The 72,089-nt window shown below is 44.9% G+C and overlaps 1 protein-coding gene across 2 annotated transcripts; it reads right to left on the bottom strand.

Moving 5' to 3' along the window:
- Positions 1 to 27,178: 27,178 nt before the first annotated feature.
- Positions 27,179 to 49,667, bottom strand: LOC119816754 (myosin regulatory light chain interacting protein). Of its 2 annotated transcripts, none has more exons than XM_038333693.1 (7): positions 49,373 to 49,667; positions 48,088 to 48,278; positions 35,484 to 35,669; positions 33,904 to 34,101; positions 33,260 to 33,424; positions 31,037 to 31,457; positions 27,179 to 28,819 (listed from the first exon to the last, which is right to left on the bottom strand). In XM_038333693.1, the coding sequence occupies exons 1-7, from the start codon at positions 49,457 to 49,459 to the stop codon at positions 28,730 to 28,732; spliced, it is 1,338 nt and encodes a 445-aa protein (XP_038189621.1). In that variant the 5' UTR covers positions 49,460 to 49,667; the 3' UTR covers positions 27,179 to 28,729. The 2 variants fall into 2 exon arrangements, with proteins under 2 accessions (XP_038189621.1, XP_038189622.1); XM_038333694.1 differs by lacking the exon at positions 27,179 to 28,819 and adding an exon at positions 30,464 to 30,771 and having other exon boundaries at positions 30,963 to 31,457.
- Positions 49,668 to 72,089: the final 22,422 nt, after the last annotated feature.

Below are 72,089 nucleotides of genomic sequence, written 5' to 3'. Positions count from 1 at the left end.
CATAAAATGCCTTTTGCTAATCATTGTGGCTCTGTTATTCTAGCATTTGGGATCTGAGACAGGAAGATTTGTTATGAGTTTGAGATCAGCCTCAAACTTGAGGCTGCATAGTGAACTCACTATGTCCAGCTACAACGACAACAAAAGCAACAGCAACAATAATAGCATCTTTAAGTTTTAGCATAGTTTTGTATTTACGAAAGAACTGTTAGGCCCACTCAGAGTCCTTGCCTCCAGCACACCCACATCTCCGTCATGGTTTGTGTGGTCCCACCTGTCACATTCACCATTGTTAAATCAGCCCATAACAGATCCATTGATCCTCTCTTCATTGATATCCAGTGTCTTTCCGCGGCTGCAGCAAACTACTACTCTTGGGTCCCACACTGCACTACCTGGCCTTTCTCTCTCATCTTTTCTTGGCTGTGACTGATTCCTCAGACTGTCTTAGCTTTTGTGGACCTTGGGAGTTTGGAGGCATCATTGCCAGGGACTTGTTAGACTGGTCTTGCAGGAGGCCTCAAGGGCTGTTTTCCTCACAATTGTATGGAGTTTGGGATCGTGAGAAAGAAACTTTCTCTTTCATCCAAGCTTAAGCTGGTTGTTTCTCTGCCTTCTTCAAAGCTCTCAGCTTCAGGCAGCAAGAGTCACACTGCGCAGGTGCAGCCCCTCCCCATTGCTCAATTATCATTCGAGGTAAGCACCTTTGCTATTTATTTCGCTAAGAACAGAAACAGTTTTAGAAGCTGAGGATGTGTTTGGCAATAGCCGATGAAAGGGAAGGTGTGTGTGTGTGTGTGTGTGTGTGTGTGTGTGTGTGTGTGTGTGTGTGGTGCGTGGCTCATTTCCAATTATAGCTATTATCCAGGGAGATATAGGATGTTCCTCATCAGCAATGGATTATTTTAATCATAAATGTGAACAGTATATACATTCTCTTTCCTTTTTGCTTTTTAATTTTTCTTTCTTTTTACTGGCATAATTTGTATCCTTTTCTATTTTTTTTTGGTTTCTGAAAGAGTCAGGTTCACATTTAGTTAGTTAGTTAGTTAGTTTGGGTTCATCTTTAGTATGGTCTGCAGTGCTGCTTTTGGATCCTACAGCAGAATTGAGGTAGGGACCACACTGAAGAGACCACTCTCAGTTGCTGTAGCACTTGCCATGTGAGCACGAGACCCCAGAACTCATAGGAGGAGCCACACAGCAGCATGCACTGTAACCCACCCAGCACCAGGGAGGCAGAGACAAGAGGATCCTGGGGTTCTCGGGCTAGTCACTCCAACTGAATTATCAAGCTCTAGGCAGAACAGAAAACCCTGTCTCAAACAGTAAGGTGGAGAGTAATTGAGAAAGATATCTGATGTCAACTTCTGGTCCCCCACAATACACGTGTACTTACCCACCCCCGCCAACAGAGGGATAATATGTCTCAACTGGAATTTATTTTAAGAAAGCAAGAGTGAGTCATCATTAGAAAACTAATATCATCTTTCATATTACTGAGAGCCAAAGAAAGAGCCTGTGTAGTCATCACTACATATGCTCATGTTGAAACAGTCAATAAAATGTCAATTGATGACCTCTCCTTTTCATTGACATGTGATTTTTAAATTTCATTTAATACCATGCAAATGTATTAAACTTCTTCATCAATGTAGCAGATACCTGAGAGGGAAATATAAAGGAATAAAGGTGTCTGGCTCTGACTCTCAGAGGTTTCACTCCTTTCTCATTTGATTCCATTGCTTCGGAGGAGGCGGGGAGGGGAGAGAGCTGAGAATACCACGGCAGAAAGATAGGGAGTTACAAGGCTGCTTCCCTGACAGTAGCTAGAAAGGACAGTCCCAGGGCAAAGCACATCTGGCAAGGACGAGCCTAAGTGACCTACATCTTCCAGCTGGGCTCTAGTCACAGAATTTCATCACCCCCAGCCTCCCAGCAAATGTAGCTGTTGATGAAGCCATTGATGAAGTCGAAGACTTTACTATCTGATTATCTCTCAACAGGTCGGTCGGTCGCTCTAGCATCTGGGGACCAGGTCTTTAACCCACAAGCCTTTTGGGGAAAGGCTCACACTATAGCAATATGTGAATGATGCATATTTGTATTGTCAGTTCTTGGGACTTATTTTAGGGCCTTATGCTCCCTCAAAACCCTTCTATAATACAGCAGGGTATTTTTATATCACCTGTGCACACCCTCCTGTATACATTAAGATATCTCACTCATAATTCTTGATATATAGTAGATGTTCCACAAACTGCTGTTCTGTTGTATTAGTTAGAGAATAGTTACAAGCCTGTAGATGTTCAGTACAGAAAAAGTTCTAGGAAACCTTTTTTAAAAATTTTTAATAAAACAGAAAACTTAATTCCAGACAATGCCTTGCTCTTGCATTCAGACTATAAACTGTAGTAATAGGTCTCTCTTTTTTTAATAAAAAGACTTGTGTGAGAATTGTCGGTACACCAATTCCACCAAAACTTACAAGTTAGCATACCTAAAGTCAGAGAATGAGATGTCAAGACAATTAGACACTAGAGATGATGAAGCCTCTCACACATGGAGTCTTTTCTGATAGTCTTCAATGGAGCTCATTTATAATCTTAAAACATTCAAGATCAATTATGTTAAGTAACCCCTAAAGGAAAGAGACAGACGACCTAATTGATAATATTCACAGCTCTGTTGTCAAGTTCAAGGACTGTGATCTTGTCTAACCTGGATACAATATGCACATACAATGGCTGTTCCTGGCTGTTCCTCTTCCAACTACTTCTATGGCTCCAGAGATTTCTTCACCAAGAAATTCTATTAGCACTGTGGTTCCATTTTCTACTGCCAAATGGAAGATAAAAACCTTTCCTGGCCTCCTAATGGAGCAGATACACTGAGCTGGTATGTAGGCATTGATGGCTGACCTGGACCTCTGAATGTCTTCTATCTCTCGTTCATTGAACTCATAGATGGAGAACTACTGACCACTGTACATGCCTTTTATTGTGTGTGTGTGTGTGTGTGTGTGTGTGTGATTATGTAGACAGTCTTGTGTTACTTCATGACAAAGATGGGCTCTGAGAAATGAGTTAGCCAATGTTATTGCATGAACATAGTAGAGTATGCTTATATGATGGTGTAGCCTGCTGCACACCTGGGAGATGTGGCACTGCCATCATCTTTTATATGGTCCATTATTGACTGAAAGACTGCTACACAACCCGTGTGTGTGTGTGTGTGTGTGTGTGTGTGTCTACACTGTAGCTCAAAACTTAGCTTCTTGGTTAAGGTGATAGCATTAGAGACTTTGTACTAAAAATAGAGAACAATACAAGAATGCCTACTATTTACCACTGGACTGGCAAGAAAAGTAAATAGAGGTCTTCAGGATAGCTCAATGGGTGAAGGTGCTGGTCTCCTGAGTTCTGGGATTAAAGGTGGATGTTGCCACATCTGGTGAGTTTAAACATACTGAAAAGTTCTTTCATTTCTAAAGGCTTTCTTTACAGGAATATGTCATGTGTTGCGCATGCTCCCTCCCCTTCTGTTCTCCCACTCCCACCCCCTTCCAGTTAATTCCTTTGGTTCACTGGGCAATTTCACTTCTGCTTTTATTTAAATATAGAGGTGGGATTTTATGTGACTATGAAATCTAGAGACCATAAATGGGAGGAAAGACATCTTTGTCTTTCTGGCACTGGCTAAATTCACCTCGCATGGTTGTCTCCAGGTGCGTCTAATCCGCTTAAAAAACATTTTTGACTTTGAGGCAAACCTTTGGGAGGTCTGGTGTCAGTGGGTGTCAGTAGTTGACCCTGACAACTGGAGAGGGCGAGCTGCTGCCCTTGGCTTTGTCCAAACAAGCCTACAGTCCCCAGGGAAAGAGCCTGTGTGATAGACAGCAGGTTGGGCCCCAAAGCCTCTATAATTTCTGCCTTACTCCGAATTCAATTCATTTCAGGAAACCCTAACTTTTATCCCAGCCAGCTTTGTTCTCCGCACCTCTGGGGAGCCTCAGGCCATGAATTTTTCTGGGAGGGCGGCACAGAAGGTAGAGGAGGAACCATGCTGATCACTGCCAGTGTTAATTACTCTTCCATATTAATACACTTTTGGAACACACTCCAGAATAATGACAGACAAACTTAGGGAAAAAGTTATATCAGGGTCAAACAAAACCCAGTTTTTAGGCATCCCTTATGGACTCATCCACATGGATGCCGGGTTCTGAGGTTACTCGGAAGGTAGTCACATAGACAGAGGGCTTAGGCAAGGATGCGTGAAGTTTTGCTCTTGTTCAATTCAATTAAAGCCCAGTGGTAATCTAGCCATTTATATAATTACAGGCAGTTATTATCTAGATTGTTTTCCAAAGACCAACTTTGACTCAGTGCGCCTTTCAAAGCTTTACACAGAACAAAATAATTATTACGCACGAGGTTTAGCTCAGGCTAAGAGCTTAAAGTGCAAAGCCTTTTGTCTAAGTTTCCGAAGTGCGTGGGTTAGCATTCAGAGGGCCGCTCTGGAGAAGACCTTCCCCGAAACTGTTTTTGCTCCTCTCCAAACAGGCAGTATGAAAGAGGCCTGGGCCTTCCCCATTCTCTGGAGAGGAATTTTCCCCCTTTACTCAGGTGTTAGATTGAAAATAGGATTTCACGTTGTTACAGGTTTCCAGACAGGGTTAAAGGTGAGGCTAGGCCTTCTCGCTTAGACTGTGAACTGTTAACCAGGAGATGGGCAGTGTGACTCTGAAGAGGTCGCTGGGGTGCGGAGGGATTGTGAAGGTCAGCATCTTCATGCCCAAGTTAAAATGAGCCCCAAGGTCTTCGACCAGTGTTCCCCTTTCCCCCTACATAGATGAACATTTAGTGGCTGTTTCTCCTGATCAGATCCGCTGCCCCAGAGGACTCAGTACATACCTCTGTAGTTCCATTTCTTTTGGGTTTTGCACCTTTCCTAAGAGGGCATGTCACAACTGCCCTTTATTGGTTCTGTTTGTTAACTATCGAAAACAGGTAGAAAATACATCTCCAGCTATTTTGCGCTTTCTCAAGAAGTTTGAGTCCTGTTTCCTAATTTAAGGGTATAATAGAATTCTAGCCATTTCTCTTCCAGGAATCTACATAGCAAATTCCAACAGATACACTTGTTAAAGCAGGACTGACCTGCTAGGTTTCTGATACTGAAAGAATAAAAGGTGATTGTTAGGGAGTGGAATTGCAGCTAGAGACAAGGCAGAGTCTGCCTTCTTAAACTATGGGTCGTGACCCAACACCGGGTTACATAACTGTGGGGTGGGGGAGGGAAAGTGGCAACAGTAAAAGGTCTCCAAATGTGCAACAACCAAAAATGAATTGGAAACCAATACTTCTGGCATCTGAGATGCTTGCGGCCATAGGAGCCCACAGTCCATTGCACCCTGTCACTTCAGCCTCGGATCTGAACGCACAGCACGCATGCTTTGCCTGATGCACACCGTCACCATAGTGCCATGAGGCGGCAAGTGTTGCTGTGTCTTTACTGTGCTTATGAAGTTTTCCACTCTTGCTGAAATGTAACGTTTTCATTGTGAAGCACAGACTTACTACTTTCTTACCGCCATTCCTCACCGTGCAAGTGCCTAATTGTTTTTGGACTGGATTGTGCTAGAAAGCCCGGTTTTGGAAAAGCATTCGTTATTTTTTTTGTGTGGAGGCAGAGGGTTCTTGGGGAAGAAGTCACTTCGTTGCTGCCTTCCGACCGTGTGGGTCCCAGGGATTGAACTCAGGTCTTCACTCTTGTTGGCAGGTGCCGTTACCCACCTTGGAGGTCCAGATCTTTAGAATTACTGCTTTAGTTGCTGACTTGAATTTCATTAATAAAAATCATTCCATGAATTTTGGCTTGGATTAGGAGAGAATTTCCAACAAATCCTGAAATGACCCTGCACCTGTTTCTGCCATTTTGTATTTATTTATGTGCGTATCCGTGTAAAGAAGTATTCCCAGCACTGATGATTATGAAATCAAAATATTGATCAGCTTGGAAATATTGGAGATAACCTGACTCCCCGCAGAATCAAATATTCAGCCAAGATTTAGTTCTTTATGTAATATAAACAAACATATGCATGTCAGTATGCTGACTTGCTTTCATCTTTAATAAACAGTGTGGAATTATAAACATATACCAAAAATTACTCTAAAATAAATTTCCTTATTATCAGTAACTGGTCTGTATGCTTATTTCATAGTCCTATGTACCTGTGGCCACATACACTTTTCTTGTGTGAATAGTGGAAAATGTTTAAGAAGTCCTTTATTAGAGAACAAAGAAGCAAATAGCTGAAGAATGTATAGAAGTAAAAGGACTTCAGTCATTTCTGAGGCAGAGTCTTGCTATCTAACGTGGTCTGACTTTGAACTCCATAGTGCTAGAATCACAGCCGTGTACCATTGCACCCAGCTCAAAAGCATCTTTTAAAACAGGGAGTGGGTTCAGTGGCATAGACATATAACCCCAGAACTTGGGAGGTAGAATCAGGAGGATCGTGTATTCAAGGTCACCCTCGGCAACATAACCTTTTTGAGGTCAGCTGGTGCTACAGGAGTTCCTGCCTCACACACAAAGTAGGAAAGCAAAACAAAATCAAAACAAAACCACAATAACTAAAATAAGGACATGGCTCAGATGGCGCCACACTATCCAAGCCAACCTTATTAATTTAAAAAGAACTATGTCCTCGAGCTTACTGACTTAGGGCACCCCGGCGTCTTCTGCGGCAGAGTGGCAGAGTCATAGGAAGGTGTGGGTCCTGGAGGTTTTGCTCCTGAGGCGTTCCCTACCGGTGCTTCACCTCCTGGTGACAACAAGGGACGGAATGACATATAGTCTGGAGTAACCATACGTGGCAACCTAGGATCAACCATAGGAGGAACGAAAATAGCATCTGGGCCCGCTGTCTGTCATCTTCCTATACAGCAAACATTGTGCCAAGCAGGTATTTTGAGAATCCTTACACAAATTCTACTTTGTTGTTGTTGTTGCCCAGGTGAGGAGGACTAAGCAGAACCCAGGTACTGCAGTCTCTCTGACATCCCCAAGCCTTTAATCACCAAGCACCGAACTGTTGTGGGATAGTAATTTAAGATGTGTTACATTCATTTATGCTGTGGAATATTTATTTAATGATGCAAAGATGTGCTACATTTATCTGGTTAAATAAAATTAACCTGGGGTTAGGAGGCCGAGTCAGCAACTAGCTGACAGAAGTGGCATGGGGGAGCTATATGTAGTCAGGGTTCTTAAGTGGGGGTGAAGCAGAAGAACGTCCTGTTTTTTGGGAGACTGAGCTAGGGAGAGAAGGTTAGCTACTTGCTATTCAGCCTCTCTGAGCCAGCAGGGTTTCGCCTCAACTTTTGAATCCTGAGTTCTTTAGAAGGATAGAGATCTAGATAAAGTTTCCTTTAGGAGCTGCGAGAGAGCCAGCACCTGAGGGAACAGAATTCCCTCCTGGTCACTGGCCAGTGTGACCAGACTGCTGCTGGTAGCTGTGGAGTTACAACCCCCAATTAGGACAGCAGTTGCTTAAGGGGCAGAAACTGAATTAAATGAAAAGCGACATTGAACTAAGTAATTAATTGATATGTAGCAAATATATTTTTTTAAAAGGGGATCTCATGTAGCCCAGGCTAGCCTAGAGCTGGGCTGGGTAGCCTCTCCTACTTTGCTTTCTGTTACTGTTATTAATACATGACCAAAAGCAACTTGGGGAAGGAGGGGCTTATTTTAACTTACGGGTTATAGTTCATCATTAAGGGAAGCCAGGGCAGGAGCTGGATAGAAATATGGAGGAATGCTGCTGGCTCGCTTCCTCTAGCTTGCCCAGCTTGTGATTTTATACAGTCCCGGGTCATGTGTCAAGAGATGTGCCTCCCATAGTGGCCTGGGTCCTCCTATATCAGTTACCATTTAGGAAGATGTCCCACAGCATCCTCACGGGCCAATGGGATGGAAGCAGTTCTTTAACTGAGGGTCCTTCTTTCCAGGTATGTCAAGCTGACAACCAAGATTAGCCACTGGATAGCTGAAGATGACCTTCAGTTTTTAGCCTCTCGACTTCCACCTCCAGCATGCTGGGATTCTGGGCACATGACACCATTCCAGTAACAACGTTGGAGATAGAGCCCATGCCTTTACACAAGCAGGGCAAGCACTCTACCAGCTAAGCTACATCCTGTTCCCTGATTTGCTACTTGAGACACTCTTGTCTGAAGTCCTGGCTGGCCTGGAAGTTACTCTTCTTCTTCCAACTTGCCAGCTTCTGGCCTCAACTTCCAAGTACTGGGGCTCTTGGGCATGTATCATTATGCCCTGTTTAAAATGATATTTTCCATATTAGAATGAAATGTGCGGGAGGTATGGGTGAGCAGAAGATGAAGCAATGGACTAGAACTAATTAGTCCACATTAGAAATATTCAGCTGGCACCAAAGGCATCTCAAGATACTAACAGACTGTATGCCCTCTCCCATGTAGTCTACAACAGCCCAAACCACACATGGTCCCCATGTCCTTCTGAATGGGACTAGGAAAGTTCAGTTTGATGGAATTCAAAACAATTTAACCCTGTCTTGAAAATCAAAACAAAAAACAAAAAACAAAAAAAATCAAAACAATTTAAGCAACTGAATAACTCAACAAATTATTCTGTGGGTCATTTCAAGAGAGAGAGATGAATAAAAGGATAAGCTCCGATCCGCACTGGCCGCTTGATTTGTGTGTATGGGCTCTGCGGCACGCTGTCCATGAGGCGCCAAGGGCCGAGGATGTCCTGAGCTCACAGGCTGTAGAATGGAGGGCGAGGACTATAAGGAGTCATACATCTGAGTTCTCAGAGCTGTCAAGTCTAAGGGTTCAGAAGGAATGAAGAGACTCCAGTGACGGGGGCATTCCAATTGCCATGTGCAACCAGGAGGAAAGCGAAAGCCTAGTGTGAGGACACATGACCCCTAGCACTGGGTAGGCTGAGGCAGGAGGATCACAAGTTTGAGGCCAGCGTGGCTACACTGACAGATCCCATCTCAAAAGAAGAAAAAGAGAAGACAGATGAGAATACAAAAAAAATCAAACCAATACAACAAAGCAATGAGAAGCAATTTAAAATAGTTTTCCCTAACATAATATTTTTATTAATTATTTGGGAACTTTGTACAATGCACCCTGATCGTATGGTTCCCATTCTTCCCTGGTTCACGCTCCCACCCTTGCACCCCTCACCCTCCAAAAACCCACCAAGTCCAATTTGTGTTGCCCATACACTCATTGGAGCAGGGTCAAACTCCCAGTGGCCAGCCTCTTAGAGAGAACTGAGTTGTTCCTCCCTACACACCAGAAACCACTGACTGGGAAGAGCTGCACTTCAGCATCTTTATCATAGTTTCTAAGGTCTCTCTCTCTCTCTCTCTCTCTCTCTCTCTCTCTCTCTCTCTCTCTCTCTCTCTCTCTCTCTCTCTCTCTCTGGAGAGGCTGTCACAGAAGCCCTCAATGTCTCTCATTCTCAGTTATGAGTCTGCAGTCATCAACACCACTACAAAAGAAGCTTCCTTGCCCATAGCAGCTGGCAGCAGCATGGATCAGGGACATCAACATGGCCTCTGGATGCAGCGAGGACCACAGAAATCTTTGGAGGAGACTTAATCCAGGAAACAAACCATTCTTCATCTCGGATATCTTGTTGTTGCTCAGAGTCAGGGTGATTGTTCAGCTGGGCAGCATGTCGGGGCAGGACCTGCCCAAGCTCAAGGCTGCTGTACACTACCCTACCCTCAGTTCCTGTCGCCCCGCCAGAACCCCAGGTACAACCATTGTGCTGTGCCTGTGTAGCCCGCAGGCATCGATGCAGCCCTGTGCTACTGAAACTATTGTTGTTGTTGTTGTTATTCATGTGTGCATACGTTACTCTATACTTGTGCATGTCAGAGGACGACTTTGTATTAGTTCCATCTCTCCATGGGTTTCAGGGGTCAAACTCAGTTTCTTAGGCTTGTGCCTTATCTGCTGAGCCATCCCACGACCCTCAAAGTGATTTTTTAAAAACCACAAAGGACCTAAAGACTGTTCTATTATTATCTGTGATTCTAACTTCCTGTAGACAACCTCAGTTATTCTAAGATCAAGGAACAAGGACTAGGAAGATGAGAAAGTGTGCCCCGTGAAGATAAATACCAAAGGAAAATGAGTCTTTAGACCAGCGGTTCTCAACCTGTGGGTCGAGACCCCCTTTGGGGGTCACATAGCAGATATCCTGCATATCAGATATTGACATTATGACTCATAACAGTAGCAAAATTACAGCTCTGAAGTAGCAATGAGATAACTTTATGGTTGGGGATCACCACAACATGAGGAACTGTATTAAAGGGTTGCAGCATTAGGAAGGTTGAGAACCACTAAACTAGACAGAGAATGGGAACACGTCAGAGTCCTTGAGGGACCAGATTCGTCTGGAAGCTCTAGAAGGAGGAACTGAAAACTGATACTCAACATCCAGCAAGAAGGAAGTCAGGTAGAGAAAGGAAGTGCATCACAGCATCTGAGCACATTGCTAAGTAGAAACAAGTCCTAGGCCTGACACCATTGCAACTATTATTGGCTAATATTCCTACCATTTTCCCCATTGGTTGAATTAAGTACAAGAGACTGTCTAGACAGCAAGAGCAATTTTTATAAGCAAACAAATACTAAGGGTCTAACAGCCCCTGCCCTGTGTTTGCTGTTGGATAGATGTGTCCCTGCAGGAGGCCTGGCATTTATGGGCCGAAGGTAAGAGGAAAATCAAATAAAGCAGTGTCAACAACAGGAAAGAATGCTGTGTGTCTCTGGAAGCAAAGGGGGGAGGTGGGCTTAAGGGATCAGTGGATTTCTGCTTGGGATGACCTAGATCTTCCTGGGCCCCTAATTTGTTGTCTTCTCATGGGCTCTAGCTTCCCTCCTCTCCACAAGACTGCTCCTCTGCACCATACATCTCAGCTGAGGCTGCAGCTCAGTGTCGAGTGCTGTGCTCGCCTACCATGTACGAGGCCCACGGTTCAATTCCCAGAGCTACAAAAAGATGTTGTTTAAGGAATGAACCTGAGAGTATCCATGCTTTCCTAAGTTTAAAAAAGTAAAAATGAAAAGCTGGTAAGATTGGGGTTCTGTTAGAAAGACAGAGATGGAGACTCTCTCTCTCTCTCTCTCTCTCTCTCTCTCTCTCTCTCTCTCTCTCTCTCTCTCTCTCTCTCCCGGAGATAGGACCTAGGGCCTTCTACATGCTAGTCTACTGTTCTGCCACTAAGCCACACATCAGCCCTGCTATTACCTCTCTCTTACTTTATATACAATGACATTAACTCTCTGTGGTGCTCAGTTCCGTGAACTTTGTCAAGTGCATGGAATTGTGTAGCCAATGCCACTACAATCGCAATGGAGAGAACTGTACCAGGAAAGCGAAAGGACATTGAGTGTGCTATACAAAGATCACTAGTCTGCCGCTAGCCTGGGCTACACAGGGAGACTCAGTCACCGCATCTATAACCAGCTAGCACGAATTTAATGTGGTCCAAATGGCAGAGGTGTGTAGAGGAATGTTCTTGGGTTCTTGCCTCTTTATGAGTTCACAAGGAAGGGGAAGGTAACTAGACAATTTAAAATTTCCTGTAGGGAAGCACAGACAACACACTATAGGACTTTAAAGAAGAGAGTGACACGCAGCTTTCAGGACACCTTATTCAAGAGGCTGAATGCTTTGTCTTTGGTCCTTAAACTTTGGCTGACTTCATAGATTGCCTTGACTTCCAAGGACTCAAATTGTTCCTTGATTCTTTCCACCCTGTCTAGGCCTTCAGCTCACAAGGCTGGGTGTTTCTGTCCTCTGGGTTCAGGGTGTGCTTGAATTGCAGAAAGGGAGGCAGGATCTGCAAATCTCACTCCAACCAGTACCAGTTAACACAGGATAGCCTTCAGGACCTGCCTTTAGCAAGTAGATGTTGCTGATGAACTATTTAGAAAACATGCATGCATGATTTCTGTGGACTTGACAGACACTTTGAACACAATAATGGATATAATAAAGTAAAAACTTGGCTATTAGGCCTGGCCATGTAGTTCAGTAGGTAGAGTGTTTCCCTAGCATGCACAAAGGTCCTGGTTCGATTCCTCAGCGCTACATAAACGGCCCCCTGATAGTACATGCCTGTAATGCAATCATTCAGGAGGTCGAGTCAGGAGGATCAGAACTTTGAAGTCATCCTCCGCTACATAGCAAGTCTGAGGCTATTTTGGGATACAGGAGAGAGACCCTGCCTCAAAAAATATATTGATTATTAGGACAGCTAGCCCAGCAACTAACACTTACAAACGAAAGTACAGTCCAGAAAAAGCTGCATTTGAGCACAGTACCACAGTGTCTCCAGTCCCATGAATGAGCCTCCCGGCAGCTGAACAGTAGTATCTGAGCCATGCTGTTTTCTTTCAGGGAACTGGCGCCAATGCTTGTCTCGAGTGCCCAGGGCCAGCACTTTGCTTTTGTGCAAAGTAGGGAAAGCTGTCCCTGCATTGTAAGGCTGTGTTTCTATCTATTAGGATATTGCTGTGATATGCAATGAGCTGTGATAGGCAATCGATTACAAACCCTTGAGGCATGAACTCTGTGTGGTGCCCCTTAGGGGTTGTACAGTACGTAGCCAATACAACTGTTGCAGCAGTCTCTTACGTCAGTCTTGAGACCTAGTTGTTCAGGGTCTAAGAAAAACTCCCATTGTTTCTGGAGGTCTGAGGCAGAGGTCTGGAGGGCGCCTGCCAATTTATTAATAAATTAATGCAGCACTTACAGTGTAGTTATAAAATTAGAGGTTCAGTGCTATATGCTTGATGCCACTATCTCCTTTAATCTTCCCCAAAACAATTGTGAATAGTTTTATACTTATTTTATTACTAGCATTATTATTATTAGTGTGTGTGTGTGTGTGTGTGTGTGTGTGGTGTCATTGTGCTTGTGTGGAGGTCAGAGGACAACTTTCAGGAGTCAATTCTCTCCATAGTATAGTTTCTGGGGCTCAGACTCAGGTACTAACATGAACTGCAAGCGTTTCTTACCCACTGAGTCATCTTGCTGGCAAAGAAGTCCAATATTAGACAATCCAAGTGAAGACCTAATTCACACATATAGTACGTTGGCCACCCAGAGTCCTGACAAGAGTCAATGCCAAGGTCACTCTTCCTTTCAGCACGCACCCCTAAATATATCTATGTTCCTGATACACTGTGTTCCACACTGTTGGAATGTGACTGATTCGCATAAGTCTATATTGATTCTTATTGTTGGGTTTCTCAAGGAAGGGGGGGGGGAACTCTCAGAGATCTTTACGGTGACACAGATGATGTGGGCATATTAGAAACTGCAGGTGTGGATGAGAAACCCATCTTTTCAGACCAAGCGACAGAAAACTCTGCAGATGACTGGTTTGGCTAAAGAGGAGATGTGCATGGTGCCATTGAGTCGCTTGCTTCTTGGCAATTAGGAGGCCCAGCCCTCTAAACTGGAAGCCGGTTGGCAGAGCTTCAAATCAGAACCCTAAGCTCTCAGATCACCCTTAAGATCTTTGGCGAATCAACCTGTCAGCTTCCTCTGAGTACAAGCCAAAGAGAGGCCAGTTGGCCAGACCACGGTTTTCTTTCTTCTGGGCCTTTGACATCTTGGGACCAGAGCTTTGGGACCAGTAAAACATTCTCCTTGAAGTCCTGCTTGCTTGCCTTCCTCGTCAGTGGAAGCTGATTAAAACAAACGAAGAATGAAACTTTTTTTTTTTTTTGCCCATCAGTTCCTTGTTTGCTTCTCTTCCATGAACGATTCTTAATTTAACCGATTTCCTTCTTAATTAGATTTAGCAATTAGGGTTGCCCATTAACCTAAAGTTTTCCTGCAAGAGACTCATCTTCTACTGAATCTGCCGGCTTTACAGCCCCACAGCTGCATAATTGGCAGTTAAATTCCCATCCATTCAAAGCCCAATAGATAAGCACAGCCTTACCCAGGTGGCTGGCATCAGTCGGCCGCAAGGCTGAGAGCCAATGCCAAGCACCTCCTCGCCAGCTCCTCTGGGATGAAGGGGCCACCGAGCAAGAGCGTCTGGGCCAGTGATCTCCACGCATCAGCCATTGAGCCATCCAACCGAAGCTTATTGAACATTTGTGACCTCTAAACAGTGTCCTATTGAAGGGTACTGTCCGCCAGGCTGCAGAGGGGAGCGTCACACACAGGGGAAGTTGCAGGTTTGTGCAGGGAGTGAGAGGCAGTTACCCCACTGTGCTGTTGGGGACTTGATGGGAATTAAAAAGGAAGTCTTTGTTTTTTATCTTCAGAGAGTAATTTTTGTTGCTGTTTTTAGTTTTTTGAGATTGGGTCTCCTGCATTCCCAGGCTGATCTTCAACTCACTATGTAGCTGAAGCTAGTCTTGAACTCTAATCTTCCTGTTGAGTACTGGGATGACAGGTGTGTATGCCATGCCCTGTCAAAGAGTCATTTCTATTTCTTGTTACTTTGCCTTTATCTTTGAAGGAAAAAAAAAAGGAGGTCTCTCTGGTGTGCATACTAAATCTTTTTTATTTCAGAGTTTTCTTTATAGAGAATTTTGGGTTATCTTCCCAGGCTGCAAATGTATCTAGCAAGTACTACCTTAATTCTGTTTTCTGTTTATTTGTTTTGCGAAAGGGTGTCACGTAGCGCAGGATGGTTTCTAATTCACTGTGTAGCTGAGGACTGCCTTGAACTTCTGACCCTCCAGTCTCCACTTCCTGAGTGCTGGGATTACAGGTGCATGCTAAGGTTGCATGCTAAGGTTGCATCTTAAGCACACAGACTACTACCCTCTGAGCCACACCCTTGCCCTCACCTCCCCTTAAACATGTAAGTGCTCATTGCATGTGGTATACTGGTCTTTTCTCAATTTCTGTTGATTTTAGCTCTGTTTTATAAGTTAGCGTGTTGAGTAATGGGTTTATTATGACATTGTCATACATATATGTCATTATACCTCCTCCCCCTCCTTTCTCCATGTCCCTGTCCTCCCTTGCTTGTCCCCCTTAAACCACCCCCCATGGTCCCTGCTTCTGTTTTCAGGGTAACAGATGATCTCCAGGCTAATGAGCAACCTAATTACTAGATCTAATCAGGAAGGAAATAAACTAAGACTCAGACTCCTTGTAAGAACCAAACAAGAAGGCAAAAAGGCTTAACGGGCCTGAAGCAGAGCAGATGTTTTTACAGATGGCAGAGTTAGCAATGGGAGGCCTGCAGGTATGGAGAGACACCTGCAGCAGGGGCTGGCCCTGGGGCTGACACCTCATGGCCCCAAGGCAAGAAGAGGCTTTGGTTTTCTTTAGGAAAGAGGTGTCTTTGTCTCTCTGCTCAAATTACTCAAGCTAAAGAGATGCTTCTGACGCCCTAGGGGCTTGCACTCCAGCAGGATTTTATTTTTCCTTCTTGCTTGAACAGCTGATGGTCAAGCACAAGGGCCGTAAACTGAGGCTGAGGAGAGAGTCAAGCTCCTCCCTTTTATTACTGCAGTTGAGTGACTTCAGAGCCCTCAGACTTGACCTCTGTAGATAACTATTATGGGATGGACATGTTGCTGAGAACTTCCTGTGTTGAGAGTGTTGCCTGGATTCATCTGGGAGTGGTGTTTGGAGACGCAGACTTCGGAAGGTCACTGGCAGCAAATGAAGTTATAAGGGTGCGTCCCCCCCCATGACGACAAAAGGGGCATTTTAAGAAGAGAGATATGAGCTAGGGGTATCTCTGGCTTTCTGTGAGATCCCTCACCACAGTTGTGTTGAGTAGATTAAGCTGATACTAGTACTGCGTGCTGGGACTTTGGGCTCCAAACGTTGGAACCAGATAAATTTCAGTTCTTTATAAATTTCCTCATCTCAGATGTTTTGTTACATCTGAGAAATCAGAAATTAAGTACCAGAAGCAGCAGGGTTAGGCTAGCACAGCTATTTCTCAGTAGGAAAATGAACTTCCAGACAGAAAAGTGATATGAAGGAAGAAAAAATTGTTTTAGAATATAGTGCAGTAGTTAGGGTTCCCTATGCATGGATCCCCTGGTTCACAGGTAGAAATTTATCTCTTTTAATTTTTAATTGCATTTATTTATTGTGTGTGTGTGTGTTTGTGTGCATGCATGCGTGCATATGTACGTGCTGCATGTATGTGGATATTTATGGAGAAGAGGAAGTTGATCCCTTGAAGCTGCAGTTACAGGCAGTTAAAAACTGCCCCATATGGATTTTGGGAACCAAATCCTGGTCCTTGCAAAAGCAACAACCATTTATCCATGAAGTCATCTCTCCAGTTCCCTCAGCGTTTCCAGCCATAAAACTAATAGATTAGGAGCCAAGGGTCTAGTGGGCTGTGATGGCACTGAGGCTCATCATCCCCACAGGCAGCCGAGTAGGTGTATGCCTCCAGTTCCCTTGCAGAGAGAGGGCAAACGGAGGAGAGGCTGGCTGGGAAGATCTGCAATGCTGCTTTAATGCCCTCTCTTCCTGGGATAATCAGATCATTTGCATAAGCTATTTTGTTTGGCTAGAACTTAACTAAAGACTGAGGGAGATTGGTAGTACATTGTGAAGGCTGAATGGGCTCCCTGATGCTGTTCCTGAAGCATTGCTGGAGGGTTTTGGAAAGAAGGCTCAGGTGGTAAAGAGCTTTCTATGCAAGTACAAGGTCTTTAATATAGTCCCACAGAAATGTCAGATGTGTTAGTGCACATCTGTAATCTCAGCGATAGGGAGGCAGAGATTGGGGGGGGGGGGATCACTGACTCGATGTCTACCCAGTATAGCCCAGTTGGCAAGCTCCAGGTTCAGGGGTGGATTCTACCTTAAGAACAAAGTGGAGAGCAGCTGAAATCGGCTTCGGGCCTCTACTGCACGAGATCATCTGTGCTAAGGTATCCAAACACATGCATGTGTTCTCACACCACAGAGAGAGAGAGAGAGAGAGAGAGAGAGAGAGAGAGAGAGAGAGAGAGAGAGAGAGAGAGAGAGAGAGAGATACAGACATAGCAAGCTACACAGAGACACAGAAATACACAGAGAGACACAGACACAGAAATACACACACAGAGACACATATAGACATACACACAGAGAAACACACACAAATTTCCTAACTATAGGGCTGTCCTCTCTGCTGCTTACCTCCGCTGAGCATTGTCTGTAAGTTACTTTGGTTGGTTGGTTTTATTTTGGGAGACAGGGTCTTACTGTGTGTCTCTGGCTGCCTTAGAATGCACTAAGTAATCCAAACTTCCATTGAACTTGAAGATCACTTTCTATTCTTCCCCTAGAGCGCTGGGTATAGACACATACTACCTTGCTCAGCTTGCAATGCCATTTTTTAATGTTTTATTTTAAAGTGTGTGTGCGTGTGCGTGTGCGCGCACGCACGCTATGAATACAGGCTCCAGGCGAGATCAGGAGGGTGCCAAATTGCTTAAAGCTGGAGTTACAGGTGGCCCTCTACAAAAGCCGTACACACTCTTAACTGTCCAGCTATTTCTCTACCACTACCATCCTCTAAAAACAATATTTATTACATGTGTGTACGTCTGCGTGAAAGTAAGCATGCATGTGAAAGTGTGCAAAAAGCAGAGGCCAGGGCGGGCATCCGGTGTCCTCTTCCATCCCTGCCTGTCTATTCTTTTGACATAAAGGCCCTTCCTGAACATGAGACTTTTGTCTCTGCTAGGCTGGAAGCTGGCAAGCCCCAGCAATCCTCCTCCTTTCTCCACCCTGACTCTGGGAGTTGGGGTGACAGACATTTCCAGGGATGCCTTACTTGTTACATGAGTGCTGGGATCCAAACTCCAGTCCTTATATCTTCTGGACCTCTCCTCATGCACCCACAATGCCTTCTTAGAAGCCGGCTCTCCCCCCCCAACTCTCTCCCAGGCACTTTCTTCCGGCCTGCAGCCGCAAGCCCTTCCAGTGTGGAACACAAAGGACATTTGTTGCATGTAATTGTGCTCTAAAGCTGTCCCATTCCCGTGATGTGTAATCACGACACGGGGGGTGAAGGGGGACTGCGACACCACATTTGAAACCACTCGAACGCTATGATTCATTTTGGTCTCTTTATTGAGAATCCTATCTCAGATCTTTTGCAGCCAGGTTCCACCCCCCAGGCAAGTTTCTTCAGTCGTGTTAAATTTGTGGGGGAGAATCCCCTGAGGACTTAGCACCGAAAACAGACAGCTTTAATAATGGAATGCTGATGTAAAGAGCAGGGAAAGGCAGCGTGCTCTAGCCATTTAGGGACAAGATGGGTAAATTGTTACTAATACGCCATGCAGCATTTTTTTTCCTGCCATTTTCTTCATATGAAGGAATATGGAGATGAACTTTTAAATGCCAGATGATTGCCTGACAGCTCCCAATCTCTAGGGCAAACGCTCAGTTCCAGATCATTTTGCTATTGCCTTTCCTAAACCCTTGGAGGACACACACACTTAGTCTCTGTCTAGGATAAAAAGTCAGATGTCTGCACAAGAGTGCCGAGGATAGAATCCCATGGGACCCAGCTACTTCATGATCCCATTTCACGACTATTTTGGACTCGGCTGGTCAGTTTCCATCGCTGTAACAAATGCCAGAGGTGAATCAACTTGAAAAGAAAAGCTTATTCGGGCTCATGGTTTCAGTTTTCAATCCCCGGTTGCTGGCCCTGTTGCGCTGACCCTTTGGTTAAGCCGAATATCATGGCAGAAACAAGTGGAAGAGCAAACTGCTGTCAGGGCGGTCAGGAAAGAGAAATTTTGGGCATGCCCCAGTGACCTAACATCTTCCAACTAGGTTTCATCTCTTAAAGGTCCCAGCCTTTCTGACTGCAGGAGATTGAAGCATCAACACACGGACCTTTGGAGACGCTTATTCAAGCCCCCCCTACCTTTTTAAAGACAGGGTTTCACACAGCCCAGACTGGCCCCCCCGTGTGGCTAACCTTGACCTTCTGATCCTTCTGCTTTTACCTCCTGGATGTTGAGGATCACATGCATGGGCCACCGTGGCCAGTTGGTACAGCGCCGGCAATCGAACCCTGGACTCTGTCCACCGAGTTACGTTCCCTGGCCCCAGACAGGAGCTTTCTTCTGAGTGAGACTGCTAATAGGGGTTGGCAGGGCCTGTGCCACCTTCCTGGGTAGAGTCCCAGAGTGACTTCTCAGCCCTCTCTCCCACCATTTTCACTTCTGCGTCCTGTCATGTAGCCAATATTTCCCTCCAGCTGTGTCAAACTGTCTGCTGACTCCCAGATCTGCCATGGTTTCGAGCATGGTCCTTCCACCCACCTTTCCTGCCAGCGAAGTTGACTCCTCTTTGAAGAACTCCTCCCAACGTGACCCCTAGAAAACTGTCTCACCCTAAACAAAGCCATTCTCTGTCCTACACAGCAGCCACAGCCTGTTTCAGTGGAGGAACCACATGGGCTGGCAGGGTTGGTTTGCAATCTCAGCTCCACATGGTGTCCCACAGAGGACGAGGACTTCATTTCAGACATTTCTCCTCTCTATGCCAAGGCTTTTCAACAGTTGGACAGAAGATTTCTTTTAGAGATACCATCACATGGGTCAGTTCTCTCATTCTGCGATGTGAGTCCCAGGGCTTGAACAGGTTATCAAGCTTGACAGCAAGAACTTTTATGAGTTGAACCAATTTGCTACTCCACAAATAAAATAAAATAAAATAAAATAATAATAAAATAATAAAAAGTATAGGCCTCCAGTGTTAAAATTTAGAAAAATGTCCTCAGACATGTATTGGGGGTGGATCGTTCTACTGCTGCTGCTGCTGCTGCTGCTTTCTCACACACGCACACACATAGACACACACAGACACACAGAGACAGAGTGAGACAGAGGGACAGAGAGACAGAGGGAGAGGTTCCTGTTTGGAACCACTGCCCCATTTCTAATAGACAGCCTGATCCTGGGTACCTAATGAATATTTGCTGAGCTAACAAAGCAATGTTCAAATTAACAAATACAGGTCTGAGCGAATCAAATGCACAACGGTAAATAAACAAACCCAGCATCACGCTTTAACTTCTATGCAGTCATCAAATCAAACTTGAAGTCTTTATTCCAGCCATGGAGGCTCTTGAAGAGCAGACTCAGCCTTCTTTCTGCCCTTGTCAGCTTTTTGTTCTTGCTCTTGACCTCTGGGCTCTTCCTGTTCGCTGGCTTTGTCTGCCTTTCCTGTCACTCAAATTCTGTGCTGCCTTCAGGACAAAGACTTCGACTTCTTGCAAACGCCTTCTGCCACTCGCTCGCCCTCATTTGGGAATGAACACATGTGCGTGTATAGTGCTTTGGATCTTAGTGTTATTGATTAGTGTTTTGTTTCATAAGCACACATACTGACTTTCTTCTTAACTGAAAAATAGCTCCTCCTCAGAAGGAGGGTTCACTCCTTCCAAGCTTTTCTTCCCCTTACCCCTGCTGGGAGCTGCAAGAACAGATGTTTGCCTTTGCTTGAAGCACACACTGCTCTAAGTAACTGGCAGATGTGTTCAATCTGTGCTTTGCATTGAAGAGGCAAAGGGATAATCTCTTTAATAACTCGCTGTTTTTAGATACAAACAAATATGAATAGAAAGTTTGCGAATGTTTTTAGAATTTCTGTGAGAAGGCATGGAATATACTCCCCTCCTCCCCCAAGAAATACAGAAATTCATACATTTTCCTTTTCTTCAATCTTGCTTGTGCTTAAACTCCACTCAGGACTTTTCTACAGAGGCAAACAGTTTGAGACACTGGGTGTGACAGCGCATGCCTCTAATACTAGTACTTGGAAGGTAGAGGCAGGAGGATCATGAGTTTAAGAGCAGCCTAGCCTATATGAGACCCTGTCTCAAAAACTAAACCAAACTAAACCAAACCACCACTACCACCACCACAACAAACTGCAATGTTATCAGGTTAAGCAAAAAATATCACATGTAGAATCCAGGTTGAAATAAAACTGGGAAGATGTGGTGGAGGGGATTATCTGGGGAGGAGGAAGAGCATCAGGAGGAGGGAAGAAAGAGGGGGGAGCAGAAAGGGAAGTGAGTGTGATCAAATCACAGCCCATGAACATATGAAACCCATCACAGTGAGACTCGTTATTAATTACTAATTAATATATGTTAATGCAATGTATTGGGAAAAAAAACACTGCCAGCCTTCCTGGTTTCTTCTGCGCTCTAAACCCACAAGCGTTCTTTGGAGCCCCACTTCCTCAGGCATTTCTGCAGTAACTAGAACCCCACACTTTATCTCAGTGCCTGGCTTCAGAAGTCCCCACAAACTTCTGCTCTATACAGTATCCCTTTCCCAAGCTGTTTGTAGAAATCTGTCTAGGTTTTATGCACATGCGCTCTCCCACAGGTCCGTGCTTTCCTCATTTTCAGTGGCTGTCAAGGAGACAACTCCCAGAAGGACCCAGCCTTGGGTTTGAGCCCCTCGTGCTGTGATAGGATAGGCAGAAGACAGGTGGGCTAAGAGGAGATGGGGAAGCGTGGTTTGCTTTCTACCTGCTTCTATACCCCTCCTAGAAAGGGACCAAAGGGTTTTTGCCCAAGTGTTATAAACTGGATCGTTGGCAGGTCAGCCTCCAAAGTCATCAACCTCTCTGGTTTCAAAGGCCCTGGGGTCTCTGTTTATTCCTCTCTCTGGTGACCCATGCACTCCCATCTAAACCACAGAGCGCAAATGCTCTGGGACTGTATGTTCAGTTTTATAGGTGTGGTTCTACGCTCCAATTTTTCAGTTAAAGAGGACAGTAATGGTGAAACGCAGATTTATTCAATGTGATCACATTGGGAAGAGGGATAAATGAAGGGGCCTAGGGTCCCCAAGGACATCTTTGGGGTACTGGCATGAGCTTTGAAGAACTGAGGCAGAAGGGCGAGGGGTATGTATAATAGGACATCCGAACTATGTATCAGTTGGTCACTGTCTGTCTTTTAGGGATGTGTTTTGGAGAGGCCCTTCCTTATGGTTGAAGATATCAAACAGGTCACCACAAGGCAGTCACTCTAGGGTGCAGCCCGGCCTTTGTGGACAGTTATCCTCATCCTGTCCCCTTGTTCTTCTGCTGTGCTGGGAAACCCGGGTGACTTCGAGGAACGATTAAAAACATTGATTTATCTCTGTCTCTTTAGGCAAAGTAAAAGGAGACAAACACGAGATGAAGGCAGGGGCTCTAGGCTTCCATGGTGCCTTTAGTTATCTTGTGGGCCCAAGGGAGAAAGGAATGGCTGCTTTTTTAAGGGCATGGTTCAGCCCCGCCTCCTCTGGGACTCGGCTTCTTCTTTTACCACTTTCACACTTTACCGCCAAGGGCTCCTTTCTTTCTCAACCCAACCCAGGCTTCCAACTGCCTCCAGGTCTGTGGTTTCCGAGTATAGCAAATGTAAGCTTACCAGGACCAAAAGCAAAGTCCTTTCTCTTCCCACGGATTGCTCTCCTACTGCGGTTTGCACGTGAAAGGTCCCCGTAGGCCCAGGTGTCTGAACACTTGGTCCTCAGCAGCTGGTGCTGGCTTGGCGATTGTGAGATCTTGAGGAGGGAATCCTGCTGGAAAGAGTGGGTCTCTGAGGAAAGGCTTTGGGGTTTTATAGCCTCGCCCCACTTCCTGCCCAATGCCTTTCTGATGGCAGGTGCAATGTGACCAGCGACCTCATGCACCTGCGGCCATGCCTTCCCATACACATCTCCTCCTAAAGTGTGAGTCAAATGAACCCTTCCTCAAGTTGCTTCTTGTCAGGTATTTGGCCATAGTCACTTACTAGTTACAAGTTACTAGTCGCTTCCTCCTATTGGTTGGTTCCTCTTTCTGTTGTTCAAGCTGGAAGTACAATCTTTTTTTATTATTGTTTTTTAATTATTTTTTTTTTTAGTTTACATACCAACCACAGTTTTCCTTTCCTCCTCTCCTCCCGTTCCCTCCCCTCCAACCTACCTCCTTTTTACCCTTTTTACCTCCCACCATAAGGAACAGGTTCCAAAAAGCCAGCTCATGCATCAGGGACAGGTCCTGGTCCCATTACTAGGGGCCCTACAAACAGACCAATCTATACAAATGTCACACACATTCAGAGGGACAGAGCGTTTGGGTCAGTCCCATGCAGGCTCCCTAGTTGTCAGTCTAGAGTCTGTGAGCTTCCATGAGCTTATGTCACTGTCTCTGTGGGGTTTCCCCTTCATGATCTTGACCCTCCTTGCTCACATAACCCATCCTCCCTCTCTTCAACTGGACTCCTGGAGCTCAGCCCAGCACTTGTGTCTGCGCTCTGTGCGCTGGCACCCAGTTACCGAGCTTCGGGCAAGGGGCAGGAGGTTAAAATATACACACACACACAGAGAGAGAGAGAGAGAGAGAGAGAGAGAGAGAGAGAGAGAGAGAGAGAGAGAGAGAGAGAGAGAGAGAGAGAGAGAGAGAGAGAGACGGGTCATCCTTGAATTTCCCAAGAATGCCCCCTTTATTGTGTTCAGGGGCAGAATATATAGAGATATTCACCCCAGCCAAACCCACCAGAAACCACTCTGCCATCAGGAACTCCTGAAGGTCTCGTGCTCAGAGCAGCTGGAGACACTCAGATCAGGGGATTACAAGAAATTCAGGATCTGGGGTCTCACTGCTCCCAACATCTCCCTCCTAAATTTTTTTATAAAACAGTGTCTGATCTTAAGTATTCGGGGGGATGAGGGGTCAGTATTTCCAGGTAACATGTACTTCAGGCACTGCTGTGGCATCTGCCAGACTAGGCACAGACTGGGCTGAGGCAGTGTGCCTTCCACCACAGCCACCTAGCAAAGCTCTGCTCCAGCTGCGTTCTACCCACAGCTGCATTCGTTCAGGGTCCAAACTGGTGCATGGAGTGAAGCAGAACTCAGGGAAGCAGGCTTGCTGCTCTCCAACCACTGAAGGGGCCCCACTTAGGGAATTTGGGCATTGTCAATCTGTCTGGCTACTTCCTGCTGAGCGGGGACGCTGCATTCTTAGGGGTATTTACTGCAATTCACTGCCATTTTCCTGTCGTGTTCAGACGCGGGTCGCGGTTGTGCTGCGCTTCTGCGCCCAGAGACCCGCGCTGGAAGCGGGCCTTGCGTTCTTGCCTCGTCAGCCCTCGAGGCAGGTCCCGGGGTTTGCACGCCGTAGCAGCCACTCAGCGCCCATCACCTGGAGCCGCTTGGCCTTGGAGCCGCCGCCTCACACTCCACTGCAACATTTCAGGAGGTCTCGGGGATTCAAACCACATGAATATCAAATAAATCCTTAGGCTCTCATCGTCTGTGGAGACAAAAACAGAACCGCCTTTCCAAAACATCAAATTCTTAAGCCCATATTTTAAAGTCAAGACTCCTTTCTTAGCAGTTCCTAGAATCAAATGTCTTTCTCCAGTCCAGAACACAAAAGACAACACAATCAACATATCCTACATCTGTACACATTTATCTTTTTAAGCTATATACATTCTATCTTTTCCCAATACATATGTCCCCTCCAGCTGGGGACAACCCTGTTCGTTTACCCCTCTTTCTCGGTTGACTTCCACTTGCTGCCAAACCAAGCGAAGGACGTCACAATTAAAACATATACCCCAATTCACCCTCACCTTCTGAGGGCAACCTCTCAGCGTTCCCGATATCTCGGCTGGGACCTCCAATTGCTGCGCACCATGCCCCTGTGTCTGCATTCGGTGTGCTGGCACCCAGTTCACGAGATTCGGGCAAGGGGCAGGAGGTTAAAATACACACACACACAGAGACATGAGTCATCCTTGAATTTCCCAAGAATGCCCCCTTTATTGTGTTCAGGGAGATAGCCACGCCCCAGCCAAACCCATCAGAATCCACTCTCCTGCCATCATGAACTCCTGAAGGTCTCGTGCTCAGAGCAGCTGTAGGCACTCAGATCAGGGGATTACAAGAAATTCAGGATCTGGGGTCTCACTGCTCCCAACAGATCTCTGCATCTGGGCAACACAATCTTTATGACACGTTTCACATGTGATTGAAGACTCATGAAGTCTTTCGATTTGTCTTATTCTTTTTTTTTTCTTTTGGTTTTTCGAGACAGGGTTTCCCTGTAGCTTTGGAGTCTGTGCTGGAAATAGCTCTTGTAGACCAGGCTGACCTTGAACTCACAGAGATCTGCCTGCCTCTGCCTCCTGAGTGCTGGGATTAAAGGCATGTGCCACCACTGCCCAACTTGGTCTTATTCTTTTTTTTTTTTTTTTTTTTTTTTTTTTGGTTTTTCGAGACAGGGTTTCCCTGTAGTTACTAGAGCCTGTCCTGGAACTAGCTCTTGTAGACCAGGCTGGCCTCGAACTCAGAGATCCGCCTGCCTCTGCCTCCCGAGTGCTGGGATTAAAGGCGTGCGCCACCACCGCCCGGCCTTGGTCTTATTCTTAAAAAAAAAATCTTATTTGTTATTATGTATTTGCATGCTGTGTGTTTGTATATGTCCATGTCACAGTGAGTTATGTGCAGGGCAGAAGGCAAATTTATGGAGTTGTTTTTCTCCATCCACCTCCCTGTAAAAAAAAATTAAATAAATGTATGTGTATGGGAGTTTTGGCTGCATATATGTTGGTGTCTCGCATGTATATGTAGTGCTTGCAGAAATCAGAAGGGGCCATCAGATCCCCTGGAACTGGAGTTTCAAATGGCAATGAACCATGTGAGTGGAGAATCAACGCAAGGTCTCTACAAGAGCAGCCAGCACTCGACACTGCGGAGCCATCTCTCCACCCCTCTCCTTCCACTTCAGCAGTCTTTGCCCAGAGTCATCTTGCCAGCCCCACTTCCCTTATTTTCTTTTTTTTCCACTTTCTTTATTTTCATGTCAATAGATAACCAAGCTGTTGTACAAGCTTTCCCGAACCACCAGTTCTTGGTTCTGAAGGCAGCAGAAGAGTCGATAGTCAAATCTGGAACTCAAGATTCCTTTCACAGCTTCTCCATGCCATGCTTTCCCTCAGCGCCTAGGTTCTCACTGCTGCCTTGACGTGAGCATGGGCCAGACCCACTGGCTTCACTGTAGCCTTGACGAGGGTCCTATAGTCTTTCTCCATTTACAGAGTAAAGGTCTTGCTCAAAGGTTCTTCTGAAACAGGTTTACCCTGGGCTCTAAGCAAAGGCAGATCAGTAGCTCCTATGCTCAAAGTGCCTCACCCTCTATTCTTCGAGAATATAATACATGGATTGCCACGCTAGCTGCTGAGCTGAGAAAGCCCCTGGTCCATGGAGTACAAACAATGTAATTCTTTGTTGACCATCCACCCATCCCGGCTATCATTCTGAGACTGCCATGCTTACAAACCTGAACAATATAGAACTTCCATACAGAAGCACCCATGCATGCGTGCGGCAGGCACGACACAGACATTGGGAATCACTAAGAGTCTGTTACTCCTGTGCTTTAGGTATGTGATTAAATTGCGTCTTTGACTATTTTCTTCTTTTAAAGTTGCAGGGCTTGATAACAACTTAGTTGGTGTCTAATAAAACGCTGAATAGATGAACCGATTCCTGGAAATCAGTGGGAGGCACACATGGGTGTGTCTCCCGATTTTAAAGGTATCAGTTGCAGATATTTTGTAATATTCTCTTCCTCACAAAGCATTTTCAGAAGAGATGGCCACACAGCAGCACAGAAGGCAGCTAAGGCTCAGCATAGCCTGCAGGGGTCCTGTGGGAAGGAAGCCCCAGACATCATAGTACACCGTTTCTGCACTGACTGAGCCCTGTGAGCCACACGTGTGGCCATCCTAGGACAATTTTGCCTATGTCTCCTTCCACCTTTATGTGGGTCCCAGGGATTGAACTCAGATCATCAGGCTTGTGCAGCAAGCACTTTGACCTGGTGGACCATCTTGATGTCCCCCTCTCCCATTTTCCCTTTTCACCGGCCGTGTGTGTCGCAGCACCATGGTCACCTACCTTCTGATCTTGTAGGTCCAAAAGCACAGATGAGAGAAGGGCTGGGCAAATCCTCCCGAAGAAGACAAACTCCTGAAACATTTTCAAATTTGCCAACCTTGAGGTGAGTGCTCACTCAACTGGAAAATGTCTTAAATGACGATGACCATGAGAACACAAAGACCCAGTTTGCTTTAAAGTCTTTATTATCCTGAATATAAAAGACAGAAGTCCTCTAGGATATAACAGAGTTTTCTTTTTTTAATGTGGAAACATTACCTTTTTTTTTTTTAACAAGTGAAAAAATAAATACCTCTTGGAATAAAGGCTTATATGCTAATGTGCCATAAAAAAGTAGAGTTTTAATATCTGACAAAATGTCTGTGCAAAGAAACAAATGCATAAACACATCGCTGCTACATTAAGGCAATATGAAACGCAGACGCAGAAATCTCGGTAAAGTGACAGTGTAGGTTTCTAGCTTTCACTAGCTAGTATTGCACCCGATGAGGTCAGCTAGGTTTCCTGACAGCCTAGAAAACCCCCTAGCTCACTAGCTTCCGGAATGCCCAAGTGGGGGTGGAAAGATGATTAAGAATGTGGAAACAGAACACACTAACCCCACCTCTGGAAGGTGCAGGGCAGGGGCAGCACAAAGAATACAGAGCACTGACAAGAAAACATGAACGAAGTGAAATAAAACACACACAGAAGGGACACTCTCTAAAGACCCATGGTAAGGCTGTAGAAGGTTTGATCTTCAAGCAAGGCGACACCCAGGGGTGCAGCTGGAGTGAGTGCTTAGGGGAAGTGAGGAAGTGCCTGAGCACACAGGAGCCTCCCCGACACTCTAGCCCTGTCTGTCTGTCTGTCTGTCTGCCTGCCTGCCTGCCTGCCTGCCTGCAAACTTTTCCTTTCCAATCTCAAAATAGTCCACCAGCTCAAAAGCCCAGGGAATGCATGACTATGCCCTGGAAGTTGTTTAACCAAACTGGTAGCCCCCGAAAGGCTTGGGGTTTGGGGTATGGGAAAGAAGGGCCAAGAAGTCACCCACATTGAGTTACCTGTCTCCTTTCAGCCACACCGGTTTCAACCAGACAACATGCCAGCCCTCGAGAAGTCACAGGACTGCTTTTCAATCTGCTAGCTTCCCAGTTGTTCTTGAACCAGTTATAAAGACAGAACTGACATTATAATGACAACTATTTCTTTAAGAAAAAAAAAATTTCCTATTACAAATGTTCAGCGCTCCATGACCGTACAAAAAGAACCAAGGAAAGGTTTAAAACTCTTATAAAATCTGCTGCCTTGGGAGAAGTTAAGGAGACGTATGACATCATTTCCTAAAGGGTACCCACTGTTGGGCTCTGGTGCCACTTAACTGACAAAGACAATTGTATCTACTCCTTTACTTGGTCATTAAAAAACAAACCAACCAACCCAAAGTCCAAGAAGGAATGTATCTACGTCCCAGAGGTCTTCCTGTGGCCCCTGGGGCTGTTGCTTCTACTCACGGAAGAGGAGTGATTGCATTCTTGCTTTGCTTTTCTTCTTCATTTCTGAAATGTCTCATGGAAGATGGGTGTTGAGAGTGAGCTATTTCCTCACAAGGTTCGTATTTTATAGTTTACAGTACTGCAGCTCACGGGGACCTGGCATGCCCGGTAAGCGCAGGATGCATTAGATGACAGTCAGATTGGCTCGTGGGGACATGGCATGTCCAGTAATCACAGGACGCATTAGATGACAGTTAGATTGAGGAGACTGGTGTGGGTTGGCAGATAGACATGCTGGACATGCTCCACACGTGATCTGCAGACCGGACATGACTGGAAAAGAAGTCAACAATGGTTAGAATGTTTAACAGACCTGGGCCAGGGAGGTCAACCTTTGTTGACTGAGCTTTCTGTCCTGCCTGGTTCCTGCAATCATTAAGTCCCAAGGAAATCACACAAAGGACTATATATTAATCATAAACTGGCTCACCTAGTAGCTCAGGCTTCTTATTAACTCTTATAACTTACATTAGCCCATAATACTTGCCTGTGTTAGCCACGTATCTTGGTACCTTTCTTGGCGAGACAGTCACATCTTGCTTTGTGTCTGGGTGACAGCTTCATACTGCAACTTTCCTCTTCCCAGAATTCTCGTCATCCCACCTCTGCTTCCTGCCTGGTCACCCCGCCTATACTTCCTGCCTGGCTACTGGTCAATCAGCGTTTATTTAAAATACAAATGACAGGGTATAGACCATTGCCCCACAACAAATCTTGGTACCCACCACACTCTGTTTTCTAGATAAGCTGCCATTTCAATTTTGTTTTCTAAGCTTTTGGTTGCTCTGTAGCAGGCTTGAATGTTTACACTTTACAAGGACTGAAAATGAGTTTTATGAAAAGACTATCACTAAAGAAAATTACATTTTCTGGCCAACTGTGTGTGTATGTGTGTGTTCTGCTTTCTGCCTCTTTTTGGAGACAGGGTTTCTCACTGGCATGGAGAAGGCTGATGAAGGTGGGCTGGCTGTCAGGTGACCCCCAGGGGTCCTCCTGTCTCCATTTCCCCAGCACCAGGATTAAGAACCCTTGCAACTGTTCCTTTCTCACTGCACCCCCCGATCCACCTTTTTAATTACACTGGTTCTAGGGACTGAATTCAGGTCCCTGTGCCTTGCAATACAGACAGTTTATTGGCTCAGCCAGTTCCCCAATCCTTCTGTTAACTTCAGCTTTCCTTCCTGCATGCTGGAGCCACATACATAGGAGGAGATCACTGCACTCTGCCACCATGTTAGAGATATGTCTTAGATAGGCCTTGGCTAAGTTATCTCGGGGTCAAGACCAGTGGGTAGATGCCCTGTGGCCAGGGACAACAGGTCTCTGGTGGCTTCTTGACCAGCACACACCCTTCATTGACCATAAGGAAAGATAGGTACAGGGTCAGATTATGTGGGCAGGAATGGATAAGCCCAGGACTCAGAGGGAAAAGCCTGCTTGCGGCAGCACAGGCTCCTGAGCCTAACTGTCCAATCCTAACTGCAGTAGCTCTGTCACCGCAGCCTGTAAGGACTAGGTGACAGACAGGGCTAGGTTTACCCACAAGGACATTTAGCAGAAACTTCTGAGATGTTAAACCAAATGTAAAATTTACTGTAAGAGGAAATGTAAGATGCAAAAAAAGATATATGCTATATAAGAGTTGCTTTTATTATTTTTTTGTATGAAAGTTAGTCTGACTTGCTAGCAGATAATGGCCAACAGAATTCCCTAAAGTATAAACTGTAATAAAAAGAAATTAATGGGCTGATGAGATGTCTCAGAGGGTAAAGATGCTTACAACCAAGCCTAACAAACCAAGTTTGATTCCCAGCAACACAAGGTAGAAGGAAAGAATTGACTCCTGCAAATTGTCCTCTGACCTCCACATGTGCATGCACTCTCTCTCTCTCTCCTCTCTCTCTCTCTCTCTCTCTCTCTCTCTCTCTCTCTCTCACTCACACACATGCAAATAAATATAAGTATAGAAAAAGATAAATTTATCACAAATAGAGTAAATAAGTCACTGTTAACAATAACGTATGTATTCTTTTAACTAGAATTTTAGGCAAATAACACATCCATTCCTACTAGACGGTATCAGAAAGCAAGAGGCCCTGGATTCTAGGTCTTGGTTCAGCTTCAAGATACAATTAATTTTGTCAGTCTGGGCCTCCTTTCCGAAGCCAGGCGGTGACAAGGCTGGCACACACATTTCTAAAAGGGCACAATACTGCAGTCACCAGCCGGGCGGCGGTGGCGCACGCCTTTAATCCCAGCACTCGGGAGGCAGAGGCAGGCGGATCTCTGTGAGTTCGAGGCCAGCCTGGTCTACAAGAGCTAGTTCCAGGACAGGCTCTAAAAAAAAGCTGCAGAGAAACCCTGTCTCGAAAAACCAAAAAAAAAAAAAAAAAAATACTGCAGTCACCAGACACAGACACAGAGACCCTTCCGGGTGATGTCTGCTCTCCTCCCCTTCTTGATGGACAGGCGGGCTAAGTGACCGCTTACCTGCAGCTGGGCTGCGCAGCTCTTGCAGCACACAGTGTGGCCGCAGGGGCAGAAGGTGGAGTTGATCTCCTCCTCGCAGCACAGCATGCAGAGCATGGCTTCCTTCAGCTTGCGCAGCTTCTCCTGCAGCAGTCTGCTCTGCTGGCAGCTGAGGCCCTCGCAGCTGCCGCAGCTCATGCTGCTGTCGGAGGTCTTCAGGGGCGAGCTGGGGGGGCTCTGGTCGTTCCGGGAGACAAGGTCCACAACCCCGGCATTGTACAGAGCCCTCCTGGCGTGGTCATACACCTCCTTGGATGTTCTTTTAATATCAAAGACGTACTTCTTCCCAAGGTTAATGTTTTCGTTGAGGAACAGAGATGCCAAGTGGCCCTTCAAGTCACGGCTGTACTGCATCATGACGGCGCTGGTGACTGTGTCACACCTGAAGGTAGCAGCAAACATCCGATTTAATATGGAAAAGCCCAGCAAGCTTCAGAACTCAGACTATCAGATACCGTTATCAATAGAAACTGTATCAACAGACGGTGCTGTCTCCTATCTTGTCCTTATTATCCTTCATCTCTCAACCTAGCTTCTATTTATCTGTCTATTAATTATCTACCATCACCCATCCATCATCTTTCTATCTGACACCCATCTATTTCCTTACTTACCTATTTAATTTTTTAGATAAAGTAGCCCGGGTTGGCCTAAAACTTCTGGCCCTTCCACTTGCTGGGATTATAGTTGTGTGCCACCATAACTGGTTTAGCAGATATTCAATATTATTGTTGTTGGTTGGTTGTTTTGTTGAAACAGTATCTCAATACAGCAGTCTTAGCGTGCTCCACGTATACCAGGATGACCTTTAAGTCACAGAGATCTACCTCCCTCTGTCTCTGAGAGCTGCCATTAAAGGCAGGTACCACCACACCCAGCTTTTTTCTCCTCCTTGAGACAAGATCTCACACGACCCAGGCTGGCCTTGAATTATGCTGCCAAGGATGACTTGGAGTGTTGGTGATCCTCCTGCCTCCACCTCCTAAGTGCTGTCGGGATTACAGACATGCACTGTGCCCAGTTCATGTGGAGCTTCACGCATGTTAGGTAAGCACTCTATGGACTGAATACATTCCTTACTAAGACAGTTAATACCCCTGTGTGCATGTCTAAGTTCTTTCCGTCTTACATGCTTAGTGTCTCTATGGTTCCACTCTGCTTCTCAGGGTCTCTAAGTCCTTCCAAGAAAGCAGCTGTAAAATGAAGATGAGAGCCAGGTGGTGGTGGCACACACCTGTAATCCCAGCACTCGGGAGGCAGAGGCAAGCGGATCTCTGTGAGTTTGAGGCCAGCCTGGTCTACATAGCAAGTTCCAGAGAAACCCTGTCTCGAAAAACAAAACAAAAAGAAAAGACAAGGCGAAATATGGAGATGAGATGCCACAGCTCCTCCGGGCTGTGAGCTGTCATCCAGCAGTTTGTGGAAGCAAAGGGGCATTTGTTCTTTGAAGTCTTGGCTCTTACATTAAACATGTCTCCCAACTTTCTGTTCTGCTCCATAGTCTATTTTAACATGACAAAATTTGAAGGCTTCCTATGAACTTACATTTTTCTCTTTAATTTTTTTCTAAGTATGAACGTAATCACAACCCAGCTTGAAAGGCCCCTCTAGAATGCTGTTTAAAACCCTTCGCTATGGCCAGGCATCCCCCCACCTGTGACTAGCTGAATGCCAGCAGGCTGAGCCGTCAAGAGCCCGAGACTGGAGGAATGCAGTTGAGTTCGAGGCCAGCCTGCAGTATACAGTGAATTCCAGGTTGGCTTTGGACACACGGTGAGATTTTGTCACCAAAAACACCAAGTAAAATTAAGTTAAACTTAAAAAGTATCTTGAGTCTGTCAGGTGTGAGGGCTCAGGATGGGGACTTTCTCAGCAGGGAAAGACCTGCGCCACACTTGTGGGAAAGGATGCAGCCGTGGCAGAACAGACCCAAGTGCTGGGGTTATGCTGGGAGGTGGCTGTGGGAGGAAATAAAGCGAGAGACAGGCAGGAGACTGTGAGGCACAGGCGCACACTATTCTCTGGCGACAAGGGCTCCACTGGCATAGCATAGATGGTTCAGAGAAGCTATTCTCTCATTCTGTAAAGCACTGTGGAACCTGCTTTGTGGAACACAGCAACCTGCCTGTCACCCAAACACACTAAGCTGTGCCCCACACTTAGGAGACATGCAGCGGTACATGCCTGTAGAATGCGTGAGTCTCCGTGATGGCCCGGTAGAGCCCACTGGCTGCCCTGTTGCTGATCATTTTAAACAGGAGCACAATGCTGTTTCCAGACTCCTTGGTGACGGTCAGGTAGACATTCTTTCCTGACTGGGTGGCCATCTGCACCACGGGGTAAGCTATCCTGAAAGGCAGGAGGAGAAAAGTGAGCAAGCTCAGAAGGGACAGTGCAGCACGGTGTGGCTATGCCTCTGTGGGCTGCCCCTGACCGGAAGTGAACCAGGCACTTGGCCTGGGGTGTTCTGCGATGATTCTAACTGGTTACATTGATGCAGGCCATGCGTGTGGCATGGAGACAAGGGTTGGGCTACCCTCGATGAGTGTATGTATGCAGAAGCAGACACGGGTATTTATGGCCTGAGCCACTATGAGAAATAATCAGTCTGCCACACTAGTGTACTTTAAGTTAGCATTTAAGAAATAATTAAATCGCTAAGGCTTGAACGCAATTAATGAATAAATTAAAAAACGAGTCACTTTATTGACAGAGATGTCTGGAGAATTTCTGTTCGTTTTCAGAGAAAAGCAACAGATAATATACACGCTTATGAGCGTGTGTGTGTGTGTGTGTGTGTGTGTGTGTGTATTGAAGACTTGGGTTACCTGTTAATCGGACTAAAGTCATCTTTACAGATGGAGATGCCTTCGGGACCAACCCCAATGAGGAGTTTCTGTCCTTCGCTGTCCCTCACGGCATGCCACTCTATGCCATAATTCTCCATTGCTGACACAATCTGCAGAACTTGGTATTCTGCCGAAGCCTGGCTGATGCCCTCCAGCTCCTTATGCTTGGCAACAATGCTGCGGAACAGGCGAAGGTGCAAAGTTAGACAGGGCAGCTCTCAACTCCAAAAGCTCAGAGTTTTCACTGGCAGATTATTGGGAAGTGGTCATTTGAGGATCCCAAAGGCTCCAAATGGCATAGTACTTACTAGTTCATTTACTGTAGAATACCCTAGGACACTGTTGGGATCGCAACTACGGAGCCAGCGAGATGGCTCGGTGAGTAGGGTGCTTGCTCAAGGCTTGGGTTTGATTTCTAGGACACATGAGATGGAAGGAAAAAACTCACTCTCACCTGATTTCTTACACACACACACACACACACACACACACACACACACACACACACACACATTTAAAAAAGATCTTAACAAATATCGAGAACCCATCATGCTGGGATTACTGGCAAACTGAAAGAATTATGGGAACACCTCTAACATACACACAAGACAAATGTGTAGGTTAGATCCCCTCATATATTTATCTACACAGACTTTACGAGCTTCCGGATGGGTTAGCAGCACAGGGGACTGATGAGATTATTTGCAACTGAAGAAAACATAGATCTATAGTTTCTGTTGTGGCCAGGCTGTCTTTTCTGTGCTCCCTGAAGACCTGACCTCCCAATGTAGCCTTCCCTAGAGTATGCTCTGTATTAACGACTGGTTTCTAATGAACAGAAAATGGTGGAAGACCTGGCATGAAACTCACTTCTGAGGCGGAGTCATGAAGGTCTGATTTCTTTCCTGGCTCATTCACATCAGGTGAGCCAGTTACCACACCATCAAAGGGGGCCCTGCGGTCAGGTGGCAAGAGAAGGAGGCTGGCCAAGAAGCTCCAAGAGTCACCTGGACCCGGAAGCCTCCCTTAGCTGGGCCTTTAGAGGAGACTGACCTCTGGGGCTTGGTTTGCCCTCAGGCCACAGCTGTTTCCCTGCCCACACATTCTCAGATAATGTCTGTTGTTTTAAACTGAGCTGGGGTTAGCTTGTGGCGTACACAGGAATAGGCAACTGAGCCGCCTAAGTTAGGCCTCTTAGGCTGTAATTCTTGCTGGGATGAAGCAAACACCAACAAACACGTTAGATTTTTACTGTAGGAGATTTGCATATTTAAAAGGTCAGGCACTTTCGAGATCCTTGTTATTTATGGAATTTCATATAAGGGCATTTATCTGTGTGGGCTGTTTTGCGTTGGTAAGTTTCTCAAATAAAAGGCACATGAGTCTTCTGAAAATAACTGGCTAAACATGGCGGCAAACCTGCGCTCTATCTCACAAAACCCGTGACAACACCAGCAGGCCAGTTTCCTGATGCTTATCAAGTCGGCGAGCGGTGGGTGTGAACATTCAGGCTGGCGGGAGTGCAGGAGTGCACGGCTGGCCTCTGTCGGTGGCCTCACCTGTTCAAGGTGGCGCTGGAGAGCTCCTTCTCACACAGGTCCTCGTAGTTGTACTTGGCAGTGTTCTGGTTGTAGTCTCCGAATTTGGTCTGGGCCAGGAGGGCGCTAAGCTCCACTGCCTGCTCTGGGGAACACTGGAGGTGACCTGCCAGGAGGGATTCTCTAATGTGCAAGAAGAAGATATGCCTGCAAAAGGAGGAGAGAATGACTGAGCCTTGCTCCGGATAACAGTATCTCAGCCAGCCTTCTGGGCTGGGGTGTGGCTCAGGGAGACAATGCTGGGGTTTTATACCCAGTGCTTGGTGGGGGGAAGATATGGGGAGGGGGAACCACAAGCTCAACTAGCTTTACAATTTCACAACCAAACAACCAAGTACTTTCTTTCTTTAAGCAAAGAGAGCAGGTATAACAGGATGGCTCAGCAGCTGAGGGAGCTTGCAGCCAGGGCTAAGGACCTGGGTTCTATCCCTGGGGCCCACACAGTGGAAGGAGACTCCCCATGGATTGTCTTTTGACTTTTACATGTGCAGCATGGCATGCTCCCTCTTCAAATCAGGACATAAAAATCTCATAAAAATTTAAGTAATAGAAACAGAACAAGTTAGCATTATAATGGTTTAAAGGAACATTAAGAATCAATGTTCCTGTTTGTTCGGTTTGGTGTTTTGCGACAGGGAATTGAATAGCTCAGGCTGGCCTTAAGCTTGCTGTGTAGCTCAGTCTGGCCTCATTCACTGTGGATCCTCTCACCTCTGCAGATTATACACATACAACTACTGTACTCAGGTAGGAAACCTATCTTGCAGTAGATTCTAATCTTCAGGGACAGTAAAAAAGAAATGTCCCTGAATCCTCAGAATCCTACTCCAAAGCCTGTCTAGCAGAGCCTTCACCAGCCAGATGCTCTTCAGCATGTTGTAGACTATGGACAGAGGACAACCTCAGGTGTCGCCCTCAGATCCCACCCACCTCCTTTGGCAGGGTCTCTTGCTGGCCTAGTTAGAACCCATTAGGCTAGTCTAGCCGGCAAGGGTATGCTTGGCATTGTTTTTAATGGGCTGCAGAGATTGAACTCAGATCCCCAAGCTTGCCATACCAGCCCTTCTCGCTGAGCCTTCTCTCCAGCCCCTGCCTCAGAGCTCTCCCAACCATCTGGGCCTCCTTGGTCCTACTCACAGCCTAGAAGTAGCCAGAGTTTTGGTGACCTCAGGGTCCCTCTCCCCTCCAGATTCTGCCAGCCCACCGTCCAAGTTGCTTCCAGTGAAAACACCCCATCTTTCTGCTCAAAATCCTTCACAGGGATGCCTGATGGTCCACTGGTTCCAGTCACACCTCCTGTCTCTGTGCTCTGGATAGGGACCCATCCCTCCGCTCGGAAGATCCAGCTTTAGGGCAACCGGTCCTGACAGCTCCTCTCCTGTCCTCTAACTTGGTCACCTTTTAGTCTGCCTTCCCTAAAGACCACCTACTTCTGAATCACATTATGTAACAAGTTACCATTTCGAGTTTCTTTATCTAACTGCACCTGCGCTGGCTTAACTGCCTCTAACACCAGAGAGCTCCAGAAACGCACGTAAAGCACCACGTACCTGTGTTTATTTTATATTCCAATCTCAATTTTGCTCTGTTTGAGCCTACCCAAAGCAATGCATCATTAAAGTCTGCATTTACTACAAGGTATGCATGCCACAGAAATTCCTGGGAAAATTCATTGTTTTCATTGTCCAAAATCCCGAAGAGGTTATCTGAGTCACCACAGAGGATAGGCTATAAAATTTGTCGCTGGTGAATGTGAAGTTTTAACTTTCTTTGTTGACTTGTGGTAGCCCCTCCGCGTGTGCTGAAAAGGTACACTAATGACCTAGCCATAAGTGAGGCCCCAAACCCTGTGTGAGCTCGGCTCCTCGCTTTCCCAGGCCTCGACACAAGCTTCCAACCCGAATTTGCCACTCAAGGGACCAGGATGAGAAAGGTAAGACAAGGACTTAGGACAAGAGAAGTGACAGATGCAAGGGACTGCACTGAGAACCTCAAACCACCAGGCCGACAAGAGTAATTCCTCTTTCTTAACTAAGAGACAGTCAATTCAATCTTGGCATATTCGGTAATGATAACTGTTGAAAGTAACGAGACCCCCTTAAATTCAGTTCCTTCCATACTTTGTAAAATGCAGAGTGGCGTTCAAAGAGAACAGACACAGCTTTGACTAGCCCAGACATCTGGTAGTCTTTAAAGCATTGCTTCCAAACTGCTAAACAGGGAAAGGGGCCCTGCTGGGGCGAAGGAACTGCCAGAGGGAAAACAACTGCTTCTAAAATAGCCGTGTGGCTAGCTGACATGGTAGCCCACACCTTCAGTCCCAGCCCTCTCGAAGCAGAAGCAGGCAGATTTATGTGAGTTTAGACCAGCCTGGTCTACACAGTGACCCTGTCTCAAAAGGAAAAAAATAGTAATAAGTAAAACTCAGAAGATGATATCACAGGAGTAGGCCTAAATTCTCACAAAACCCTGCTGCTGCTCACAGGCAAAGTGGAATCCTGATGTACCTCTGCGTATTCAACCAGAGGGTATGTTTTCAGGAGCCTACAGTCTGAATCTGATCTATACATACACTCAAGAAGAAACCATGTGCCAAAAGATTTTAAGATTAGCACCACAAACTCAGCCCTCGTGATTTAATTACTGCGAATGTAAAGGTCTCTTTTGACTTATTTTCCTAGCATGAAGTTTGAAACTGCTTCCTGCTTTATTAAACAGTACGGAGAGCTGCCAAAGACGACTTTTCAAATTTATTCAATTTCTTTTTCCAAATTCTCTACGCCTACTTCTGGAGGGACAGCTGCCAGAAGCAGAGCAAAGGAACGGCAATCCAACGTAAACAGGTGGCTAGGAGCCTAGAGCAATGCCCATCCTTCCCGGGGAGTGGAGGAGAACAGGAGCCTAGAGCAATGCCCATCCTTCCCGGGGAGTGGAGGAGAACAGGAGCCTAGAGCAATGCCCATCCTTCCCGGGGAGTGGAGGAGAACTGGGATCTAGAGCAATGCCCATCCTTCCCGGGGAGTGGAGGAGAACTGGGATCTAGAGCAATGCCCATCCTTCCCAGGAGTGGAGGAGAACAGGAGCCTAGAGCAATGCCCATCCTTCCCGGGGAGTGGAGGAGAACTGGGATCTAGAGCAATGCCCATCCTTCCCGGGGAGTGGAGGAGAACTGGGATCTAGAGCAATGCCCATCCTTCCCGGGGAGTGGAGGAGAACTGGGATCTAGAGCAATGCCCATCCTTCCCGGGGAGTGGAGGAGAACTGGGATCTAGAGCAATGCCCATCCTTCCCAGGAGTGGAAGGGAACTGGAACAAAGGCCTGGGGGATGGAGTGCGCTGGTGCTCTCCAGCCAGTGGAGCCTGAACTGTGCCCAGGGCACAGCGGGTACAAGCGCTCTTCCTTAGTGTCTCGCAGACCTCTTCCTGCGTGTCACAGTTTTCATGGCTTTATGGCCACCTCTCATCTCAAGTCAATACAGATCTGTCATGCACTGCCTCTGTGCCCCACCCCACACTGGGGTTATGGGATGGACATGTGTGATAGTTTTTTTTTTTTTTTTAATGGAACACATTGTGTTTGTTAAAAAAAAAAAAAAAAAAAAAAAAAGAGCATATCTTATCACACTAACTCCAGCCACAGATGGTTTTCTGGGTGACAAGGGTCCAAGCATCAGTGTAAGGGAGCAGGGGTGGCCAGTGCCACCAGGTCTGATGAGCTACCACAAGACTTATCAGTGCCCTCTCCCCAAGAGGGTGGCAGTGCTCAGAAATGTGTTTCCAAATGTGAATTCGGTGAGGGCTCAGGATCTGGGTGACTTTGAGTCAGGATTAATTCTTCCTGCCTGCTCACCTGTCTATCTGCCACATCACCATTATTTTCATTTCTCTTTTTAATGAAAGGGGGGAAAGGTTATAAATTCCTAGCAAAACAAGCAGAGGTAGTCAAAGACGGCAGGCCTGCAGAGAATACTTTTTAAAAGTATGTCTTTCAAGTGGATAACCGAGCTTGTTCCCTATAGACTACAACACGGTATCACACACAAAAGGCTTTGAAAAATACCTACTATGTCTTAAGCAAATGTCTAAACACATCCTGTGGATACTCATACCCATATCATAACTCATACGCTCATACTACATTTTCTATGTATTCCTGGGGTTATACTTGGAAATTAATTTTTAAATTTTCCCCAGTTACTGAGAACATGGGCATTTCCAATATATGGGCCACACTGTGGGGCCCAGGATGCTAAGCCAAGTGTTTGTATCATAGGTACAAACGAATTCACATATGGCTGGAAAGATGCCTCAGTGGCTAAGAGTACTGGCAGCTCTTTCAGAGGACTGGGGTTCGAGTCTCGGCATCTATGTGGTGGCTAACGCCACCTACAACTCCAGTTCCAGCAGATCTGATGACATCTTCTAGCCTCCAAGGACAATGGCATTTATGTAGTGCACAGATACAGACCTGGAAGCAAAGCAGCTATACACAAAGCAAAAATAAAAATTTCACAACAGGGCAAAACTTGAGATGTCAATTTTAATTTTGAAAAGGAACCAAAAATCTTTTAAAAATTGCATTTACCTATTCACTTACTGTGTATGTTTGGGTGAGTGCCACCGTACATTTGGGAGGTCAAAGAGCAACTTTAGGGGTCAATTCTTTACTTTCACCATGCAAGTCTCAGGGACTGAACGCATGTCAGGTTGGCGACAAGCACTTTTATCCACGATGCCATCTTGATGACCATGAAGCACCTACTCTTAATATATATTTGCTACAAAATTCTTCAGTAATTTCTCTTTTGCCTTTTCAGGGGCTAGGGAGATGACTCAGACATCAGAGTTCTTGTTGCTCTTGCAAAGGACCAGGGTTTGGTTCTGTGGGCACCATGCATGCATGTGGTGCACATACATGCATATATGTGTGTATATATATACATATATATATATATATGCAAATACTCATACACATAAAATGAAATGTTTAATTTAAAAAAATAAATCCATGCATTTTCACAGAGTTAAGGAAGAACAGGGACCATTTATCTTGAGGGTTTATGGATCAGAGGACTCTCTTGTCCCAACACTGATCATCTCACAGAAAAATTCTCTAGTACTCACAACAGAACTTTCCAGAAGCCAATTGGGAGTTTATTGTTTGGGTGAATGAGAATGGCCCCAGAGGTTCCTATGTTTGAATGCTTGTTCCCCAGCTGAAGAACTGTTTGGGGAGGATTAGGAGGTATGGCCTTGCTGGAAGGGGTGTGTCACTGGAGAGTGTGGGCTTTGAGGTTCCAAAAGCCTATGCCATCCCCAGTTCTCTCTCTCTCTCTCTCTCTCTCTCTCTCTCTCTCTCTCTCTCTCTCTCTCTCTCTCTCTCTCTCTCTCTCTCTCTGTCTCTCTTTCTCTCTCCCCTTCCTGCCTGTATATCAGGATGTAAGTTCTTAGCTACAGCTACAACCCCACGCCTGCCTGCCCACTGTCATGATGGCGATGGAATTGTAAGAACTGTGAGATCCCTTTCTTTAATAAGTTGCCTTGGTCACAGCATCATGTCAAGGCAGTAGAAGGCAAGGAAGACAGTAACTGTTGGGTACCACTTCCTAGTATTCTTGCCAGTTACAGCATTTTGAAAAACTTTTGACAACAAATGTAAAATAGCTAGATTCAGCCTCACATTCGAAATGAACCCAATGCATCTTTAGAAAAAAAAAATGGCTACCTAGTTATTTTCAAAAACCCAGTTGCCAATAACTGAACCATAATTTCCCCTGAAGCGTATGCATGTGAAGTACTGTCTGGACTGCCATTCACCCCAGGCAGACCCCATTACAATTAAACATCCCATCTCTGTCTGTGAGTCACTTAACTGCACGGGGTTATTTTAAACCAAACTCCGAGTGCCAAGTTATATTTAAAAACGACCAAATGGAAACAGAAATTGCCATGAGGGTTTTTTGTTTCGAATCTTATAACAGTCTCATAAAATAAAATCAGTTCAGGATGGAATATAGGCCTACATGTAAATGCTAAAATCATATTGGCCTGAGAACCAAACCTAAGAGGACCTTTAGGACTCGGGGGTAGACAAGGCTTTTCAGAGCATCATGAATACATTCCAGAAAGAAGGAAAAAAGAATAAATTAGACCTCACCGAAATTAAAAACTCCTACACACCAAAAGGCATGAGGAAAACAGGCATGCCACAGGGGGAACATATATTTATAAAACTCCGATTTCACAATGAATTGGTATCTAGGATACATAAGGAATGCGGACAGCTCAGAAGTAAAGGCAAAGGATCAAAATGGGGGGACTTGGACATTTCACCAAAGGAGATGCAGGAGAAGCCAGCGAGCACATGAAAATCTGACAGACATCGTTAATCATCAGAGAAATGCAAATTAAAACCACAACGCTCTACCACTATGCATCCACCAGAAGGCTGGCAGGGATGTGGAGACACTCGGTTTCCTTACACGCTTTGTGAGAGTCGTTCGGAACAGTGCATATGCTGTGGGGAGAGGCCTGGCAGTAACTTACACAACTAAACAATCATCCCCTGCCCCGGCTATTGTATTCTTCAGTATTTACTCAAGGAGAATGAAAACACATGTGTCTACAAGAAAACAAAAAGCTTGTATTAGGATGTTCGTAGCAGCTTTATTCATAGAAACAGGCGCTCATCAGTAGGACTGGATCAACAAACAGGATGGAGTACTAGCCAGCAGTGGGAAGAAACAAACAGGCTGGTATTTAGATCGGAGAACTGACGTCGAAGGTTCAAGGCCCCGTTCAACCCCCCAGTGTATAACAAAGCAAGACAAGAAGAAAACTGAACAAATGTCTAAAGAAAACCGCGCAGATACAGACAGCAGTAGGAATGGACCTGAACAAGATTTGCGATGGATGAAAGGTGGCAGATATTGAGCAGAACCTACTGGATGATTTGCCCTGCATGGAGCTGAACAGGCAGGGACAACACATCTAAGATGGAAAACCACAGTACTGCCAGGGCCGTCAGTGGGTGAAGATGGGCAGTGTGGGCTGAGAGCGGAAAGACAGGGACTGCCTAAGGTGACAGATGATGCTACTGTTCTGAACAGGTGTTGTTTAAACATGTACCCATCGAATCTCACTAAGAGATATAAGTAGGAGTTATATGTTTTATCCCATGTAAATTTTAACTAGAAAGAAAAAAAAGAACCAAATGCAAGCTGTAAGTTCTGCTTAGTGATAAGCACATTGAAGTCTTTAGAAGGAAGGGTACTTAGAAGTGACTTGTTGAAAAATGTATGGGTGGTTGGAGGGACTGATAAATGATCAACTGTATAATAAAGTAGGCACATTAAACTTAATAGTAGGATGAGGGGGTGTCTATGTGGGTGTTCATGACAAAAATCCTCAACTTTCCTCCATGTTTGAAATTTTTAGGAGGTTGAGAAAATAACCTTAGGGTTGGGGTTCAGAGTGCCAGTGTATTAATTGATCCAGCTATATCAAACCATCAGGCCTACGTCATGGAGGGCTCACAGTCAAAGCCTGTCAGGGGCCAATGATCATTATAGAGTTACTAAGTTAGGTCCCTACGTGGGCTTAAGGAGATCTTTTTCAAGCCCCAAATGGAAGCACTCTGAACGATGTTCCTCCTTCCCTAGAGCAGTTGAGGAAACTATGAGCCACAGGGAGGCTTCCAGCCTGGAAAGACCACAGCCTGTGCCAGCAGGACCCTGTACCTTAAAAGCACAAAGCCCGCACTTCTACAGAATGTCCTCACCCATGGAAATAGGGCCTGTGTGGGCAAGCTACCAATCTCTGGCCTCTGCACACACATGCATGAGCGTGTGCCTGCACACTCTCATACATACACACATCATATATGTTAAACATAGTCCCCCACACAAAATGAATACATGAAATATCATTTTTTAAATGCCCTTTGAATGCTTCATATAAATGTATAGGCTGAAGATGCCCAAATGAGAGTCCCTTTTCTGAAATTAAACACCACACAGCAATGCAAATAAACACCCCTTAGTTTTGACAAAAAGGAAAACTTTTAGTAGGATTCAGAAATTCAATTTATAATTTCTTTGGAAATGACATATATGTATGCTTTTAGTTTTGAGTTAGTTTGTTTAACTTCTCTGGGTCCTATTTTATATTTTGGCAAGAAAAAACAGAAAAGGGAGTGGAGGAGAGAAAGAAGGAGACAGGGGAAAGGTGGAGGTGGGAGGGGAGGCTGATTCTGCCAGTCCATGGAGAGTATAAAGAACATAAATGAACTTTATAATAGATACATGAACCTTCGTAATAGACACACAGGCTGCCGTTGCAATACCAGACAGAATGCACTCACCCTTAATCATGAGAGGTAAATTATGGAAGCAACCTTTACCAACACTGCCAACACTAAAACTTTGAACATGACTTAGAGCCCCTTGCTAGGGTCAGTCTGGCTGGTCCTGAATTGGCTTGAAATGACCACATCATGTTTGCTTTGACTTTGTGACTTGGGCTCGGTGAGCTTTTTTGGTTTTGTTTTGAGATTTCATTTTTTTTATTTTCTATAAATGAGTGTTTTGCCTTCCTTTATGTATGTATGTGAACCACGCACATGTCTGGTGCCCTCAGAGCCAGAAGAGGGAGGTGGATCCCTGGAAATTGGGCTCTATAGGTGGTTGTGAGCCACCATGTGGATCCTTTGCAAAAGCAGCCAGTGTTCCAAGCCACTGAGCCATCTCCAGGGCCACATTTGTAACATCTTACTTTATTGATCAACAAGATATTTACACAGTGTGCACTCGGTAGAGCCTGGACATGGCACTCGTCAATCTTGACGGCATTTGCATTTCTTGAGGAACTGACAATGAGCAGAAGTTGCTGAAGTTGCTGTAGTGTGAGAAGCACATTAAAGGAAAGACAGGTGTTGTCTTGAGAGAATGCAGCCGCCCAGGCAGTGCTAGAGAAAGCATTCTAGAGAGACGTGACAATGTCGGGTTAGGAATCGGGTGGGATTTAATCCTTGCTGCCGTAACTCGGAAATCTTGAGGAAATGTCATGTCCAAGACGACAGCATTTCTCTGAACATTCAGATCAACACTCATGGCTGTTTTCTATGGTGGGGGAGGGGAATCCAGATACTGGTTAACTGGACTGTTCTGAACGGATACCGCAGAGCTCTGAAAATGTGACCAAGACCCCGCCAGCAGGGGAAGGTACAATGGTAGACTCACCACTGTGGAAATGAACTGTGCACTTCCCTAACCTCCAGTTTTGAAAGTGCTGCAAAATTCATTGTGAAGAACTGGGAGCCCCGGAAAGGCAGGAGTTTCTTAAATGATTATTTCAGATTTATTTCCAGAACACATTAATTTGTTTCCCTTTTCATTTCAATCCACAGCGTGGCAAACATCTGCTAAAAATACCTGTTGTCTCCATCTGTAAACATGCGAGCCAGCTGAACAAGACTCCTATCGAGGCCTCCTATTCAAGAGCGAATGGAATAATCTGGGTAGGGTCACCAAACCTAAAATTAAGTCTAAGACCAGAATCACTGGATCTTCGTAAGATAGCATTTGAACGAAGCCTGCCCTCCTCTCCTCTTTAGAGAAATGGCTTCTTCCTGGATGCCAGGGTCCCCCAATGGTACCGAGGCCTTCCTGCCGGCATCCCTCTCGGCAGTCCGTCTGGTCTGATGCTAGGTAGTATATATTAATATCCTGTCCACATTAAACCTGCTCTACTCCAAGCACACTGCTTGGTGATCTGCAGAGGGCAGCTCTGCCCAGCTATTTCCTTTTAATGAAGCGTCCAGAGCCCCTCAGTACACTAAAGATACCCTCATGGCTTGCCTCAGGAACGCCATCTCTTACAACTGAGTTCTCAAAGTTGTGTTCCCTCACTATACAAACAGATCTATAGTAGAATCATGGTGTTTAACATAAATATTTTATAATAAACCACAGGACATCAAAAAGTTTGTCAACAGGCTTTTTTTGTTTTTGTTTTTGGCTAATTTCACATTAAAGAAAAGTAGTTTTGCTCTTTAGTACCATGATTTAAAAAAAATGTTAATTGTAGGGGACTGGAGAGATGCCTCAGTGGTTAAGAGGACTTGCTGCTCTTTCAGAGGACCCAGGTTCGATTCCCAGCACCTTCATGGTGGATCACAACCTTGTATAATTCCAGTCTCAGGGGATTCAATGCCCTCATCTACCTTCTCAAGCACCAAGTGGTGCACAGGCACACATGTAAGCAAAACACACATACACTTAAAATAAATAAATAATTTTAAAAAATATCAAATTGAGCCTAGCACAACTTTTGACCTCCTGACTAAAGGATACAAATGCAAATTAGGTATTACTTTATGAGGCTATTAAAACAGACTGGTCATCAACGTGAAGCATTTTCTTAAAAAGTTTTATATTTCGGATATAAAACTATGCAACATTCACCAACATAATAAAACCACTCAAAGGTTTACACAACACCACCTTCCCTGTGCCCGCTTTCTTTACTCCGAACTGAGGCTTTGGGTAGGTCAGGCAAGCACTCAACCACTGAGCTGTGTTCTCAACTGTCTTTTTTCCTTTCACGCTGACATGGGGTTTCACTAAGTTCCTTAGACTAGATTCGAACCCATGCTGTAGCCCATGCTCAGCAGACCTCGTCATCTCTGCTTCTCTGTCTCCCAGGCATCTGGGATTACAGGCTTGCTACCAGGCCCAGTTTACACTTACCATTCTATAGGATTTTTAAAAGGGATGAAAATCAATTGAAATTATCTAACTGAATGAGGAAGGTACATTCTTTGAGTGCCATTTGCTATAAATCCCAAGAGTCAAAGACAACCGAGTCAATAATGAAAAAAAAAATCAAACAATGTAGGCCATCGATTCAAATACTAATTCATAAACGTCTCTTTCTCACATGAATAAAGTAGATTTGATAATAGGTATTGACCCAATTACAGGAGAGCATAGGTAGAGACTATCTATCATCATAAAGCATGAACACATTCTCAGCACAAATTTATTATGCTATTATCCTTCCATGATTTAAAGGAAGTATTTGCTTTTCCAAATTTTGACTGATTTCAAAAATAAATTTGTATCACTAGAATTGGGGTGCACCTGGAAGCCCCAAAATCATGGCAGCATCAAAATATGACTGCTCGCCAAAAAAAAAAAAAAAAGATACTGACCAATGAGATGGCTCAGAGTACAATTGTACAATCTCTGGGACCCACATAGTGGAAGGAGGAGAGAACCAATTCCTGAAAGTTGTTCCCTCACCTCCACAGGAGTATAGGTGTGCGTGCATGCACAGGCATGCACACATGTGTACATGCACACACACAGACGGAGTAAAAGTTTAAAAGAGATAGAGCCTCTTGTGACTAACAGAGACAGCTCAGCATCTCTAAGCATGCCATCACACGAACATTTGTGAGGTATTTTCAGAAACACTCAAGACTCATTGTGCCGGTTCCCTCCATAAACAAAGGCTCTCGACCTTTACGGTGCCTCAGCCAGGCAAAAGGTACAGTTCAAATTCGAGAGAACAGTATTTTAAACTGGTTCCACCGTTTGCTTGGTAAACACAAAACGCGGGATGGCAAAGCCTCTCTGAGGGTCCTGGTCCCGATTATGAGCTGAAATCTATGGGGCCGCATTTTTCACATGCATGGCACTCTTCCAAACCCCGGGAGGATGGAGAACATCAGTGCTCTGAGATCCAAAGTTTGCTGTGGTTTTCAAAGCAATCATTTTCCTTTTTTCAACATGCCACCGTAAGTCTCATGCATTTCAGTAATAAATATTAAACATTACTTTCCTATTGGGGTTCATCTTTGAGAAAAGTATTACAGCCAGTCCAGAGGGAAACACTTTTTTTTTTTTTTTTTTTTTTTGGTCATTTGTCTACCAAGGCTGGTGGCTCTTATTTAACAAGGAGGGAAAAAAGTCTAATGCCCAATAATCATGTTTAATATATCTGTAGGCTGGAATTCGGTTACAGTGGCCTTGAATGAGTTCTTTCATTAAGTTTTCGTGAAACTTAAAAAAAGTTTTAAAATCTGCAGGAAGCTACACAGAACATTCCGGCTACACACTGTAACCTGACACTAGGCTGAAGATTGACCAAGTTTAAGTAACCCAAGAGGAACTGTTTCCTGCTTTCGGTTAGAACAGCCGACAATGACCTGTAGTAACTCTGCTGAGGCGGGGTTACTAGCGGGCATTAGACATCGCTGTCAGGAAGTCAGTGTGTGTGTGTGTGTGTGTGTGTGTGTGTGTGTGTGTGTGTGTGTATGTGTGTGTGTGTGGTGTGTGGGGGAGTTCTTTTTGTTTGTAAGAAGTCAACCCTGCTCTTCCATCAATATTACAGAGACCAGAAAAACTAAAGCAAGAGTTGGAAAACCCACCCAGGCCAACTTGCAAAGCAAATTTAAGTTTTTCCTGAACTTCCTGAGCAGGAACATCTCTGGGAGGGCAGACAGCCTTCTAGGCGGAATCAGAAGTGTACTTGACATTGGTTTCTTTCTGCTTCCCTTTACCTTGTCTGCTCCTGTAAGATGAGATGGGGTTCCACAAAGAACTTGACTCTCAGTTTGAGCCGGTAAGGTGCCAGCCCGTCCATCTGCTGGGAGATCCGGTTTCTCAGATTCAGCCATAAGCTTTCACCTTTGCTGCCGGTGAACTGCAGTCCAAAATAATCAACTTCTATGATGCCCAACCGCCTGCACACCTAAAAACAAAAACAAAGGCAGCGGATATGAGCAATGCAAAGTCAAGGGCTCCATCTGCATGAAGGGCAGCCACCTACTCTGACCTTGTTATAATTCCAGTGGTAGAATGGGAAAACAACGTTTTAAGGAACCAGCGATGCCAAACCCAGCGCTCCAAAGGAAGCTCGGCCTTGCTTGGGTATGTGCCTTCTAGGGTATGGCCAATTGCACAGGGAAAGGAGCCCCCCCAAACAGACTTCCCAAAAGGCTGAGAAGGAAGAACGCAGGGGGATTTTATTTCTTGCTCCAATCGCTGGAATTCCCTCTGCCAGCACCATCTGTACAGCTGATCTGGCAGCTTATTATCTGGACAGTTTTAACCATCTGGATTCCAAAAACACAAACACATTGAGGCAGCATGCCACAAGTGTCAGCTAAGCTTTACAAGTGGCTTTCCAATCAGCTCAGGTCTACAGGTCCCGAAGGCACAGTGTTTCAAGGGGTTCAATGCGTCTTTCATATCCACCATGTAAATACTGTTCCGAGCATTAGTCACGCTAAAGAACGCACGTGTAAAGACTCCAAGCGGGAGACTGCCAGAACCGTTCCCCGCAAATTACCCAGGATACTCTGGATCCCCAGCAAGCCCAGAGTGTCAGATGAACTCTCCTTCGTAGAAGCGGCTTGAGACATGAACCCACCTAGTCAGCTAGGGAATCCCGGGCACCGCGACTGTCTGCAGCCACCTCATTCCCTCCACCCCCCGGGACGCGGGTGGCGCTGCCGGGCTTTAAAAGCCCCCCCCCCCACGGGCGGCATCACGCACACACCTGCGGCAGGTGTGCCGGGCCACCTTCTTTAGAGAAAAGTAGGAGACAGGGTTGCAGCGGCCGGCAGTGTCCTGGTTTTCAGGCCCGGGATGCCCCCACCGTACACGTCCTCTACGCCCCCCATCCCCGACGCCGGCGGGGAGGAGAAGGCTGGAGCCTGGCGTCCGGGACGCGCGCTCCACGGGCCGCTGCTGCAACATCGCCGGGCAGTCCTGAGGATCACCCCTGAGGCCCCAGGCTTCCCGAGGACTAGCGGGGACCCCCTTTCTAAGAGTCGCCCTCACCTGGTTGAGACAGTCCTCGCCGTTGGCTTTTGCCTCCACCTCCACTTCCATCAGCACTGCGTCCGGCCTCGTCACATAGCACAGCATGGCTGGGGCCGCCGCCGCCACCACCACGGCCGCTTCTTCTCGGGTGTTCGCCGGGGCTGTTGCCTCACTGCAGTCGCTCTAAGTCAGCACCGGGCTCCGTGAAGAAGGTGAAGCGGTGCGGCCGCCTGCCCTGCACCCCACGCAGCCGCCGCTCGCGTCCCCGCTACCCCCGCTGATCGCCAGTTTCTGGGTGCTCCACGGCCGCGCAGCGAGGACAGCCCGACTGCTTGAGCCGAGAAAGGCACGCGTCTTTTATAGAGGCCCCGCCCCCTCCGGCGCCAGCCTCCGCCAATCACGACGCACTTACCCCTCCTCCTCAGTCCCGCCAGCCAATAGGCAGCTCCGCTAGGCTTCAGCCCCGCCTTCCGGCACCGCCTGTAGAGCTGCGGGTGGTGGAAACCCCTACCCCCATCCCTGCAGGCTCACTGCTTCGGCCGCTGGGCGACGCTCCTCCTAGCCCGCTGTCGCCTGCAGCTTCAAGGGACGCCTCTCAGTCCAGGCTCAAGAGGACCGTGATCAAACGCTGCCGCGATGTCACTGTTCTCTAGACTCCCACTCCAATAACCAGATGGTTTGTGAGAGCCAAGAGGGAAGCCGGCAACCTGGAGCCTAAAGTTAAGGTTTTCCGCCGAGGGTTGTAAAACGCACAATTTGAGCAGAAAAGTTTTTGCAATTGACCAATAATAAGCTAGGTAGCTTGATCTGAAAGCACCATCCTTATATTAACGCGTGCCAAGGGTTTTTAATGCATGGGTTCTGCTAAGCCGAAACACCTAACAGTGTTTGGGGCCTCCACTGTGTTACCCATCATATCTAGCATCAGATTCACTCACTAAACACGGGATACTTTGTCTTTTCTCTGGGACAGCCAGGTGTTACTCCATCTTAAAGGTAAGGGGCTCATCTTAGTATCTAGCAGGAGGGTTTGGTCTCAGTAGACGAGATTACTGGTTAAAGGTCATGTCTTCACTACCTGTTTCTCTTAGTCTATACAATTACTTTGATTTTTTTGATTTCTAACAGTGGTTCTCAACTTGTGGAGCACAACCAGTTGGGGGTTACACAACCCTTTCACAGGGATCACCTAAGGCCATCAGAAAACACAGATATTTACATTATGATTCATAACAGTAGTGAAATTATAGTTCTAAAGAAGCAATGAACATAATTTGATGGTTGGGATCAGCACAGCATGAGGAACTGTGTTAAAGGGTTGCAGTGTTAAAAAGGTTGAGAATACTGGTTTATAAGATAAACCAGGAGATGTGGGTTTCAGTCTTGGATCCTTGGCAAGCTACATCTCTCCGAAGCTTGGTATCCTGACAGTAAAGCGGAGACTGGATGTTTGTTGGATCTTCCCTCTGCATCCCTGTGAAGCAATCGAGCCATCCCAGCCAGCCCACGACTGTATCTCTGTCCCAGTGGTCATTTGTTTGCTGTGTATTTAAGATAACATCTTGCTATATAGCTCAGGCTGGCAGGGCACCTCACACTTGGGCTGAGTTCTATTTACTTTTGAGATGTGGTAAATCATAAAAGAAAGGATGAATTTTAACACAGCATTGGTTTAGACCAATTAGGGTCAAACTTATTCTGGCAAAGTGGTACTGCTTGCATCCATCCATCCATCCATCCATCCATCCATCCCTTCATTCTGCTGGACATTCCCTTCATTCCAGGCAGCCAATTTGGGAAATGTATTTGGGAGATTACATTTAGATTATTGTTATCTAATCTCTGCTCCATCACTGGAATTTTCAGCACAAGGAGAGGAGGCAATAAGGAAACTGGTTATATTGGTTAATATTTTTAGAAGACTGAAACCAAAGCTAGCTAGTTTAAGCCAAGGGGAATTTAGGGGACAGATTTGGGGAACTCCTAGAAACTTAGAGGACAGGCCGCAAGTGGAAATGAGTAGAAAGGAGCTGAGGAAGAAAAAAAATAAACAAAATAAATAAAAACAAGACACGGAAATAGAACAAAAACATTGCTATTTTTGTGGAGCAACTATCTTTGAAACTATCATACTTTGGGTTTTGGCAGGGATTTTTTAGAATGGCTTTTTTTCCAGAAAAATGATTCTATATTTATATTTTTAATATGAGGAGCTAAATAATTTGTAGAAGCATGGGAAATGTCTGTCAGGTTTAAAATTTTTTAACAACCGTCATTTACTTACAAAGCAGTTGACTGGTTAAGATTGACAGGGGCATCTAATCCATACCCAGAGTTTCTTCTCTGGGACCCTCAGTCAAGATCTTATCATTTTTAAAGCAAGTATCACCGTACAAGGGCAGGTGAAATAGCTCTGTAGGTAAAGGCACCTGCCACCAAGCCTGCTGACCTGAATTTGATTCCATGACACATAGTGGAAGGAGAGACCCACTCCCACAGGTTGTCCTTTTGCCTTTGCATGTTGCACATATGAATACTAAGTAAGATAACATTAAAGGAATCACCAGATAAGACTGAAGGAAAGAAGTGGTTTCAACAAAAACAATGGTAAAGGGCTGGAATTGTAGCTCAACTGATAGAGTGCTGGCCTAGCTTGTACAGAGCTTTCTTGGATTTAACCGCTAACACTACAAACGGTGTGGGATGGCAACAGTGTGCCACCAAGCCAGCAATCCCAGCAGCACTTGCGAGGCAGACATAGAAGAATCAGAAGCTCAAGGTTATTGTAGGTGAGGTAGGGAGTTTGAGGACAGCCTTGACTAGCAACTGTCTGCAATCAACCAGTCAATCAAACCGTGGACTGAGTGTGGCTGCACACATGTGCACAGGGCTGGAATCCCAGCACTTAGGAGGCTGAGATAAGTAGATCCTGAGTGTGAAGCCAGCCTGGGCTACACAGTCGGACTCTGTCTAGAAAACCAAAACCAAAACAAGTGTATGAAGTGCTTGCTGCGGAAGCCAGAGGACCTAAATCGGGTCTCTAGCACCACGTGAAGAGCAGGGCATGGTAGCATGGGCTTGCTGACCCAGTGTTGGGAGGAGCAGAGGGAGGATTCCAGGGGCTCACTGATCAGAAAGTCTAGCCAACCAGCGAGCTCCGGGTTTAGTAAGAGAGTCTACTAATCAGAACATAAAAATAAGATGTTTAAAATGGTCGAGTGATACAGATACCTACTGTCAACCCCTGGTCTCTGCATGTGAACAGGCACACGGAAAACACACAGAAAACTGACCAACCAAACAGACAAACAAACTCCCTCCTCCTTCCCCCCAAAAGAAAAACCAGTAAAAACAGAAGGCACGGGAAAGGGAAAGAAATCCTGAGGTCTGGGAAGAAAAGAATCCAGGCTTCTCCTGGTGTGCATGCACTAGGAGGCTGTGCCCTCTCTCTTCCCTCCTGCCAGTTCTTCCTTGTGATAAGATAGAGACCGGTTTAAGAAATGGGGAAGCCGAGTGAGAAAGCGCATAATGTTTAAAAGACTAGGTTAGGGAATAGAAAAGCCACAGTAGAATCGCTTCCTGGAAGATTCCACCATCTGCTGATGCTGCGGAGCGTCTGGAGCCAGTTTCAAGCCCCAGCTGAGTCTAGCTCCAAAATAAGAGACTCTGGATATCCAGGGCTGGAGGTGGGAAGTGGATCAGACTGAGCTGTGCTGAAGCCAGGGAGACACTCCATGCTCCTGTCTGCTTTTCTTTGCTCTCAAGTAGGGCATAATGGCTCCTGCCAGTAATTCCTAGTGCCCAGAAGCAGGGAGGCTGCCATAAATTTAAGGCCAATCTGAACCTCAAATTGAGTTCTGTCCAGCCTGGGCTACAGAGTTAGACCCTGCTCCCCTACCCCAAACCAAAGGAATAAAGCTTTACACTTAGCTAGCACAGTAAAAAGATTGCCTGTATAAATGTAGATTATTAAAAACAAAGACTCTATCAACATGGCAGAACTGGTTAACTCAGTACAGTCCTTCCTGTTCCAACAGACCCAAACATAGGTTTTTTTCCTCTCTGTCCCATAGACTAGATCACATGACTAATACATGTAGGTTGTAATGCAATGGTTATCTCCATACGAATTCTCCCATTTGAGCAAGTGGTCTTCTCAACACGGCTGGGTACCTGTTTTTGCTCATTATAACTCTCATCATTGCCTGTCTGCCTGCAGGAGTCCTGCACTGGGTCACGGGAGAGGCCCTGGGGAGGAGAAGAGGCTCCATCACCTGCCCGCCCCCTCTTGCTCTCCATCCACATTTATTTTTTAGATCATCAGAGGAAGAGGAGGCAGCTACTGCCTTAAGAGCTTGTCCTTCTGCTTTCACAAATTATTCAAGCTAATTATTCACATAAGCAACGCTTCATCCGGCAGACGTGTGTTAGAACAAGTTGAGTGAGCCGAAATCGCTAAGTTGAAATATTAGCCTCATGAAATTCGGTAGTTTAATTTGATCTCTGCCTGCTATCAAAGCACAGCATCTCATTTCCTGAACTGGCTTAACGGAGGAAGGGGGCAGAGGCAGAATCCCTGTATTAAAAACTGGGAGATCTGAAGTGGCATTGTCTTAATTGGATAGCTGTTTAAATGATTTTCTTTTTCTTCTTTCTAGTTACTAAGATAGTTACCTTTCATGACGGGTTCCTTGAAAAAGAACAGTACACAGAGAAAAATGAAGTTGCCGTCATTTTATCAGGACCTTTCTGTTTAGACACGGGGCTTTGATGTTGCAGTCGGCATATATTGTGTCCTGACTATTCACCGTGGGGTCAGTGAGGGGGTTCAGTGTAGAGAAAGTGCTTGCTGCTCGGCCTGAAGACGAGTTCAATCCGCAGGATTTGCGTGGTGGAAGGCGAAAACTGACTCCTGCAAGTTGTTCTCAGACCTCCGCAGGTATATTGTGGCATATGTACATATGTACACTACCCGTCCATACACACACACACACACACACACACACACACACATGCACGCACACAGATCCCAGATATTATGTTTTCTCAAATCTTTTGTTTAATTATTTAATTATTTTTAAGTGTATGTGTGGTGGGAGAGGGGGATGGTTATGTAGTGCTTGCAGAGGCCAGAAGAAGGCACCAGACACTCTGGAGCTGCAGTTGTAAGTGGTTGTGAGCCGCCCAACATGGGTGTTGTGAACTGGACTGGGGTCCTCGGCAAAAGTAATACATGCTTTTAGTGGCTAAGCCATCCCTCTAGCCCCTCTTTTTTTCATTTGGTCTCCTGCTAATTAAAAGGCCACATCTGTGCTCTCCTTATGTGTTTGGAATATGTCATTTAGTTTAGTGATGCTCATAGCTTTAAGATACTGTTCAACCTGCTTCATTTTGTTGAGCAACAATATTTTAACACTTAGGCCATTTGTGTGGTAATCACAGACTATTCAAGGCTGAGTAACATAAAGCATAGAGGGATATTTGACTTTGATTCTGGTGGCCCGCAGATCTAAAAGACATCTTGCCAATATCGTGATAAGGGATCTCTGACTGCACAGTGTTATGAGACCCCAGATCCTGAATTTCTTGTTAACAACTTGTTTTCCCCTGATCTGAGTGCCTACAGCTGCTCTGAGCACGAGACCTTCAGGAGTTCCTGATGGCAGCAGAGTGGTTTCTGGTGGGGCGTGGCTATCTCTATACAGTCTGCCCCTGAACACAATAAAGGGGGCATTCTTGGGGAATTCAAGGATGACCCGTGTTGCTGTCTCTCTGTCTGTGTGTGTCTGTGTATTTTAACCTCCAGCCCCCTTGTCCAAATATTGCGAACTGGGTGCCAGCACACCGAACGCAGACACGGGGGCGTGGTGTGCGGCACAGTGTGGCAGAGAAATGGACGGAGAAAGGAGGATGGGGAATTTGTGAAGGGAATGAGTTGTGACAGCTGAACTCAATTTGTCATAACCCCGACTCATGGAAATGGACCCAATCTTACAAGACCTGCATTAGCCCCTCTGAAGATGGTGCCTTCAAGACAATACCATCTCCCAGTAGACTCTGCTCTCAAGGTTCTTCAAACTCAAGGCATCACCATGGAGACCAAGCTTCCGCCATGGCAATCTTAGGAGGGCAAACCAAAGTCAAACAGACACCTGTCTACCACATGTGAAAACTAGTGATCATTGTGCATATGTTTTTGGGTGGCTTATCGAGTTTGATATTGTGTGTGTATTAATCCATATGCAATGGACTCTGTCTTTTATTCTGATTCTGATGAGATTGGATGTATTCTGAGGATGCAATGGGAGCCACAGAATAGAAAACACACAATCTGTTGAAGATACAAGCACAGCAAACTACCCTAACTAATTAACTCCCATTCTAATTAACCACCTGCGTGTAAAACATGGCTCTCTGCAAAGACAAAGGACCAATGTGTTGTGTAACTGGAGGTTCCTCTCCCACCTGACAGTTCCCGAATATCCACTCTGAGGCTTAATATTAACTACAGACATTTTGGCTGATGGCTCAGGCTTATTAGTAACTAGTTCTTATAACTTAACCCATTTCTGTTAATCTATGTGTTGCCACATTGCCATAGCATTACCTCACATCTTGCTTCTCCACCAGCTGCTGGCATCTCCCAGACTCTTCCTTTTTTTCTCCCTGTATCTTTGCTTGGATTTCCCACCTGGCTCTATTCTGACTGACTATTGGTCAAAACGGCTTCTTTATTAACCAATGGTAATAAAACATATTCACAGCATCGGAAAGACATCCCTCATCAGTGCTGTCCTGTATCCATGGGTGTGATTGACACAATCTATTGTACATGGTCATTACTGGTACTGGTGGCATGGCAGGCTATCAACTTTTCAGATGAAAAATGACAGATGTTAGAAATATTCTAGGAAGACCCAGAGTATACAGACTTATCTGCATCCGTGGTAAATGTGATTAGTAAGACAATACAGCCAAAGAAAGACACTTAGAAAAACACCTTGGAAAGAGGCAACTTCTTATTAAATTTCAGTTACACCATCTCTGCCCAGTTACTTCTCGCTGCTGACATGGTCAGTGCCACTTGGTTGAGAACTTCACCCAGCTTCTGTTATTCAGTGTTGTGTCCTTGCTGTGTTCTCTGGAGCTGTAACTATTTGAAACTGATTTGTAATTAATGGTCTCCTCTCTCCCTGGCCATCTCCATTCCTCCTCTCTCTGCTCCTTCCCGCCTTTCTCACTTGGTTCACAGTCTCTGCACAGGCTTGTGGAGGAGTTTATCAGCGTCTCCATTATGGGGAAGTGGCCTGGTCCCTTCCTACTTTCACTGACGGGTCTGGAGCTGCCATCTTTGTTTTCTGCCACAATAGAAGTTGCTATAACTGCTAGAGCAGGACACAGCAGTGATCTAATGTGGCCTGGGGATGATTCCCAGATTGGCAGCATCAGGCAACCCTGCTCTTTCATGGGTCTAGCCTTCAGGAGGGACAGGAGTCCAAGCACTGTCCCCTGGTTTGTTGGCGTGAAGCTGTTGCCCATCAAGAGCCAGGCCAGATAGACTCCTTGGTGCTCAAAGAGGAAATCAAATCTTACACTGACCTGCCGTGTTACATTTGGTTATCCCTTTGTCTTTGGTAAAAACAGGCAAATAGCTAATTGGGTTTAGATCTTTGTGTTGGCTTCAAGGTAGGGATGAGTTTTAAAGTAAGTAGATATCTGTGAAGGCTCAGGCCAGGCAGTAAACGCCATTCCAAAAGAATTTGTCTTTCCCTTGCTTCAACCTCTGGCTTTCCCTTTGCTCTGCTCCCCTCCATACCCTCCCCTCCCTACCCCTCTCCTCTTTTTCTGTTTTTGTTTTTGACCCAGCCTTCTGTAGTCCAGGCCGTTTTGAACTTGCTATGAAGCTGAATATGATGTCCATTTCCTGACCATCATGCCTCCACCTCTCAAGTGCTGGAATCTCAAGTGTGGGGAGCCATGCCCAGCAACCTAGAGCATCATTCTAGAGTGAGGAGAGAAGCCGAGCTACCCAAACTGTTTGCATTTTATTTTCCATGTTGGGATGATCTGGTTTTTAATTTTGTTCAGGAAGGCTGCAGTTGCCTACACACCAATACACAGTTTTTATCTTACTGTTTTTCCATTCTAGTGGCAAGCCCAAACATATATAATCGACTTCATAAAAAAATAAAATAAACTATTAATAACTCATCAGTTGAGTTAGATATATACAAGGAAGACAAGCAGCAAATCTGTTTATCTTGGGGCCTGATTTAGACGGAAGATCTTGTAATACAAAGCTATAATTAGCTGAACTATAATAGATTAGGACAAATACATACTCACGGAAACAAGATGACAGTTGGATTGCGATCGGTCTTCTTGTCATAAGGAAGAGACACTTTAGCTTGTCACTGGCAGATTGCTCAGGGCAGTTTTTAGATTTTAGGATCATGGTCGATATAAAATAAGCAAGCCTAACAATTCTGAGGACTTCGAGAATAATAAAACCCTTCTCCCAGTTTTCAGTCCCACTTTAGACAACAAGAGGTTTTTTTTTTTTTTTCAGATTATAGTTGTTTTTAACCTGCTTCAAATGTATTTTTTTTTTTAAAGATCTCATCAAGCTGTGAATGTTTCCTTGAAAAGCTGCAAGTCTAAAATGGTGCGTGCGGGCAAAATATGGAAAGAAAACCCAGGAAAAATGCAGAGCAAGTGGACTGTGGCAAGGGGCCAGCTTCACTTTAAGTTGCTCACGTGTGTGGGCCTTGCTGTCGGCTCTTAAGAGACATTCAGTTCTCATCAGGGACAAGTCTTGCCGGAGGAAGACTGACAGGATTTGCCACTCCAAGTGACATATTAGGAGATCAATTAGACCACCCCATAAAAATGTAAAGTTGCATTCCTCATTAGAATTTTTGTGTATGTCATTAGGATTAAAACATATATTATCAATACTTACAGGGATGCTAAGTATTTGCTTATATCTCTGTGCAGTATTAAAAAATAACATTAAATAATAACATTAAAAACTATCTTTTAATGTTATTTTTTATTTTAAACTTTGTATAAATTTATGTATACATATGTGTGCATATACTTATGTACACTGATGTTCTCAGCTATGAACATTGTATCATGTTTTTACTTCTTTATTCCTTTTTTTGCCCCTAAAATGTTTAACTTTCAGGCATGAAGCTACCTTTGACCTTAAATGATTCAAGGCTTAGTATTAACTTATAAATCTAAAAGTAAGATATTTTCTATAAAAATTCTAAATAATTACCATATCCAGGAAACTAACATTGACATAATATTTATTCATATTTCATTTATTCATTTTCCACCAATGGTTCCATTAATCTCTTCAATCCTAAACGAAAGAAACACCTCTATTAGTGAATATTACATTTAGGTCTCTTTAGCCTCCCTTAGTCTGTGACAGTTCATCTGGTCTTTATTTTTTTGTGGCCTTGGCATTTGAAGAGTTCAGATCTGTGGAATGCCTCTGAATTAAGGAGAGTCGTCATTTTAAGCAAACACGCTACATGTAACATGTGCATTCAAAAAGAAAGCGAACAAGCTAATTAAAAGAGGGTCAAACCTCCTTCTAGTGGTAAGAGCTGATTGCTATGCTTTTCTAATAAGACCCAGTGTCAACGTGTCTTCTAAATATGTATGCTTATACCCACACACTGGACAAGCCTACAGCCTTGGTCTGAGCTCCCGTTTGCAGTGTGCGATGGTTAACGCCGAGATTTCTAACTGGTCAAAGCGCCGAGAATAAGTAACTGGTGAGGCTCAGCCCTAAATGGGATGCCTAGCTCACCCCTCAAAGGCTCAGAGGACACTGCAAAGGAGGGAGCAGGAAGGATGTAAGAGCTGGAGGATGGGGGAGAGAGGTGCGGTGCTGTCTCCTGAACGTGGCACCGCTGCGGCCCTTGAGCACACAGCAGCAGTGCCAACCTGCACAAGACTGTGCCCGTGGGCATGCCACCGCAGGTAAGGATAGGGCTCATGAGGCTCCGTGCCTCCTTGAGAAGCCACAGACAGTTCATGGTCATTAGGAGAGGGTAAGTCATACTCCTCAGCGGTGTAGCCACCGGCACATTGCCCTTAATGCAAGCAACCCCAATTAAATCCAGCTACGGCCGGAGAGGGGAGAAAAGACAGTAAAGAGGGAGGGAGACTGATGAAAAAAGAAGGTATTCAGTAGGAGGGGGGAACAGCACAGTGGGAGAAATAAGTTTTATGTATATATGAGCATGTGAAAGAATAGATAAAAATGTTTTTAAAAGGCATTTTTTTGAGGGTCCTCATAACTCTTTTGCTGGTTTTTGTTGTTGTTTGTTTTGGTACTGTTTTGGCAAAGCAAATTATTGGTCATCTATTCAACTTTCATATCTGAAACTACTAGATTTTGAGGTCAGGCAGAGAAGTGCATTGGTGCCTTTAATTGCTGTACCACTTTTCCCTTTCCATTACAGTCCAACAATACAGAGAGAAGGTCGGTTTGCTGGGGGCTGGCCATTCCCCTCTGGCTGAGCCTTCATTGATGCTGCAAGTTTTTCAAAACTGCGCAAGGCCTCAGTGGATGCTGACCCTGGATGAATCAAGCTGGGAAGGGAGTCCACTCTTTGCCACTCCTGTCTTCATGCTCGAGAACCCTTCAATGCCTCTCACCTGTCTCCTTATTTCAGCCATAGCTTTCTAAACTAGGGCTTGTGACCCCACAGAGGGTCTCATAACTGAGTACTGGAGCTGTGAAAATATTTTGCAGGAGCACTAATTTATGCACAGCAACCAAAACTTCATTCAAACTCAGACGCACAGCGCAGCCAAGGTCTGTCTGGAAGGTGCACTTCTGCGTTCCTGTAGTAGCTACTGTGCTGTTGTTGCGGGTAAAACCATGACCAAGGCAACGTATGGAAGGAAGAAGTTTCCTTGGGCTATCAGCTCCAGATAGACAGTCGCTCATGACCTGGGAGGTGTAGCAGGGATCACCGGTGGAACAGGAAGCTGAGAGCTCACATGTTTAAATGGAAGTTTGAAACAGAAAGAGCAAGGAAGTAGATGGACAGCTGTCAGAGCCTGTCCCTAGTGACTACTGTCTCAAACCTCCTCACGCAGCACCACCAATGGGCGGCATTTTTCACTGGAACAACAACAGTGGCCTCACAAGACTTTACTGCAGCAGGTTGTGAACACACGACACACAAGCTTTGCGTTCTTCACGCCGACACACCACACACTGCCAACGTGCCTGGGCGGCCAGACTCTGGCTCCGGACTAGTATTGGTTACCGGCTGCAATATTTATTAGACCCACGGAAAATTTTCTACTTTTATAGAGAGATAATGGTTTCTTTAAGGAAATCAAGAAATTTAATATTTTCTCTCTGTCATGTAAATATCAAATGAGTATCCTTTTGGATTGTATTGTGTTAGTTAAAATGTTTGAGTTTCAAAATTGCTGTTCGAGTGGATGACTTGACTCTCATGAAAAAAGAAATGATTAAATGAATTTCGGTTTGGGGTTAGAGCAGACTTCCAACACATTCTGAGATGGCCTTCTACATACTTCTGCCTTTTGTACTATGGATTTATGTGAAGTGGTGTTTTCAACACTGATGATTACAAAACCCAAATACCCACCAACTCCGAAGCGCTGGATATGCTTTATGTCTTGTCGTATCAAACATCCAGCCAAGATTTAGTTCTTTATTCAAAATAAACAGGCATACCCACTCATTAGCATGCAGATTTTCATTGATTGTAAACAAATGGTAAAATTATATGTGTACCAAAGGATTATTTTTAAAGATTCATTTACAATTTATTATCAGTAAATGCTTTAGTTGCATAGCTATACACAAGTCATGTTAAGTTTTCTTAGGCACCAAGGGAGCTTGAGATGACTCAAACCTGACAATCTGAGTTTGATTCCCTGAACCCACACTGTGGGGGGAGAGATTTAACACCTCCACTTGTGCCGTGTGGCATGTGCGCATGCTCGCCCTCCCTCCCTCCCTTCCTCTCTCCCTCCCTCCCTTCCTCCCTTCCCCCTCCCTCTCTTTCTACTCTCTCCCAAATAAATAAATGTTTTAAAAAATAATAAAAACGGGAGGGTCTAGGGAGGTGCTTCAATAGCTGAGAGCACTTGCTCTGCAAGCCAAAGGACCTGAGTTCAAATTCCCAACAGCCACGTAAACAGGCATGACCCTGTGTGCTTCTAACCCTAGCACTGGGAGAGAAAGGTGAACCTCCCGGGAGTCCCCAGCCATCCACCCTAGTCATAGGCTACACTCCCAGCTCAGTGAGATGCCTTCCAGGGCAACAAGGTAAAGAATGAGATGACAGCATGTGACATCCTGCTCTGGCTGCTGCATGTGCCCAAACAGGTGCACCTGCACATTGATGTGCATGCAACTTCCCGCCCACACACACACACATGCACGCACGCACACACACACACGCACACACCTCCCCTTCCCCAATCACATAGGAAAAGGAATAATGAGTAGGAACGGCTTAAGAGATCCTGGTTCACAGCCTCCTTGCCCTCCCTGGCGTTTGTGGCTGCTCAACAAACACCTGCCTGGCTGCTGCTCAGCGTCTCTGTTTGCACTCACTTCTAGTCCATTGCCCTTCATGGCAGTGGAAAATGAAATGTCGCTTAGACTAAATGGCAGGGAAAAGCAGTGTTCACTGAAGAGACAAGTCCTGTGTAGACAGAGGCTTCCAAACGCCTTCACCTAGTGTATTGATTAGTTTGATGTCAACATGACACAAGCAAGAGTCATCAGAGAGGAGGGAGCTTCAGTTGAGAAAATGTCTCCGTGGGACCCAGCTGTAAGGCATTTTCTTCATTAATGATCAGTGGGGCAGCGCCTCGTCCAGGGTGGGTGGTGCCATCCCTGTGCTGGTGGTCCTGGGTATTCGAAGAAAGCAGGATGAACAAGCCAGGAGGAGCAAGCCAGGAAGCAGCATCCCTCCATGGCCTCTGCATCAGCTCCTGCTTCCAACTTAGTCCCCTACGTGCATTCCTGCCCTCTATGCTTTTGATGATGAATTGGTCTATGGGACTGTGAGTAAGATAAACCCTTTCCTCCTCTAGTTGCTTTGGTCACAGTGTTTCATCACAGCAACAGTAACCCTAACTAAGACATCCAGTCAATCTCTTGGGTGCTTACTACGCAGTATATAGCTTTTGTCTCCATGTGTCACTCAAGACCCAGATTCTCCTGCAGACCTGGAGATGGGTCTGATGGGGTGAGCATCAGTGGCCAAGGGCAAAGTGGGGGATGGTGAGGATGCTCAGGATCCCCCAGGCTTACCTAAAGTCACAAAAATATGAGAACAGAGGACTGAGAGAATCTTCAAGGTTCCCAGGAGCCAAATTGCCATTTATCTCCTTTTGCTCTCTGATTCAAATTTAGGGGTCACCAGAGTATTCTTAAGAAAATGTAAAACACACACCAGATCAACACATGATAATAACCCTGGAGGGGATGATCCAAAGTGTTGGCTATGATTATTTTGGGCCATAGACATTTATAAAAAAAAAAAAAATGGAGACCTTGGGGATGATGTGTAGTTTGCTTAGCCTCCCTGAGAGATGGGGGCGGGGAGAATCACTTGGTTTACTTTTCAATCTCACAGATTTATTTTAATGAATGGGCATTGCCTAAAAATAATTCTGGAGGAAAAAAAAAGAAAGAGAAACAAGTGCTGAGATTCCTTGAGTGTTATTTGAAATACTAATGAGCTATTCTAAACCAACCCACAAAACTGAACTTCGAGATGGAACTCCGTGTGAACAGACAGCAGCTCCATTAGCTAATCCTTCAAAAGATGCTCGTTAACGTTATTCTACCCACTCTGTCACGGGAAGGTACTAATTAACCATGCAGGCGATTGCCCTAAATCGTGTAGGGCAGGTAGTTTTAGTGGGACAAGCAGGTTATTGGAAATGGACTAAGGAACTCCAGCTGCCTTTAAATTTCACTAACTGCCTGTTTCTCGTTTTTCCAAGCACTGTGTGTTCTAATTAACTGAAAATCTTTTGAACATGGCTAATTAGAATAATGTCGTCTCACTGCCCCAGGCAAACGATAAAGTGAAACTCCCCTTAAGGTTTTTCCCATCCTGCCAGTGTGCACCTTCAGGTGGGCAGACGGGAACAGATTGAACCCGACGAGCTCTGTCGTGCCAGACTTTTTCTTATTTTTTAAACCAGTAGGGTGTGTCTTTCTACATATGCAAACCCGGCATATTTTTAACACGCTGCTTGAAGAGAGAACTGGAACAGTGCTTTCTCTAAAAGTTTAGGATCGGGATTAAACTGTGGATGATTTGTTTACAGACTCAAGAGTTTCCACTCTGTGTCCTAGGCCAACGGAAATCTGATCACGGGGAGTTGCCAACTTTAAGGTCAAAAGGTCAGAAAAGTGCCGTTTGTGGATCTAAAACTGGTCTTTGGAGGGCCGAGGGCTGTGGATCAGGGGTAGATCACTTACCTGTCTAGCATATACCAGGTTGTGGGTTTAATCCCCAGCATAGCCATTGAACAAAAGACTAAACAGGAAAAGCCAGTGCTGGCCTTGCAAGTTGTCAGAGACAAGTATAAACTGGAAGTGCAGTTATATCCCTTGTAGCATGGAAAACTGCCTGCCTTTTGTATGCTGCATTATTAAAAAAGACAAAACTAGCATGACTTACAGGACACTGTCACTAACATATGAAATATTTTGCTTAGTGTGCAATGGAGGAAATAATTTTCTTTTAAAGTTTAGAGGATTAGAGTGTGTAATATAGAAGAAGGGAAAAAGATATGACTGTTGAACCACTCACCATGCAACAGAATCAAAAGCCATGGGATATTAAAAGTCATACAATTTTTTTATCTATAGTGTCCTACCTCCCCAAAGATGACATTGCTTTTTAGCATTTTTTGTTCCATGCATTTTGAACATGGGTACAGATTTAATGACCAGTATGGGACTGTATTCAGTTTTTATATTATCTGATTTCTGCATATCTTGTTAATTTTGCATGGGTTTATATTTGAAATTATCCTGTGAGTAACATTAAGTATTTTTTTACAGCTATTTTCTCTCTAAATGAACCTGGGCCAATTAACTTCAGAATGTTAGATGTCTTGGTAGTTAGTCAAAGTCTCTAGTAATTAAACTTGTTATGTGAGATATATATATATATATATATATACATATATATATATTTGAGGATTATTCTTTTGACATGATAATATAAATGCTTGTTATTATATTTCATGTTTTTATAAATATTATAAGCAATAGTTTTTCTTTTAACAATATGCTTGGATTTAGAGGAGAACCACTGCCCAACTCCAAAGTCAGCTTTGATATTTTAACAACTACCATTATACTGAGAAGTAGGTAGATATGCATGTGTAGGTAGTGAGAGTTTTACCCTGCAGACGGTACTGGCACCACAAGTCAGATTGTTCTTTTCTTGGTGATTCTTTCTGGATAGCTATCTTTTCTTCTTTAGGCATCTAGATGTCCAAGGTCTCTTGACTTTTCAAAGACAAGAACAGAACCCTGCCCCAACCCTGTTGAGATTTCCTTACAACTTTAGGACTATCAGCTCTGTGGATGAGCCAACGTTTCTCTTTCTTAAGAGGTTTCTCCTTTTCAAACTGAACCCTGATTAATTTTGATGGCATCCATAGCTTTTCTCCTCCTGTGGAAACAAGAGTGAAAACCCCTTCCCCAACATTGCACAGCTGGTGTCCACTCTGAGGTCAACACACCCTTGAAATACACCGGCTGACTTAATTCAGAAGTGTTTCTGTTACCCAATGTCTCTTTGCAGCCATTGTTCCTTTCTCATTAGCATTAAGAAAATTCAAGGTTAATAAAGCATTATGCAATCTATTTCTGGTGGTCGTTTTCATCCCTTTCTGTTTGTTTAACATACCCTTTATAGTTCGAATTGATTTTTCTATAATTGCCTGACCTTTAAGATTGTGTGCTATACCTGTAATACGCTTTATATTGTAATAGGCAAAAAACTGTTTCATTTTCTTTTTGTGTTTTGGTTTTTGATTTTTTTTTGAGGCAGGGTTTCTCTATAGCTTTGGAGCCTGTCTTGGAACTGGCTCTTGTAGAACAGGTTGGCCTCGAACTCACAGAGATCTGCCTGCCTCTGTCTCCCAAGTGCTGGGATTAAAGGCGGGCACCACCACTGCCCAGCTGTTTTATTTTCTTAGAGACATATGCTGGAGCATTATCTGTCTTTATTTGTGCAGGTATACCCATGGTGGCATGTGTATGTGTGTATATATACATATAATATACACATACACACAAAAATGCTCATATGCTTGTGTATGTGGGTGTGTATTTGTGTATACGTGTATACATCTGTGCATATATATACATGTATATATGTACCTGTGCATGTGTGTATTTTAAAGGCAGAATCTAACTATGTAGCCCAGGTTGGTCTCCAGCTATATTCCTTAGTGCTGGGATTACAGGCATGTTCCACCATGCCCAACTGTAAGGAATAGTTTGTAAAGGACAAATTATAACTAGATAAGCCTAAAAGTATAAATCTTAGAATTTTCCAAGCCTTATATTTAGTGTATGACTATGTATATTTCAATGCCTATGATGCAGAATCTATCCTGGATCCTCAAAATAAACCTTTTACAATTACAAGCAAAAGTTGCATCGAGAACGTAAGGCTCTTTCTGCCATCTCCAAATGGCTGCAGAGAAACATTGACGGCCATGACAGTAAGTGCCTGCCTCTCTCTTGCCCCTGGCATGAAGCAAAGGGGAGAGGATGACATCATAAAGGACAGGCATGTGGTGTTTCATTGCAGTTGCTTTTGCTTATTGGGATTTTTTTTCCCCAGACAGAACAGTGTAGTTCAATGTAGCTTCTAACTTGCAATTCCTCGGCTGGACTTACAGTCATGGCTCACTGTGACTGGGACCAAATTGTTCTGATGCTTGAGAAGGCTATCGGGAACAACACAAAAGACACTCCAGGGCAAATACAAACAGACTTCTACACATTTCTGCATTGATCCTCTACTGTCGTGTAAGAGAACTTTGTAACTACACGCACAGATGAAGCCAAGTGATGGCTGACTTTTCTGACACCCCTGCTGGCTTGGGTTTTACCTGCCTCTGAGGAAGGGGCTGGCGAGTGGTTAAGAGCTCAGTGGCTAAGAGCACTGGCTGCTCTTCCAGAGATGCTAAGTTCAGTTCTCAGCAAACAGGAAGTGGTCTCTGCTTTTGTGTTTTCTAGAAGAGCTTTTGTACAGCTGGTGTGGATTGTTTCTCCTGGTGAAGCCCTAATTCCCTTTCTCCCAGAGCTCAACTGCCATCTTCTTACCTGGACAGCACCATTCTCCCTGTGACCACGACAGCACTGTGCTCACAGGGAAGGGTGCACGTCCTCGCTTCTGCGTTAGACTAGGGATGCCTGTTGGGGAGTAACTACCCCCAGACACACCTCTTCCTGTGCGGAACTGATAAACCACAGCTTTTCTGCCTCATGCCTCACCCCCTCCCTTTAACTCCAAGTTGGATAAAACTAAATTTTGAACTCATAGGGTTTGGAATTATAAATTTGTATCAGTTAAATTGTCTATTTAATTTAACAAATAAGATTTTTTAAATAAAATTAGGTCAAATGTACAGTCTTGTAAAACATTAATCATGCTCCTTGTTCCCACAATTTAAGGACCTAGTCTTGACTTGATCACTGCTCAGCTTCGGTTTCCTGGTCTGTGTGGTGTTTGCTTGCTGGCTTGTTGTTGGTGAGGATGAAGTAAAATCATTTATCGTAGGCTTGGCACCTTGTTGCTATTATTAAACTCCTTCTGCAGAACACCATGGTTCACTCCACGAAAGTCACGATGCAGAGTGAAGGAGGTGAGCTGCCATGTTAGCCTTTTCAGGCTGTTGGGTTTAGGCAGCCTTCTATCTTAAAAACAGTGTGTGTGTGTGTGTGTGTGTGTGTGTGTGTGTGTGTGTGTGTACCCCTGACATTAGCAAACAGTGCCAAATTAATCCCTTAAACGCACAGTACTGATTTTAAGATGAAATGCAGTTTTCCATTGTGTACTTACTGCAAATTATGCCAGCCCTGGAAAGGTCTTCTCCAAGTTAATCTTTATATCTTACGAAAAGGCGATGGTTCGTTCCTGTTTAAGTCTCCACCCTCCCGACAGTTCCTTTGTGCATTGTCCAGGCTTTCTACAGAGAAACACAGCGTCTGATCTCTGTGATCGTCACATGGGGTTAGAAGAGCCACCTTGCTTTCTCCAACTTTGTGAAAAGAAATGAATAGTGAGTAGCAGGGCCTTCCCTTCTCAGGCACAGCTTGTTTTTACACAAGTCGTTAGTCCATCCTATATCACGATAGCCAATACTCTTCAGAGAACCAGGCTTGAATGGAGCAACCAATGACTGTTATTTTGTATCTATAGTTTCATTATCTAGTTCCTTCCACTTCCAGCTGAAGTTTTTCCAAAAAACATTCCCTCCATTTTGAGTGTGTGTGTGTATGTGTGTGTGCACGTGTGTATCTGTATGTATTTGTGGTACCAGGGATTGAAGTTAGACCCTCCACACCTAGACAAACACCATCGCTGAGCTGACCTTCTGTAGCTCAGACAGGCCGTGAGTTTGCAATCCTTGAAGACGACACTATAAAAATGGAAAAACCTCCCCCACTTAGTTGATTGGCAGAATTAGTGTTGTGAAAAATGATTATATTACCAAAAATGACTTGAAGATTCAACACAGTCCCCTTTGAATTCTAATGAAATTCTTTACAGACCTGGGGGGAAAACAATCCTTAAATTTGTATTGAAACACAAAAGTCCCAAATGATCAAGACAGTCGTATGCAGAAAGGACCATGTTGGAGAGACTATATGTGACCTCAAGTTAGACTACAGACCCATAGTGACAAAGGTGGCATGATACTTCCACAAAAACAGATATGTAGACCAATGGAATAGAATATAGAACCCAGAAACACACACACACAGCTACAACCACCTAATTTTTTTTCTTTTTATTTATTATGTATATAATATTCTGTCTTCATGTATTCCTGCAGGCCAGAAGAAGGCACCAGACCTAATTACAGATGGTTGTGAGCCACCATGTGGTTGCTGGGAATTGAACTCAGGACCTTTGGAAGAGCAGACAATGCTCTTAACCGTTGAGCCATCTCTTCAGCCCCCCACCTAATTTTTTTAAACAAAGTTGTCTAAAACATATATTAGAAAAAAAGACAGCTATTCAACTGTGTTGGGAAAACTGAGTATCCATACAGAAAATTGAATTAGATCTGTACCTTTTATTCTGCACAAAAAAAAATCACTTCAAAATATTTCAAAGGCCTTAATGTAAGACTTGAAATATTGGAATTGGTAGGGGAAACATAAGGGAAATACTTTAAGATATAGGCATGGATAAAACTTTCTGGAAAAGACTTTAATACCGCAGGAAATAACCCCAAGAATTGACAAATGAGATTCCATGAAATTAAAAGGCAAGAGAAACACAGAAAGGAAGAAGCAGCCTACAGAATGGGTGGTTGAAAATGACTGGACATGCAATTAATATCTAGCTCATATAAAAACTGAAAATCACCAGGTGGTGGCGGCGCACGCCTTTAATCCCAGCACTCAGGAGGCAGAGGCAGGCAGATCTCTGTGAGTTCAAGGCCAGCCTGGTCTAGAAGAACTAGTTCCAGGACAGGCTCCAAAGCTACAGAGAAACCAAAAAGAAAAAGAAAAAACAAAACCCTGAAAATCAAACACCAAATAAATCTCCAATCAATAAATGGACTAAAGAAATGGATAGATGGTTCTCAAAAGAAGAAGCATGAATGGATAGTGAATGTTTGCAAAAGTGCTCAGTGCCCTCAGTTATCAGGAAAATACAAACGGACTTGAGGATTCCAGCTCACTCCAGCTCTTAGTGAGAAAGCTAATGTCAGCACAGGATGCTGAGGACGTGGGCAAAGAACTCGTCTTGACTGTATCCACTGCTGGGGAGATTATATGGCACAGCCATGAAGAAAATCAGTATGGATGTTCCTCAGAAAACTAAGACTAGAGATACCCATGACCCAGCTCAGTTGCTTCCGGATACATGCCCAGAGGACTCCAAGTCCTGTTCCAAAGACACGTGCACAGCCATGTTATTGCTGTAGTAATCACAGTAGCTAATATGTGGCACTAACTTAGATGTCCACCAACATAGGTAGGACAGGACGGGGAAAGCATGGTACACACAGATGCAAAAGAAGTTTATTCAGACAGAAAGAAAAATAAAACATGACATGTGTATAGACAGCTTTGCGGGTGGAGACAGGTGGATCCCAAGAGTTCACCGGCAGCCACACTAGCTCAAACAGTTAGGTTCCCAAGCTTGAGTCTTAATGAGAGACCTCGACTCTAGGGGATGGTGGAAAGTGATGGAAAAGCACGCTCCAATTGGACAATCTACCTGTGTACACACACACACACACACACACACACACACACACACAGAGAGAGAGAGAGAGAGAGAGAGAGAGAGAGAGAGAGAGAGAGAGAGAGAGAGAAACATGATAGGATTCACCTCTATCAAGTCTCTAAATAAATCAAACTTACAGACATAGAAAGTAGACTGTTGCCAGCAATTTAATGGATATAAAGTTTCAGTCTTATAAGATGAAACTGTTCAGAAGATCAGTTGTATGACAATGTGAATGCATTTGTCACTGCTTGGCTGTACACTCAAAGATAATTAACCTGGTTACATTTTATGTGTTAATTTTACCATGGTGAGTTTTGTTTTATAGGATTTGTGGGGATTTTTGTTGTTGTTGTTCTTGTTACAATGAACACAAGTTGATTCTTTGGGCTAAATGGCTTATTTTGAAAAAATTCAGATACACCACAAGTTGTAAGAATAATACAAAAAGCCTCTTGTACAGAGTTGTTATCATCCTTTGTATTCAAATGCTTCAATGGTTAACATTTTAGCACAATTATCCCCCACCCACATGATATTTTTCTCGGGAGTGCATTGCAGATTATTTGCCTCACCCATAAATATTTCAGGGTGCATTTTCTGCAACAAGGGCATTGTATTAAAATAGCCACACTACAATCTATTAAGACACAAAATGAGCGCTGATAAAATGCTGTCATCTAATCTACAGACCTTATTCAAGCTTGGCCGATTTCCTCAATAATGTCCTTTATGACAAAATAAGATAGAATAGAGGGAAAAATCAATCTGGTCTAGGGTCCATTCCAGGATCACACATTGCCAAATCTCTTTAGCTTCCTTTAATCTGGAACACACACACGATCACACATTTTGACAAGTCTAGATGATTTATTTATTTATTTTATAGAATTTCTTTTAACGAAAGCTTATTGTGCATTCTTATTGAACTGCACGATCCTACATGTCCTACATATTTGACGGGAATGCCATGTGTTCCCAGTGTATTGAATCATTGAGAATGTTCATTTATACTCCTGTAGGAGATGCTGACTTGGGATTAATTGGTTGAGGTAGTGTCTACCTGCTTTCTCCACTGTAAATCTATTCTCACCCCCTGTTACTACTGAGTATTTTTTCTGGTGGGGGAAATGGGGAGAAACTTTGAGACAGTATAGAAACACTATTTCTCACCCAAACCTCATCCATTCGTTTTAGCATCTGTTGCTAATTCTTGCTCAAGTGACTCATGGTTGTGCTATTGGTCAAGTCCTGACTTCTTAACTCCTGCCATTCCTTCTCCACTTATCTACTGCTGTTTTACTTTTAGTAAAAAGCATTTCCTCCTCATCCATCTATGTTTTTAAATTTTTAAATTAAAAAATTTTGTGGGGCCGGGTGGTGGCAGCACATGCCTTTAATTCCAACACTCAGGAGGCAGAGGCAGGCAGATCTCTATGAGTTCGAGGCCAGCCTGGTCTACGAGAACTAGTTCCAGGACAGGCTCCAACGCTACACAGAGAAACCCTGTCTCAAAAAAAACCAAAAAAAAAAATGTGTGAGAGAGTAATTTCCTACATGTACAATATATTTGAATCATTTCCACTCTTTCCTCTCTCCCCTTCATGCTTCCCTGTCTCCCCCACTTCCTTTCAAAGTTATGACAGCTTCTTTAATTATTGTCACACACACATGTGTACAGGTATACATACACACATATACTGCCTTCTGTGTCCATATAGTGCTGCTCATATGTCTATGTATTTAGGGCTGGGATTGGGATTAGGTAACCTGTCCAGGGGCACATACCTGGAGGAGACTGATTATCCCTCTCTCAAACAGATGCCTGCAGTTCTTCCTCTGAGGGTAGGACCTTGTGATGCTCTCCCCATCCTAGCTGGCATGTCAACTTATGTAGGTCTTGCATGGGCAGCTATCCTGTCGAGAGTTCGTGGGCGGAGCTCACCTGCCATGTGTAGGAGAATCCATCATGAAGCAGATGTCCTGGCCCTGGCTCTTACCATCTTTCCATCCCCTCCCCTGAGACGTCCCCTGAGCCTTAGGTGGAGGAGCTGCATTTTAGATGAACCCGCTGGGGTTGAGCACCCCACAATCTGCTGGTCTATGCAGTTTGACCACATGTGGGTTTCTGTAATGGCCCCCATCTGTTGCAGAAAGAAGCTTATTTGGTGATGGATGGGAGTTACGTGTCTCTGCGG

Source organism: Arvicola amphibius, chromosome 6 (assembly GCF_903992535.2).
Source record: "Arvicola amphibius chromosome 6, mArvAmp1.2, whole genome shotgun sequence".
Taxonomy (NCBI): domain Eukaryota; kingdom Metazoa; phylum Chordata; class Mammalia; order Rodentia; family Cricetidae; genus Arvicola; species Arvicola amphibius.
This window is presented reverse-complemented; position numbering and strand designations above follow the sequence as displayed.

What these genes read in the sequence shown, in the direction of transcription:
- LOC119816754 (XM_038333693.1), bottom strand. Translation starts at nt 49,459, where the DNA reads ATGCTGTGCTATGTGACGAGGCCGGACGCAGTGCTGATGGAAGTGGAG. An exon ending in TCCAGCGCCACCTTGAACAG is followed by an intron (nt 34,102 to 35,483) that starts GTGAGGCCACCG and finishes CCTGTTCCGCAG; the next exon opens with CATTGTTGCCAAGCATAAGG. An exon ending in GAGACTCACGCATTCTACAG is followed by an intron (nt 31,458 to 33,259) that starts GCATGTACCGCT and finishes TGCTACCTTCAG; the next exon opens with GTGTGACACAGTCACCAGCG.